Source organism: Daucus carota, chromosome 1 (genome assembly GCF_001625215.2).
Source record: "Daucus carota subsp. sativus chromosome 1, DH1 v3.0, whole genome shotgun sequence".
NCBI lineage: Eukaryota > Viridiplantae > Streptophyta > Magnoliopsida > Apiales > Apiaceae > Daucus > Daucus carota.
In genome coordinates, this window is record NC_030381.2 from 15,290,105 (window position 1) to 15,362,193 (window position 72,089).

Below are 72,089 nucleotides of genomic sequence, written 5' to 3' on the forward strand. Positions count from 1 at the left end.
AAACCGAGTTGATGCCATATCGGCATCTATTCGACTAAAAATCGAGCCAAATAAAATTTTATGAACTCCTATAAACCCATAGGGAAAATATATATAAATATATCCATGCTGTGGTTCGACTCAATAGGTCACGAAATCTCGTGTATTAACCCCTTTCATATTTATCGAAAAACCGAGTCCGTTCTATATCGACACCAAATCGGCTCCGAATCAAGACGAATAAAATTCTATGAACTCTTTTAAATCCATAGGCAAAATATAAGTAAAAATATCCACGAGGTGGTCCGACTCAATTGAACTCGAATTCCCGTGTACTAACCCCTTTGAGATTTATCGAAAAACCGAGTCCATGCCATATAGGCACCGATTAGGCTACGAATTGAGCCGAATAAAATTCTATGAACTCCTATAAACCCATAGGGAAAATATAAGTAAAAATATCCACGAGATGGTTCGACTCAAATCATCTCGAATTCCCGTGTACTAACCCCTTTGAGATTTATCGAAAAACCGAGTCCATGCCATATAGGCACCGATTCGGCTACGAATTGAGCCGAATAAAATTTTATGAATTCCTATAAACCCATAGGGAAATTATATGTAAAAATAACGACGAGGTGGTCCGACTCAATGGGTCTCGAATTCCCGTCTACTAACCCTTTTGAGATTTATCGATAAACCGAGTTGATGCCATATCGGCATCGATTCGACTCAAAATCGAGCCAAATAAAATTTTATGAACTCCTATAAACCCATAGGGAATATATATATAAATATATCCACAGTGTGGTCCGACTCAATAGGTCACGAAATCTCGTGTATTAACCCCTTTCATATTTATCAAAAAAACGAGTCCATTCTATATCGACACAAAATCGGCTCCGAATCGAGACGAATAAAATTCTATGAACTCTTTTAAATCCATAGGCAAAATATAAGTAAAAATATCCACGAGGTGGTCCGACTCAATTGAACTCGAATTCCCGTGTACTAACCCCTTTGAGATTTATCGAAAAACCGACCATGCCATATAGGCACCGATTAGGCTACGAATTGAGCCGAATAAAATTCTATGAACTCCTATAAACCCATAGGGAAAATATAATTAAAAATATCCACGAGATGGTTCGACTCAAATCATCTCGAATTCCCGTGTACTAACTCCTTTGAGATTTATCGAAAAACCGAGTCCATGCCATATAGGCACCGATTCGGCTACGAATTGAGCCGAATAAAATTTTATGAATTCCTATAAACCCATAGGGAAGTTATATGTAAAAATAACGACGAGGTGGTCCGACTCAATGGGTCTCGAATTCCCGTGTACTAACCCTTTTGAGATTTATCGATAAACCGAGTTGATGCCATATCGGCATCGATTCGACTCAAAATCGAGCCAAATAAAATTTTATGAACTCCTATAAACCCATAGGGAATATATATATAAATATATCCACAGTGTGGTCCGACTCAATAGGTCACGAAATCTCGTGTATTAACCCCTTTCATATTTATTGAAAAACCGAGTCCATTCTATATCGACACAAAATCGGCTCCGAATCGAGACGAATAAAATTCTATGAACTCTTTTAAATCCATAGGCAAAATATAAGTAAAAATATCCACGAGGTGGTCCGACTCAATTGAACTCGAATTCCCGTGTACTAACCCCTTTGAGATTTATCGAAAAACCGAGTCCATGCCATATAGGCACCAATTCGGCTACGAATTGAGCCGAATAAAATTTTATGAATTCCTATAAACCCATAGGGAAAATATATATAAAAGTAACCACGAGGTGGTCCGACTAAATGGGTCTTGAATTCCCGTGTACTAACCCTTTTGAGATTTACCAATAAACCGAGTTGATGCCATATCGGCATCTATTCGACTAAAAATCGAGCCAAATAAAATTTTATGAACTCCTATAAACCCATAGGGAAAATATATATAAATATATCCACGGTGTGGTTCGACTCAATAGGTCACGAAATCTCGTGTATTAACCCCTTTCATATTTATCGAAAAACCGAGTCCGTTCTATATCGACACCAAATCGGCTCCGAATCGAGACGAATAAAATTCTATGAACTCTTTTAAATCCATAGGCAAAATATAAGTAAAAATATCCACGAGGTGGTCCGACTCAATTGAACTCGAATTCCCGTGTACTAACCCCTTTGAGATTTATCGAAAAACCGAGTCCATGCCATATAGGCACCGATTAGGCTACGAATTGAGCCGAATAAAATTCTATGAACTCCTATAAACCCATAGGGAAAATATAAGTAAAAATATCCACGAGATGGTTCGACTCAAATCATCTCGAATTCCCGTGTACTAACCCCTTTGAGATTTATCGAAAAACCGAGTCCATGCCATATAGGCACCGATTCGGCTACGAATTGAGCCGAATAAAATTTTATGAATTCCTATAAACCCATAGGGAAATTATATGTAAAAATAACGACGAGGTGGTCCGACTCAATGGGTCTCGAATTATCGTCTACTAACCCTTTTGAGATTTATCGATAAACCGAGTTGATGCCATATCGGCATCGATTCGACTCAAAATCGAGCCAAATAAAATTTTATGAACTCCTATAAACCCATAGGGAATATATATATAAATATATCCACAGTGTGGTCCGACTCAATAGGTCACGAAATCTCGTGTATTAACCCCTTTCATATTTATCGAAAAACCGAGTCCATTCTATATCGACACAAAATCGGCTCCGAATCGAGACGAATAAAATTCTATGAACTCTTTTAAATCCATAGGCAAAATATAAGTAAAAATATCCACGAGGTGGTCCGACTCAATTGAACTCGAATTCCCGTGTACTAACCCCTTTGAGATTTATCGAAAAACCGACCATGCCATATAGGCACCGATTAGGCTACGAATTGAGCCGAATAAAATTCTATGAACTCCTATAAACCCATAGGGAAAATATAATTAAAAATATCCACGAGATGGTTCGACTCAAATCATCTCGAATTCCCGTGTACTAACCCCTTTGAGATTTATCGAAAAACCGAGTCCATGCCATATAGGCACCGATTCGGCTACGAATTGAGCCGAATAAAATTTTATGAATTCCTATAAACCCATAGGGAAGTTATATGTAAAAATAACGACGAGGTGGTCCGACTCAATGGGTCTCGAATTCCCGTGTACTAACCCTTTTGAGATTTATCGATAAACCGAGTTGATGCCATATCGGCATCGATTCGACTCAAAATCGAGCCAAATAAAATTTTATGAACTCCTATAAACCCATAGGGAATATATATATAAATATATCCACAGTGTGGTCCGACTCAATAGGTCACGAAATCTCGTGTATTAACCCCTTTCATATTTATTGAAAAACCGAGTCCATTCTATATCGACACAAAATCGGCTCCGAATCGAGACGAATAAAATTCTATGAACTCTTTTAAATCCATAGGCAAAATATAAGTAAAAATATCCACGAGGTGGTCCGACTCAATTGAACTCGAATTGTAACAACCGGTAATTTTGAACTTCTTCATAAGCACGATACTTATAATCTATGTTACTATGTCGATATGTGGAATCGTTATACAAGAGTGTATATAGATATTCTCTTGTTATGTGGTATTGCAAGTATCACTAATATAATTTCTACGCGATATAATTTGTACGCGAGTAAGATTTCTTGTTACGCGATTTGGTGATAATTGGGATTTATACATGACTTGATGGCATAATTAGATTATATTTCGTGTATAAATAGTCGTATGCGAGAAATTTAGCTACGCGATTAATTATCTTGCACGATTCGATGATAATTTAATAGTTGCGGCTACGCGATTTAATAATAGTAGAGATTATCGTAAATAGTGGTAAATTGTAATGCGAGCGATTACGTGATATGATATACATATATAATTGTAGTGGAAAGTCGTTTCGTTGTGAATTCTTATGTGTATTATTGTGTGTAAATTCTTTTTATACATAGATTATATATTAGAAGGTAGTACTTGAAAATGCTTTTAAAAATATTTCTTGGTCCAAAATTTTTGATCATGATTTTGTTAAACTTGTAAAATCTCATAGTATTTATAGTATTAATTTGATGATTTATGGAATTGTAGTTTATTTATTAAAATCCATTCATTTTATTCATACTTTTAATAATTATAAGATTACACTAGTACCCTTACATGCATTTTGGTAGAGAATAGAGTCCAAGGGCATGACCGACTATTCACACCATTTGACTCTTGTAATTACCACTAAAACCTTGCATGCATTCTTACCTAAAGCCACTAGAAGGATAGAATTGTAACTACCCAAATCCACTCACTTCTAGTCTAGTCAAAAGCACAAGACTTCATCATTTCCTACACTACACTACACACAAAATCAAACCCACCAAACTCTCCTTCCTCTCTCTCATTTCAGCTGAGTAGAAACCCCCTCCCAAACCCTTAAAATTTTCACTTCATAACCTCATATACACACATATTTTGCAACCCATCCAAGAGAGAAAAATCATCTCCTAGTCACAAGCTTCCATTTAAGGTTAGTTTGAGTACTTGCATGTCATCAAGCCACGAGTTTTCGACTTTGGTTCTCATGGACCTAGAGTTGAACTCATTGTGGCTTAAATACTTGGACAAGGAATGGTCTTGAGGGAGTGTATCACCCCCATTTGTCAAGCCATAACCTTGGTTCAAGCCCTCGGCAATGACTCTCAAAGAGCCGAAGGGAGTCCATCGATTTGGATGATTTTGTGGATGTAATGAGATGTTTCTTACTGGGTTCTTTGAGTTTCAGTCTTTACAAGATTGTTTTACAAAGTTTTAAACATTGCATGTCAAGATCTTGCCAAGAAAAGTTAGAGTTTATAAGTGCATGTCATGATTTTCATAGTATAAAGTGTATGCTGATTTTGTCACTTTTTAAACTGGGTTTTGATCATTGCATGCCTCGGTTTTTGCCATAAAATGCTAGTATAATATGTGCCATGATTAGTCATGTTCAGTTTTGATGTATTATATGATTTTATATGGATTATGAGTTCGAAATCATGCTTAAAAATGCTGAAAACCAATCTGCTCTGCTCTGCTGTGATTTTTGGCTTCGGTAATGTGATTTTTGAGGCTTGATTTGTGTTGTAAATTCTTGTATAAGGCTATACAGTAGTGGTATATAGATTATAGATTAGAGTTGTTGGCTTGGTTGTTGTTGAATGGTGTTAAGATGGGTGATAAGGTGGAAGGAGGCACACACTAGCACTGGACAGATTTTTTGCACATAGAAACTAGGAGTTTTGGTGTTGATTTGGTTGGGTTTTGCTGGTCCCAAGTGTCCAGGAGTTGGGAGTGAGTTTTGTTATGATTCCAGTAGTCTTAAATCACCAAAGCCCCTGCATTTAGGTAGGTATACACACTCAAAACAGTAGATACCCCAAAACAGGGCAGAATTGAACAATCTGTGTTCTTGTGAGGTTTTCACCTTGTCATGAGTGAGGCCTTCATGGGGCCTTGGCTTAACTGAGTTTAGTGAACCCTTAGGAAGCCTAACAAACCATTAGAACCCAAAACCTAGTGAGAAAACAGAGTTTTAAATCAGTAAACACAAGGCAGTTGGGAAACAGGGTAGTTTTCAGCAGTGTCAACTTTATGTAATAACCTGGAAAGTTACAGATGGGGCCTTGGAGTGAAACCAAGTCTGAGAGATAGCCTTAAGAGTTGGGAATCCATGGGAATTGATTTGGTAGGAATGCACTTAGTACACATTAAGTTATCTCAGTTAGGATGCAGGTAGTGCAGAGAGGTTACAACAGAGAACCTCACTGTGCCCTTTTAACATTTTAAACCAATTTGTGTGAGGCCTTTGTATTGTATCAATTGCACAAGTAAGTTTAGAGTCTTAGAAACCTATTACAAGTAAATTAGAGTGAAGGCCCTAGTTAGAGCATCTTATTCTCACTAAGAAACCAAGAGCAACCTTAGAGAGCCATTGGAGAGTTGTAAGTGCAACTCTTGCATGATCGTCAAGGGTATAAGGGCTGAGTTTTTGCAAGCACTTTTAGTATTAAGATAAGGTCAGTATGGGGAGTTTAGAAGTTTAGAAATAAGCCTTTACGTGCTACTTGCTTATGTGTTTAGGAGTTTAAGTATATAGTATATAATATATATAGTTAATAAATCATGCCATGCCATTATGTGACTATGTGAATTATGTGACTATGTGGAGTGTGTGAATACATGATTATGTTAATTGTCTTTCATATGTATAAATGAGCATGTATACCTATAATTAAATACGTGTAATGACTCTTATAGCGATAGTTAGCTAATAATAGAGTATTAAGATACGTAACTAGAGAATAGGCGCGTATAATGTAAATTAGACTTAAAGTGCCATTTGGTGACGAGGTTAATATAATGTGTAGGTTCCGAGGCGAAAGGAAAAGCTCGTACTATCAAGATTGAATAATCTCAGAATCTTGCAAAGGCAAGTTACTACATCCTTAACTTTATAATTGTTGCAAATATATGTGTACCCGTGACTCGTAAATCCTTATGAATATTTAGTTGCGATAATCACCATACCTATTATGTTCGCAAATACCTTGATATAAAAATTCCGATCATACCAGTACCTTCCTTTCAAATATATTCTTACACTTGTATCCAAAATGTTAGATTCCCTATTAAAAACTTCCAATAATACCATGACACATACACCTTCATAAATACCGAATAACACTTGATAGAATTGACTTTCTTTTGACTTTGGAACTTACCCCCTTAAGTCCAATATGCGCTTGACACATCATTAGTGAATTTGAATCCCTTTGCCTTATTTCAATAAAAGATGATATAAACTTTTTTTTCCGGCATCCATGTTATAAATCAAAATGAATTATAAAATGTTTTCTTTAGTGATTTGGACTAGACGCAAGTCCTTTTCACATATTATTAGGCTCACAGATAGCCTGGGGATCCCATTATATTTGAGAACCCAGCGCGGTTCGGGATTACTTCGCGGCTGATCACCGGCTGTAATCCGTAGCGTCCTAAAATGAATTTTGATGATGATATGATTATAACATGTTGCCATATTGCCATGATGCCATGATATCTATACCATGATTATCCATGTGGGTTGCCATGCCTATCCATCATATTATCATGAACCTTAATGAATGCTTTATCATTTATTCTTGAATTTGTTTCGGACACCTTTGATATTATTATGATGCCATGTGTTAGGACTGTTAGTACTTGCTGAGCGTCTTTGCTCATGTTCCCGTATTTAACCCCTTTTACAGCTAGCAAATATGGTACGCACAAAGCAAACAGCACGTAAATCGACCACTGGCTACGCAGAGAATTGTTTAAGGGCGAAGGTAGCATATATGATATAAGCGGCTTTCGCTATTATGTTTTGTACTAGTTAGATGGGCTGATCCACACTCTGAACTTTTAAGATCTTTTGGGACTGTATTTCACTCTTTTGGGATTTGTAATTACTCTTCGGATTTGTATTTTGACTTAGCATTATCTATTGGGGATTTATATTATGAAATCTTAATTTCTGGATTTATTATTTATATGTCTCTTGTTCATATTATATCAATTATTGTGTGTGTGTGATGGTTTGGGGTGTGACATTCTTGGTATCAGAGCCAGGTTTAGAGTCCGTGGACAGCCCAATTAGGATCATAGGGTGTATAAGTATATTATATATATATATATATCGGGAGTATTATTACGCGTCGTTCGATTTAATCGTATCTAACCCTTTTGTATATATATATATATATTATTGACAGCAACGTGCGCACTCATCTTCGGTCCCGCCGCCTGAACCTATTCCCTTTTCTGTCTATGCTGACTTGAGGTTGGAGCTCGACACTATCCAAGGGAAGTATGACAGGCTCATGGAGCGCATCAAGGAAGTCTATTCGAGTGATCATATCATGGGTGACGGACCTAAGGAGAAGACCATCTCTAGGCTTGAGTCATTGATCCAGGTGGCCACATCCAGGTTGGAGAAGATGCCAGTACACCGTGACCGGTCCAGCCAGCTCACTGTGCAGATGATAGCGGATGAACTTAGGAGCATGGTCAAGATGCTGCGTGAGGACACGACCCCTAACATCCCTAGGACCCGTGAGGAGGAGACCGAGGAGGAGGACGAGGACTGGAGGACGTGACCTTTAGTTGTTTAGGCTGTTTCTTTTATCACTATGATGTTTATTTCTGTTTCTAGACTTTCGTACTATTTTGATTCAGATCTGTACTCGTATTTCGTACCTTGACATTCGTACCTTTCAGTTTCGAACCATGTTTTAATTCAGTAATGCACTTTCCTTGATTCCTATATTGCCCTTTAAATTGCTTATAACCATGCATCATTCCTATTGATTATATTGAACTGCATACCATGTTAATTGCAATAATACCATAACCTTGTATCATTTAAGATTGTATAACTCTTATTTCAGAATATGGCACCTAAAAGAGCTCGAGGAAGACCCTCTAATAACCGAGAGAATGAAGAAGGAAACCGAAACGCAAACCAGAACCTTGACATAGCACAACTTCTAGAATTGGTACGCCAACAGACAGCCACTATTGCCTAACAACAACAACTTCTTCAACAAATGCAACCACCACAACCACCTCCAGGAAATGTCACCACTTTTAAAACCTTCCAATCCGTAAAACCCCCGGAATTCAAAGGAACTCAAGATCCGGTTGAAGCTCATGCTTGGTTAAAAGAGATGGAGAAGGCTTTTGCCTTGACAAATGTTGGAGATAATCAGAAGGTGGAGTATGCTGCTTATTTTCTTAAAGGAGAATCGAACTATTGGTGGGAAACAGCAAAAGCTTTAGAACCCGAAGGAATTATTACTTGGGACAGATTTAAGAGAATGTTTTTGGATAAGTACTTTCCTCGCTATATGCAAACACAAATGGAGATGAAGTTCTTTGAATTAAAACAAGATAATATGACAGTTGGGGAGTATGAGAAGAAGTTCACTGAACTATCTAGATTTATGGGAGAGTATGTTGATTCTGAAGAGAAGAGAGCGAAGAGATTTCAACAAGGACTAAAGCCGTGGTTGAGAAGTCGGGTGGCAGCTTTTGAATTGACTACTTACGCTGAAGTAGTTCAAAAAGCAATGGTAATTGAAGGTGAAAGTGAGCAGAATCAGAAGGAGAAGGGCAACAAAAAGAGAAGATTTGAGTTGGGAGAAGAAGGCTTAAGTTACAAGGGCCAGAATCAAAAAGTTAATCAAAGGTTTAAACTTCAAAGTGGACCCGGAAACTTCAAGAAGAGAGAATCTGGGAACAAGTCACAAGAAAACAGATTTCAATCAAGTGGACAGAAACCCCCGCAAGGATCAATTCCGGAGTGTAAAATTTGTAATAAGAAGCATACGGGGATTTGCAACAAGGCGAATGTAGTTTGTTTCAAGTGTCACGCAAAAGGCCATTATGCTCATGAATGTAAGAATCAGAAGGCCAATGTCACGTGCTACAAGTGTGGTAAAGTGGGACATGTGTCAAGGGAATGCAAAGGAGCGGTTAACAATCAATTGCTACAAATGACTGCTATGCCGTATCCAATGAATCAAGCAACTCCTATGCCAGCACCATCATTTCCAATGCCTTTCAATCAACCTCAAATGGCATCATCCTCATCTCATCCAGCTTTGACCTATCCGGCACAAGCAAGGACTTTCAACATGAATGTAAAGGATGCAATTCAAAGTTCTGATGTAGTTTCAGGTACGCTTTCTGTGAACACTGCTAGTGCTAAAGTATTGATTGACTCGGGAGCTACAAGGTCATTTATTTCGAAGTCTTTTGTTGATAAGTGGAATTGTGAAACCCAATTGATGCATGAACCCCTAACCGTTGTCTTAGCTAATCAAGATAGAATATCTGTAGAACATGTGTGCCCCCATTGTACAATAGTGATAGCCGGACACGTTTTTCCTGCGAGTCTTATTCCTTTCCAGTTAGGCGAATTCGACGTGATATTAGGGATGGATTGGTTGACAAGCTTCAATGCTCAAATAGATTGCAAGAACAAAACGGTAGTATTGAGTTCACCACAAGGCAAGAAGGTAACATTTAAGGGTCAAAGGCAAACTCAAAGATTTCTTACTTCGATGCAAGCAAAGAAGATGATTCGGAAGGGATGCGAGGCGTATTTGGCATATGTAATTGATAAGAGTAAAGAAGTTTCTAGCCCTGAAGACATTCCAGTAGTAAGAGATTTTATAGAGGTGTTTCCCGAAGAACTTCCTGGCTTACCCCCGGACCGACAAATCGAGTTTACAATAGAACTTGCACCCGGCACCGAACCTGTTTCGAAGGCTCCTTATAGAATGGCTCCGTCGGAGATGAAGGAATTGGCGAAGCAAATACAAGAACTATTAGACAAGGGATTTATACGGCCAAGTGTTTCACCTTGGGGCGCACCGGTCTTGTTTGTGAAGAAGAAAGACGGGAGTATGAGACTTTGTATAGATTATCGAGAATTGAACAAATTGACGATTAAGAATAGGTACCCTTTGCCTAGAATTGATGATCTGTTTGACCAACTCAAGGGAGCTTCTTGTTTTTCGAAAATTGATCTACGGTCGGGATACCACCAATTGAAGATTAAGGCTGAAGACATACCGAAGACAGCTTTTCGAACACGATACGGGCATTACGAATTCCTTGTTATGGCTTTTGGATTGACAAACGCACCGGCTGCTTTCATGGACTTAATGAATCGGGTATTCAAGGAATATTTAGATAAATTCGTCATAGTTTTCATCGATGATATTTTGGTGTATTCAAAGACGGAAGCTGATCACGAAGAACATTTGAGAATAGTGTTGGAAGTGTTGCGAAAGGAGAGATTGTATGCCAAATTCTCGAAATGTGAGTTTTGGTTGACGGAAGTAAGATTTCTAGGACATATTGTTGGAAGTGAGGGGATTAGAGTGGACCCCGAAAAGATTGAGGCTGTGATGAATTGGGAGAGACCGAAGACACCAACAGAAGTAAGGAGTTTTATGGGATTAGCAGGATATTACCGAAGGTTTGTGAAGGATTTTTCGAAGATTGCCGTACCATTGACCAAATTAACAAGGAAGAATGAGAAGTTTGAATGGACGGGGAAGTGTGAAAGTAGTTTTCAAGAGTTGAAGCAAAGACTAGTAACTGCACCGGTTTTAGCATTACCCGATGACAAGGGAGATTTTGTGATATACAGTGACGCCTCTTACAAGGGACTTGGATGCGTGTTGATGCAACATGGAAAAGTAATAGCGTACGCTTCGAGACAACTTAAGCCACATGAACAGAAGTACCCAACTCATGATTTAGAATTGGCTGCGATAGTTTTTGCTTTGAAATTGTGGAGACACTACTTGTACGGGGAGAAATGTGAGATATATACAGATCATAAGAGCCTGAAGTACCTTTTCACTCAAAAAGAGCTAAATATGAGACAGCGCCGATGGTTGGAGTTGATCAAAGACTATGATTGTTCGATACAATATCATCCCGGGAAGGCCAACGTGGTAGCGGACGCATTAAGTAGAAAAGAGAAGTTAAATGTGATTTCAATGCCAAGGGAGTTGTCAAATGAAATTGAGAAGTTGCAATTGGAGTTTTGTGAACTTGGAGGGGCAGAAGAAATGTGTTATGCCATTACCTTTCAACCAACTCTGCTAGAGAAAATAAAGAAATATCAAGACAAAGTGATAACTCGAGAAGATAATCAGTTGACGGGAGAAGAAATTTGTACACAGAAAGATGAGCAAGGTGTGTTAAGATTTTCATCAAGAATTTGGATTCCGAATGTGACTGAATTGAAGAATGAAATTTTGCAAGAAGCACACAACTCTAGATTTTCGATTCACCCGGGAAGTACCAAGATGTACCAAGACTTAAAGAAGAATTTCTGGTGGCCGAACATGAAAAGAGAAATTGCAGAATGGACTTCAAAATGTGATACATGCCAAAGGGTAAAAGCCGAACATCAGAGACCGAGTGGTCTGATTCAGCCATTGAAGATTCCAGAATGGAAGTGGGAAAATATTGCCATGGACTTTGTAGTAGGATTACCTCGAACGCGTTCTGGACATGATGCAATTTGGGTAATAGTTGACCGTCTTACGAAATCGGCACATTTTCTTCCAATTAACGAGAAGTCTTCTTTAGACAGACTAGTTCATATGTATGTACGCGAAATCGTGTTAAGACATGGTGTACCTATATCAATAGTTTCAGATCGGGACCCACGATTCAATTCGAGATTTTGGAGGCAATTTCAAGAACATTTAGGGACGAAGTTGAACATGAGCACGGCATATCATCCACAAACTGACGGCCAAAGTGAACGAACAATCCAAACCATTGAAGATATGTTGCGAAGCTGTGCCATTGACTTTTCAGGAAGTTGGGACGAACACTTACCCCTTGTTGAGTTCTCTTATAATAATAGTTACCATTCCAGCATTGGCATGCCACCATACGAAGCTTTATATGGACGAAAATGCAGAACACCGACGAATTGGGATGAAGTTGGAGAAGGGAAGGTTTTAGGACCTGAATTGGTACAACAAATGAAGGACACCATCACAGTAATCAAGAAGAGACTAATTGCTGCACAAGACAGACAAAGGAAGTACGCGGACCCCGCTCGAAAAGATGTGAAGTTTGAAATTGGGGAAGCTGTATTGCTAAAAATATCACCGTGGAAGGGTTTGACCAGATTTGGTAAGAAAGGAAAACTAACACCAAGATACATTGGACCTTTTGAAGTCTTGAACCAAGTTGGAAAAGTTGCCTACGAGTTAGCATTGCCACCACAATATCAGCACGTGCATAATGTGTTTCATGTCTCATTACTTAAGAAGTATAACCCGGACGCCAATCATGTGATAGAAAGTGAACCAGTGGAGATCCAGACTGATTTATCATATGAAGAACATCCCGTACAAATACTAGATCGGCAAGAAAGAAAACTTAGGAAGAAATCAGTAAGCTTGGTAAAAGTGTTGTGGAGGAATCCAAGGGTAGAAGAAGCCACTTGGGAGCTAGAGTCTGATATGCGGAATCGGTATCCTCAATTATTCTCCTAGATTCTGAGGACAGAATCCTATAAGGGGGAGAGGATGTAACAACCGGTAATTTTGAACTTCTTCATAAGCACGATACTTATAATCTATGTTACTATGTCGATATGTGGAATCGTTATACAAGAGTGTATATAGATATTCTCTTGTTATGTGGTATTGCAAGTATCACTAATATAATTTCTACGCGATATAATTTGTACGCGAGTAAGATTTCTTGTTACGCGATTTGGTGATAATTGGGATTTATACATGACTTGATGGCATAATTAGATTATATTTCGTGTATAAATGGTCGTATGCGAGAAATTTAGCTACGCGATTAATTATCTTGCACGATTCGATGATAATTTAATAGTTGCGGCTACGCGATTTAATAATAGTAGAGATTATCGTAAATAGTGGTAAATTGTAATGCGAGCGATTACGTGATATGATATACATATATAATTGTAGTGGAAAGTCGTTTCGTTGTGAATTCTTATGTGTATTATTGTGTGTAAATTCTTTTTATACATAGATTATATATTAGAAGGTAGTACTTGAAAATGCTTTTAAAAATATTTCTTGGTCCAAAATTTTTGATCATGATTTTGTTAAACTTGTAAAATCTCATAGTATTTATAGTATTAATTTGATGATTTATGGAATTGTAGTTTATTTATTAAAATCCATTCATTTTATTCATACTTTTAATAATTATAAGATTACACTAGTACCCTTACATGCATTTTGGTAGAGAATAGAGTCCAAGGGCATGACCGACTATTCACACCATTTGACTCTTGTAATTACCACTAAAACCTTGCATGCATTCTTACCTAAAGCCACTAGAAGGATAGAATTGTAACTACCCAAATCCACTCACTTCTAGTCTAGTCAAAAGCACAAGACTTCATCATTTCCTACACTACACTACACACAAAATCAAACCCACCAAACTCTCCTTCCTCTCTCTCATTTCAGCTGAGTAGAAACCCCCTCCCAAACCCTTAAAATTTTCACTTCATAACCTCATATACACACATATTTTGCAACCCATCCAAGAGAGAAAAATCATCTCCTAGTCACAAGCTTCCATTTAAGGTTAGTTTGAGTACTTGCATGTCATCAAGCCACGAGTTTTCGACTTTGGTTCTCATGGACCTAGAGTTGAACTCATTGTGGCTTAAATACTTGGACAAGGAATGGTCTTGAGGGAGTGTATCACCCCCATTTGTCAAGCCATAACCTTGGTTCAAGCCCTCGGCAATGACTCTCAAAGAGCCGAAGGGAGTCCATCGATTTGGATGATTTTGTGGATGTAATGAGATGTTTCTTACTGGGTTCTTTGATTTTCAGTCTTTACAAGATTGTTTTACAAAGTTTTAAACATTGCATGTCAAGATCTTGCCAAGAAAAGTTAGAGTTTATAAGTGCATGTCATGATTTTCATAGTATAAAGTGTATGCTGATTTTGTCACTTTTTAAACTGGGTTTTGATCATTGCATGCCTCGGTTTTTGCCATAAAATGCTAGTATAATATGTGCCATGATTAGTCATGTTCAGTTTTGATGTATTATATGATTTTATATGGATTATGAGTTCGAAATCATGCTTAAAAATGCTGAAAACCAATCTGCTCTGCTCTGCTGTGATTTTTGGCTTCGGTAATGTGATTTTTGAGGCTTGATTTGTGTTGTAAATTCTTGTATAAGGCTATACAGTAGTGGTATATAGATTATAGATTAGAGTTGTTGGCTTGGTTGTTGTTGAATGGTGTTAAGATGGGTGATAAGGTGGAAGGAGGCACACACTAGCACTGGACAGATTTTTTGCACATAGAAACTAGGAGTTTTGGTGTTGATTTGGTTGGGTTTTGCTGGTCCCAAGTGTCCAGGAGTTGGGAGTGAGTTTTGTTATGATTCCAGTAGTCTTAAATCACCAAAGCCCCTGCATTTAGGTAGGTATACACACTCAAAACAGTAGATACCCCAAAACAGGGCAGAATTGAACAATCTGTGTTCTTGTGAGGTTTTCACCTTGTCATGAGTGAGGCCTTCATGGGGCCTTGGCTTAACTGAGTTTAGTGAACCCTTAGGAAGCCTAACAAACCATTAGAACCCAAAACCTAGTGAGAAAACAGAGTTTTAAATCAGTAAACACAAGGCAGTTGGGAAACAGGGTAGTTTTCAGCAGTGTCAACTTTATGTAATAACCTGGAAAGTTACAGATGGGGCCTTGGAGTGAAACCAAGTCTGAGAGATAGCCTTAAGAGTTGGGAATCCATGGGAATTGATTTGGTAGGAATGCACTTAGTACACATTAAGTTATCTCAGTTAGGATGCAGGTAGTGCAGAGAGGTTACAACAGAGAACCTCACTGTGCCCTTTTAACATTTTAAACCAATTTGTGTGAGGCCTTTGTATTGTATCAATTGCACAAGTAAGTTTAGAGTCTTAGAAACCTATTACAAGTAAATTAGAGTGAAGGCCCTAGTTAGAGCATCTTATTCTCACTAAGAAACCAAGAGCAACCTTAGAGAGCCATTGGAGAGTTGTAAGTGCAACTCTTGCATGATCGTCAAGGGTATAAGGGCTGAGTTTTTGCAAGCACTTTTAGTATTAAGATAAGGTCAGTATGGGGAGTTTAGAAGTTTAGAAATCAGCCTTTACGTGCTACTTGCTTATGTGTTTAGGAGTTTAAGTATATAGTATATAATATATATAGTTAATAAATCATGCCATGCCATTATGTGACTATGTGAATTATGTGACTATGTGGAGTGTGTGAATACATGATTATGTTAATTGTCTTTCATATGTATAAATGAGCATGTATACCTATAATTAAATACGTGTAATGACTCTTATAGCGATAGTTAGCTAATAATAGAGTATTAAGATACGTAACTAGAGAATAGGCGCGTATAATGTAAATTAGACTTAAAGTGCCATTTGGTGACGAGGTTAATATAATGTGTAGGTTCCGAGGCGAAAGGAAAAGCTCGTACTATCAAGATTGAATAATCTCAGAATCTTGCAAAGGCAAGTTACTACATCCTTAACTTTATAATTGTTGCAAATATATGTGTACCCGTGACTCGTAAATCCTTATGAATATTTAGTTGCGATAATCACCATACCTATTATGTTCGCAAATACCTTGATATAAAAATTCCGATCATACCAGTACCTTCCTTTCAAATATATTCTTACACTTGTATCCAAAATGTTAGATTCCCTATTAAAAACTTCCAATAATACCATGACACATACACCTTCATAAATACCGAATAACACTTGATAGAATTGACTTTCTTTTGACTTTGGAACTTACCCCCTTAAGTCCAATATGCGCTTGACACATCATTAGTGAATTTGAATCCCTTTGCCTTATTTCAATAAAAGATGATATAAACTTTTTTTTTCCGGCATCCATGTTATAAATCAAAATGAATTATAAAATGTTTTCTTTAGTGATTTGGACTAGACGCAAGTCCTTTTCACATATTATTAGGCTCACAGATAGCCTGGGGATCCCATTATATTTGAGAACCCAGCGCGGTTCGGGATTACTTCGCGGCTGATCACCGGCTGTAATCCGTAGCGTCCTAAAATGAATTTTGATGATGATATGATTATAACATGTTGCCATATTGCCATGATGCCATGATATCTATACCATGATTATCCATGTGGGTTGCCATGCCTATCCATCATATTATCATGAACCTTAATGAATGCTTTATCATTTATTCTTGAATTTGTTTCGGACACCTTTGATATTATTATGATGCCATGTGTTAGGACTGTTAGTACTTGCTGAGCGTCTTTGCTCATGTTCCCGTATTTAACCCCTTTTACAGCTAGCAAATATGGTACGCACAAAGCAAACAGCACGTAAATCGACCACTGGCTACGCAGAGAATTGTTTAAGGGCGAAGGTAGCATATATGATATAAGCGGCTTTCGCTATTATGTTTTGTACTAGTTAGATGGGCTGATCCACACTCTGAACTTTTAAGATCTTTTGGGACTGTATTTCACTCTTTTGGGATTTGTAATTACTCTTCGGATTTGTATTTTGACTTAGCATTATCTATTGGGGATTTATATTATGAAATCTTAATTTCTGGATTTATTATTTATATGTCTCTTGTTCATATTATATCAATTATTGTGTGTGTGTGATGGTTTGGGGTGTGACACGAATTCCCGTGTACTAACCCCTTTGAGATTTATCGAAAAACCGAGTCCATGCCATATAGGCACCAATTCGGCTACGAATTGAGCCGAATAAAATTTTATGAATTCCTATAAACCCATAGGGAAAATATATATAAAAGTAACCACAAGGTGGTCCGACTAAATGGGTCTTGAATTCCCGTGTACTAACCCTTTTGAGATTTACCAATAAACCGAGTTGATGCCATATCGGCATCTATTCGACTAAAAATCGAGCCAAATAAAATTTTATGAACTCCTATAAACCCATAGGGAAAATATATATAAATATATCCACGGTGTGGTTCGACTCAATAGGTCACGAAATCTCGTGTATTAACCCCTTTCATATTTATCGAAAAACCGAGTCCGTTCTATATCGACACCAAATCGGCTCCGAATCGAGACGAATAAAATTCTATGAACTCTTTTAAATCCATAGGCAAAATATAAGTAAAAATATCCACGAGGTGGTCCGACTCAATTGAACTCGAATTCCCGTGTACTAACCCCTTTGAGATTTATCGAAAAACCGAGTCCATGCCATATAGGCACCGATTAGGCTACGAATTGAGCCGAATAAAATTCTATGAACTCCTATAAACCCATAGGGAAAATATAAGTAAAAATATCCACGAGATGGTTCGACTCAAATCATCTCGAATTCCCGTGTACTAACCCCTTTGAGATTTATCGAAAAACCGAGTCCATGCCATATAGGCACCGATTCGGCTACGAATTGAGCCGAATAAAATTTTATGAATTCCTATAAACCCATAGGGAAATTATATGTAAAAATAACGACGAGGTGGTCCGACTCAATGGGTCTCGAATTCCCGTCTACTAACCCTTTTGAGATTTATCGATAAACCGAGTTGATGCCATATCGGCATCGATTCGACTCAAAATCGAGCCAAATAAAATTTTATGAACTCCTATAAACCCATAGGGAATATATATATAAATATATCCACAGTGTGGTCCGACTCAATAGGTCACGAAATCTCGTGTATTAACCCCTTTCATATTTATCGAAAAACCGAGTCCATTCTATATCGACACAAAATCGGCTCCGAATCGAGACGAATAAAATTCTATGAACTCTTTTAAATCCATAGGCAAAATATAAGTAAAAATATCCACGAGGTGGTCCGACTCAATTGAACTCGAATTCCCGTGTACTAACCCCTTTGAGATTTATCGAAAAACCGACCATGCCATATAGGCACCGATTAGGCTACGAATTGAGCCGAATAAAATTCTATGAACTCCTATAAACCCATAGGGAAAATATAATTAAAAATATCCACGAGATGGTTCGACTCAAATCATCTCGAATTCCCGTGTACTAACCCCTTTGAGATTTATCGAAAAACCGAGTCCATGCCATATAGGCACCGATTCGGCTACGAATTGAGCCGAATAAAATTTTATGAATTCCTATAAACCCATAGGGAAGTTATATGTAAAAATAACGACGAGGTGGTCCGACTCAATGGGTCTCGAATTCCCGTGTACTAACCCTTTTGAGATTTATCGATAAACCGAGTTGATGCCATATCGGCATCGATTCGACTCAAAATCGAGCCAAATAAAATTTTATGAACTCCTATAAACCCATAGGGAATATATATATAAATATATCCACAGTGTGGTCCGACTCAATAGGTCACGAAATCTCGTGTATTAACCCCTTTCATATTTATTGAAAAACCGAGTCCATTCTATATCGACACAAAATCGGCTCCGAATCGAGACGAATAAAATTCTATGAACTCTTTTAAATCCATAGGCAAAATATAAGTAAAAATATCCACGAGGTGGTCCGACTCAATTGAACTCGAATTCCCGTGTACTAACCCCTTTGAGATTTATCGAAAAACCGAGTCCATGCCATATAGGCACCAATTCGGCTACGAATTGAGCCGAATAAAATTTTATGAATTCCTATAAACCCATAGGGAAAATATATATAAAAGTAACCACGAGGTGGTCCGACTAAATGGGTCTTGAATTCCCGTGTACTAACCCTTTTGAGATTTACCAATAAACCGAGTTGATGCCATATCGGCATCTATTCGACTAAAAATCGAGCCAAATAAAATTTTATGAACTCCTATAAACCCATAGGGAAAATATATATAAATATATCCACGGTGTGGTTCGACTCAATAGGTCACGAAATCTCGTGTATTAACCCCTTTCATATTTATCGAAAAACCGAGTCCGTTCTATATCGACACCAAATCGGCTCCGAATCGAGACGAATAAAATTCTATGAACTCTTTTAAATCCATAGGCAAAATATAAGTAAAAATATCCACGAGGTGGTCCGACTCAATTGAACTCGAATTCCCGTGTACTAACCCCTTTGAGATTTATCGAAAAACCGAGTCCATGCCATATAGGCACCGATTAGGCTACGAATTGAGCCGAATAAAATTCTATGAACTCCTATAAACCCATAGGGAAAATATAAGTAAAAATATCCACGAGATGGTTCGACTCAAATCATCTCGAATTCCCGTGTACTAACCCCTTTGAGATTTATCGAAAAACCGAGTCCATGCCATATAGGCACCGATTCGGCTACGAATTGAGCCGAATAAAATTTTATGAATTCCTATAAACCCATAGGGAAATTATATGTAAAAATAACGACGAGGTGGTCCGACTCAATGGGTCTCGAATTATCGTCTACTAACCCTTTTGAGATTTATCGATAAACAGAGTTGATGCCATATCGGCATCGATTCGACTCAAAATCGAGCCAAATAAAATTTTATGAACTCCTATAAACCCATAGGGAATATATATATAAATATATCCACAGTGTGGTCCGACTCAATAGGTCACGAAATCTCGTGTATTAACCCCTTTCATATTTATCGAAAAACCGAGTCCATTCTATATCGACACAAAATCGGCTCCGAATCGAGACGAATAAAATTCTATGAACTCTTTTAAATCCATAGGCAAAATATAAGTAAAAATATCCACGAGGTGGTCCGACTCAATTGAACTCGAATTCCCGTGTACTAACCCCTTTGAGATTTATCGAAAAACCGACCATGCCATATAGGCACCGATTAGGCTACGAATTGAGCCGAATAAAATTCTATGAACTCCTATAAACCCATAGGGAAAATATAATTAAAAATATCCACGAGATGGTTCGACTCAAATCATCTCGAATTCCCGTGTACTAACCCCTTTGAGATTTATCGAAAAACCGAGTCCATGCCATATAGGCACCGATTCGGCTACGAATTGAGCCGAATAAAATTTTATGAATTCCTATAAACCCATAGGGAAGTTATATGTAAAAATAACGACGAGGTGGTCCGACTCAATGGGTCTCGAATTCCCGTGTACTAACCCTTTTGAGATTTATCGATAAACCGAGTTGATGCCATATCGGCATCGATTCGACTCAAAATCGAGCCAAATAAAATTTTATGAACTCCTATAAACCCATAGGGAATATATATATAAATATATCCACAGTGTGGTCCGACTCAATAGGTCACGAAATCTCGTGTATTAACCCCTTTCATATTTATTGAAAAACCGAGTCCATTCTATATCGACACAAAATCGGCTCCGAATCGAGACGAATAAAATTCTATGAACTCTTTTAAATCCATAGGCAAAATATAAGTAAAAATATCCACGAGGTGGTCCGACTCAATTGAACTCGAATTCCCGTGTACTAACCCCTTTGAGATTTATCGAAAAACCGAGTCCATGCCATATAGGCACCAATTCGGCTACGAATTGAGCCGAATAAAATTTTATGAATTCCTATAAACCCATAGGGAAAATATATATAAAAGTAACCACGAGGTGGTCCGACTAAATGGGTCTTGAATTCCCGTGTACTAACCCTTTTGAGATTTACCAATAAACCGAGTTGATGCCATATCGGCATCTATTCGACTAAAAATCGAGCCAAATAAAATTTTATGAACTCCTATAAACCCATAGGGAAAATATATATAAATATATCCACGGTGTGGTTCGACTCAATAGGTCACGAAATCTCGTGTATTAACCCCTTTCATATTTATCGAAAAACCGAGTCCGTTCTATATCGACACCAAATCGGCTCCGAGTCGAGACGAATAAAATTCTATGAACTCTTTTAAATCCATAGGCAAAATATAAGTAAAAATATCCACGAGGTGGTCCGACTCAATTGAACTCGAATTCCCGTGTACTAACCCCTTTGAGATTTATCGAAAAACCGAGTCCATGCCATATAGGCACCGATTAGGCTACGAATTGAGCCGAATAAAATTCTATGAACTCCTATAAACCCATAGGGAAAATATAAGTAAAAATATCCACGAGATGGTTCGACTCAAATCATCTCGAATTCCCGTGTACCAACCCCTTTGAGATTTATCGAAAACCGAGTCCATGCCATATAGGCACCGATTCGGCTACGAATTGAGCCGAATAAAATTTTATGAATTCCTATAAACCCATAGGGAAATTATATGTAAAAATAACGACGAGGTGGTCCGACTCAATGGGTCTCGAATTATTGTCTACTAACCCTTTTGAGATTTATCGATAAACAGAGTTGATGCCATATCGGCATCGATTCGACTCAAAATCGAGCCAAATAAAATTTTATGAACTCCTATAAACCCATAGGGAATATATATATAAATATATCCACAGTGTGGTCCGACTCAATAGGTCACGAAATCTCGTGTATTAACCCCTTTCATATTTATCGAAAAACCGAGTCCATTCTATATCGACACAAAATCGGCTCCGAATCGAGACGAATAAAATTCTATGAACTCTTTTAAATCCATAGGCAAAATATAAGTAAAAATATCCACGAGGTGGTCCGACTCAATTGAACTCGAATTCCCGTGTACTAACCCCTTTGAGATTTATCGAAAAACCGACCATGCCATATAGGCACCGATTAGGCTACGAATTGAGCCGAATAAAATTCTATGAACTCCTATAAACCCATAGGGAAAATATAATTAAAAATATCCACGAGATGGTTCGACTCAAATCATCTCGAATTCCCGTGTACTAACCCCTTTGAGATTTATCGAAAAACCGAGTCCATGCCATATAGGCACCGATTCGGCTACGAATTGAGCCGAATAAAATTTTATGAATTCCTATAAACCCATAGGGAAGTTATATGTAAAAATAACGACGAGGTGGTCCGACTCAATGGGTCTCGAATTCCCGTGTACTAACCCTTTTGAGATTTATCGATAAACCGAGTTGATGCCATATCGGCATCGATTCGACTCAAAATCGAGCCAAATAAAATTTTATGAACTCCTATAAACCCATAGGGAATATATATATAAATATATCCACAGTGTGGTCCGACTCAATAGGTCACGAAATCTCGTGTATTAACCCCTTTCATATTTATCGAAAAACCGAGTCCATTCTATATCGACACAAAATCGGCTCCGAATCGAGACGAATAAAATTCTATGAACTCTTTTAAATCCATAGGCAAAATATAAGTAAAAATATCCACGAGGTGGTCCGACTCAATTGAACTCGAATTCCCGTGTACTAACCCCTTTGAGATTTATCGAAAAACCGACCATGCCATATAGGCACCGATTAGGCTACGAATTGAGCCGAATAAAATTCTATGAACTCCTATAAACCCATAGGGAAAATATAATTAAAAATATCCACGAGATGGTTCGACTCAAATCATCTCGAATTCCCGTGTACTAACCCCTTTGAGATTTATCGAAAAACCGAGTCCATGCCATATAGGCACCGATTCGGCTACGAATTGAGCCGAATAAAATTTTATGAATTCCTATAAACCCATAGGGAAGTTATATGTAAAAATAACGACGAGGTGGTCCGACTCAATGGGTCTCGAATTCCCGTGTACTAACCCTTTGAGATTTATCGATAAACCGAGTTGATGCCATATCGGCATCGATTCGACTCAAAATCGAGCCAAATAAAATTTTATGAACTCCTATAAACCCATAGGGAATATATATATAAATATATCCACAGTGTGGTCCGACTCAATAGGTCACGAATCTCGTGTATTAACCCCTTTCATATTTATCGAAAAACCGAGTCCATTCTATATCGACACAAAATCGGCTCCGAATCGAGACGAATAAATTCTATGAACTCTTTTAAATCCATAGGCAAAATATAAGTAAAAATATCCACGAGGTGGTCCGACTCAATTGAACTCGAATTCCCGTGTACTAACCCCTTTGAGATTTATCGAAAAACCGACCATGCCATATAGGCACCGATTAGGCTACGAATTGAGCCGAATAAAATTCTATGAACTCCTATAAACCCATAGGGAAAATATAATTAAAAATATCCACGAGATGGTTCGACTCAAATCATCTCGAATTCCCGTGTACTAACCCCTTGAGATTTATCGAAAAACCGAGTCCATGCCATATAGGCACCGATTCGGCTACGAATTGAGCCGAATAAAATTTTATGAATTCCTATAAACCCATAGGGAAGTTTAATATGTAAAAAAACGACGAGGTGGTTTTCAACTTCAAACGAGTCTGGAATGAAGCTACAAGTTGTGTTCCAACTTCAATCTAGCCAATAATGAAGCAACAAGTTGTTTCCGGTCGCAAACGAGTCAAGAATGATACTACATGTTCATTCTAATTTTAAACAACCGAAAAGAGGCTACAATTGTTTTCAACTCCAAACGAGTCTAGAATGAAGCTACAAGTTGTTTCCAACTCAATCTAGCCAATAATGAAGCAACAAGTTGTTTAAATGCTTAAACGAGTCAAGAATGAAAACAACTTGATTCTAATTTTAAAACACCGAAAATGAAGCTACAGTTTGTTTTTCAACTTCAAACGAGTCTGGAATGAAGCTACAAGTTGTTTCCAACGTCAATCTAGCCATAATGAAGCAACAAGTTGTTTCCGGTCCTCAAACGAGTCAAGAAGGATACTAAAGTTCATTCTAATTTTAAACAACCGAAAATGAAGCTACAAATTGTTTTCAACTTCAAACGAGTCTGGAAGAAGCTACAAGTTGTTTCCAACTTCAATCTAACCAATAATGAAGCAACAAGTTTGTTTACATGCTTAAACGAGTCAAGAATGAAACTACAACTTGATTCTAATTTTAAACAACCGAAAATGAAGCTACAAGTTGTTTTTAACTTCAAACGAGTCTGGAATGAAGCTACAAGTTGTTTCCAACTTCAATCTAGCCAATAATAAAGCAACAAGTTGTTTCCGGTCTCAAACGAGTCAAGAATGATACTAAAGTTCATTCTAATTTTAAACAACCGAAAATGAAGCTACAAATTGTTTTCAACTTCAAACGAGTCTGGAATGAAGCTACAAGTTGTTTCCAACTTCAATCTAACCAATAATGAAGCAACAAGTTGTTTACATGCTTAAACGAGTCAAGAATGAAACAACAACTTGATTCTAATTTTAAACAACCGAAAATGAAGCTACAAGTTGTTTTTAACTTCAAACGAGTCTGGAATGAAGCTACAAGTTGTTTCCAACTTCAATCTAGCCAATAATAAAGCAACAAGTTGTTTCCGGTCTCAAACGAGTCAAGAATGATACTACAAGTTCATTCTAAATTTAAACAACTGAAAATGAAGCTACAAGTTGTTTTCAACTTCAAACGAGTATGGAATGAAGCTACAAGTTGTTTCCAACTTCAATCTAGCCAATAATGAAGCAACAAGTTGTTTCCAACTTCAATCTAGCCAATAATGAAGCTACAAGTTGTTTCCAACTTCAATCTAGCCAATAATGAAGCAACAAGTTGTTTCCAACTTCAATCTAGCCAATAATGAAGCAACAAATTGTTTACATGCTTAAACGAGTCAAGAATGAAACTACAAGTTGATTCTAATTTTAAACAACCGAAAATGAAGCTACAAGTTGTTTCCAACTTCAATCTACCCAATAATGAAGCAACAAGTTGTTTACATGCTTAAACAAGTCAAGAATGAAACTACAAGTTGATTCAAATTTTAAACAACCGAAAATGAAGCTACAAATTGTTTTCAACTTCAAACGAGTCTGGAATGAAGCTACAAGTTGTTTCCAACTTCAATCTAGCCAATAATGAAGCAACAAGTTGTTTACATGCTTAAACGAGTCACGAATGAAACTACAAGTTGATTCTAATTTTAAACAACCGAAAATGAAGCTACAATTTGTTTTCAACTTCAAACGAGTCTGGAATGAAGCTACAAGTTGTTTCCAACTTCAATCTAGCCAATAATGAAGCAACAAGTTGTTTACATGCATAAACAAGTCAAGAATGAAACTACAAGTTCATTCTAATTTTAAACAACCGAAAATGAAGCTACAAGTTGTTTTCAACTTCAAACGAGTCTGGAATGAAGCTACAAGTTGTTTCCACCTTCAATCTAGCCAATAATGAAGGAACAAGTTGTTTACATGCTGAAACGAGTCAAGAGTGACACTACAAGTTGATTCTAATTTTAAACAACCGAAAATGAAGCTACAGGTTGTTTTCAATTTCAAACGAGTCTGGAATGAAGCTACAAGTTGTTTCCAACTTCAATCTAGCCAATAATGAAGCAACAAGTTGTTTACATGCTTAAACGAGTCAAGAATGAAACTACAACTTGATTCTAATTTTAAACAACCGAAATGAAGGTACAAGTTGTTTTCAACTTCAAACGAGTCTGGAATGAAGCTACAAGTTGTTTCCAACTTCAATCTAGACAATAATGAAGCAACAAGTTGTTCCGGTCTCAAACGAGTCAAGAATGATACTACAAGTTCATTCTAATTTTAAACAACCGAAAATGAAGCTACAAGTTGTTTTCAACTTCAAACTAGTCTAGAATGAAGCTACAAGTTGTTTCCAACTTCAATCTAGCCAATAATGAAGCAACAAGTTGTTTACATGCTTAAACGAGTCAAGAATGAAACTACAAGTTGATTCTAATTTTAAACAACCGAAAATGAAGCTACAATTTGTTTTCATTTTCAAACGAGTCTGGAATGAAGCTACAAGTTGTTTCCAACTTCAATCTAGCCAATAATGAAGCAACAAGTTGTTTACATGCTTAAACAAGTGAAGAATGAAACTACAAGTTGATTCAAATTTTAAACAACCGAAAATGAAGCTACAAATTGTTTTCAACTTCAAACGAGTCTGGAATGAAGCTACAAGTTGTTTCCGACTTCAATCTAGCCAATAATGAAGCAACAAGTTGTTTACATGCTTAAACAAGTCAAGAATGAAACTACAACTTGATTCTAATTTTAAACAACCGAAAATGAAGCTACAAGTTGTTTTCAACTTCAAACTAGTCTAGAATGAAGCTACAAGTTGTTTCCAACTTCAATCTAGCCAATAATGAAGCAACAAGTTGTTTACATGCTTAAACGAGTCAAGAATGAAACTACAAGTTGATTCTAATTTTAAACAACCGAAAATGAAGCTACAATTTGTTTTCATTTTCAAACGAGTCTGGAATGAAGCTACAAGTTGTTTCCAACTTCAATCTAGCCAATAATGAAGCAACAAGTTGTTTACATGCTTAAACAAGTGAAGAATGAAACTACAAGTTGATTCAAATTTTAAACAACCGAAAATGAAGCTACAAATTGTTTTCAACTTCAAACGAGTCTGGAATGAAGCTACAAGTTGTTTCCGACTTCAATCTAGCCAATAATGAAGCAACAAGTTGTTTACATGCTTAAACAAGTCAAGAATGAAACTACAACTTGATTCTAATTTTAAACAACCGAAAATAAAGCTACAAGTTGTTTTCAACTTCAAACGAGTCTGGAATGAAGCTACAAGTTGTTTCCAACTTCAATCTAACCAATAATGAAGCAACAAGTTGTTTACATGCTTAAACGAGTCAAGAATGAAACTACAACTTGATTCTAATTTTAAACAACCGAAAATGAAGCTACAAGTTGTTTTTAACTTCAAACGAGTCTGGAATGAAGCTACAAGTTGTTTCCAACTTCAATCTAGCCAATAATAAAGCAACAAGTTGTTTCCGGTCTCAAACGAGTCAAGAATGATACTACAAGTTCATTCTAAATTTAAACAACTGAAAATGAAGCTACAAGTTGTTTTCAACTTCAAACGAGTATGGAATGAAGCTACAAGTTGTTTCCAACTTCAATCTAGCCAATAATGAAGCAACAAGTTGTTTCCAACTTCAATCTAGCCAATAATGAAGCTACAAGTTGTTTCCAACTTTAATCTAGCCAATAATGAAGCAACAAGTTGTTTCCAACTTCAATCTAGCCAATAATGAAGCAACAAGTTGTTTACATGCTTAAACGAGTCAAGAATGAAACTACAAGTTGATTCTAATTTTAAACAACCGAAAATGAAGCTACAAGTTGTTTCCAACTTCAATCTACCCAATAATGAAGCAACAAGTTGTTTACATGCTTAAACAAGTCAAGAATGAAACTACAAGTTGATTCAAATTTTAAACAACCGAAAATGAAGCTACAAATTGTTTTCAACTTCAAACGAGTCTGGAATGAAGCTACAAGTTGTTTCCAACTTCAATCTAGCCAATAATGAAGCAACAAGTTGTTTACATGCTTAAACGAGTCACGAATGAAACTACAAGTTGATTCTAATTTTAAACAACCGAAAATGAAGCTACAATTTGTTTTCAACTTCAAACGAGTCTGGAATGAAGCTACAAGTTGTTTCCAACTTCAATCTAGCCAATAATGAAGCAACAAGTTGTTTACATGCATAAACAAGTCAAGAATGAAACTACAAGTTCATTCTAATTTTAAACAACCGAAAATGAAGCTACAAGTTGTTTTCAACTTCAAACGAGTCTGGAATGAAGCTACAAGTTGTTTCCACCCTCAATCTAGCCAATAATGAAGGAACAAGTTGTTTACATGCTGAAACGAGTCAAGAGTGACACTACAAGTTGATTCTAATTTTAAACAACCGAAAATGAAGCTACAGGTTGTTTTCAATTTCAAACGAGTCTGGAATGAAGCTACAAGTTGTTTCCAACTTCAATCTAGCCAATAATGAAGCAACAAGTTGTTTACATGCTTAAACGAGTCAAGAATGAAACTACAACTTGATTCTAATTTTAAACAACCGAAATGAAGGTACAAGTTGTTTTCAACTTCAAACGAGTCTGGAATGAAGCTACAAGTTGTTTCCAACTTCAATCTAGCCAATAATGAAGCAACAAGTTGTTCCGGTCTCAAACGAGTCAAGAATGATACTACAAGTTCATTCTAATTTTAAACAACCGAAAATGAAGCTACAAGTTGTTTTCAACTTCAAATTAGTCTAGAATGAAGCTACAAGTTGTTTCCAACTTCAATCTAGCCAATAATGAAGCAACAAGTTGTTTACATGCTTAAACGAGTCAAGAATGAAACTACAAGTTGATTCTAATTTTAAACAACCGAAAATGAAGCTACAATTTGTTTTCATTTTCAAACGAGTCTGGAATGAAGCTACAAGTTGTTTCCAACTTCAATCTATCCAATAATGAAGCAACAAGTTGTTTACATGCTTAAACAAGTGAAGAATGAAACTACAAGTTGATTCAAATTTTAAACAACCGAAAATGAAGCTACAAGTTGTTTTCAACTTCAAGTGAGTCTGGAATGAAGCTACAAGTTGTTTCCAACTTCAATCTAGCCAATAATGAAGCAACAAGTTGTTTTCGGTCGCAAACGAGTCAAGAATGATACTACATGTTCATTCTAATTTTAAACAACCGAAAATGAAGCTACAAATTGTTTTCAACTCCAAACGAGTCTAGAATGAAGCTACAAGTTGTTTCCAACTTCAATCTAGCCAATAATGAAGCAACAAGTTGTTTACATGCTTAAACAAGTGAAGAATGAAACTACAAGTTGATTCAAATTTTAAACAACCGAAAATGAAGCTACAAGTTGTTTTCAACTTCAAGTGAGTCTGGAATGAAGCTACAAGTTGTTTCCAACTTCAATCTAGCCAATAATGAAGCAACAAGTTGTTTTCGGTCGCAAACGAGTCAAGAATGAAACTACAAGTTGATTCTAATTTTAAACAACCGAAAATGAAGCTACAAATTGTTTTCAACTTCAAACGAGTCTGGAATGAAGCTACAAGTTGTTTCCAACTTCAATCTAACCAATAATGAAGCAACAAGTTGTTTACATGCTTAAACGAGTCAAGAATGAAACTACAACTTGATTCTAATTTTAAACAACCGAAAATGAAGCTACAAGTTGTTTTTAACTTCAAACGAGTCTGGAATGAAGCTACAAGTTGTTTCCAACTTCAATCTAGCCAATAATAAAGCAACAAGTTGTTTCCGGTGTCAAACGAGTCAAGAATGATACTACAAGTTCATTCTAAATTTAAACAACTGAAAATGAAGCTACAAGTTGTTTTCAACTTCAAACGAGTATGGAATGAAGCTACAAGTTGTTTCCAACTTCAATCTAGCCAATAATGAAGCAACAAGTTGTTTACATGCTTAAACGAGTCAAGAATGAAACTACAAGTTGATTCTAATTTTAAACAACCGAAAATGAAGCTACAATTTGTTTTCAACTTCAAACGAGTCTGGAATGAAGCTACAAGTTGTTTCTGTTAGGTCCTATAAACTCACTATATAATATGATATAGTGATCACAATCTGTAACACAGTATGACAATATAAGAGATTGAAAGCAATAAACTCTTATATTCACAAACCTTTAATAGTTACAAAAACTCTCTCAGTGATTTATATTGTATCACTAAGAGCTGCTAGGGTTCTTAACAATGTACTCGATAACTCAACTCCTATAGAGTAACCCTAATCTGTGTTTATATAGACACAGTTACAAAATCAATCTCTGATTTGATATCCTATAAATCAGCTAATAAATCTATCAATCAAAGATTGCTCCAGTTTTCTGTTTAGTTTCCATAGTCAGCAAATCACTCCTCCGCTTCTATCCTTCCTTGAAGTATATCCGCTTCTGAGCTCTTTCCACGTGTAAACTCTGACGAGTCTTGACTGTAATATCCCATACTATTAAATTCAGATTTGATTATTATAAATCTATTCGTCTAGATATTATTGTTGTCTCTAGTGGAATATTGATGTGATTATGTGAATAGTGTGTATGTGATTATACTTGTTATGTGGATTAATATGGATTTTTCAGATTATGCGTTCTCCTTCTTTCTCTGATTCCGAGGACGGAATCCCTATAAGGAGGGTAGATTGTAATAACCCGGATTTTAAAAATATTTTTATTAATATTATAAATGATTTTCTTAAAAAGAAAGGAATAAGATTTAATATTTTATTCCAATTTAATGAATTTTCAAGGTTTTATACTTAAACCCGGGTTATTGTGTTATTAATAAATAATTGTATTTTCAAAACTGATTTTCATATATTGTTTTGAAAATTCTAGATGATAATTATGCGAATATATGTGGTATGTGACTAAGTGTTACTTGTGGTAATGCTCGTTTAATTATTTATGGTGATTTATGATTATTATGTTAGTATTATATAATTTTATGAATTTTGCATTATCTAGTTTATTGAGCTGAATGCTCATATGTATTCGTATTTGTGAGAATTCAATTTCTATATGCTCAGGAGAAAATATAGTTTATTTGGATATTTTCATATCGATTTATGGAATGTTAGATGATTTTATAATCGATTTACGGATTTAATTGCGTATATTTATATTTATTTATTAATTATTTGACTTCTGTAAAACCGTCCACTCGTAATGAGGTAGCAGATTTTCTTCCCGGAAGTTTCAACAAAACTTACCTTTAGCCTAATTTGAATATTCCGGACATTTTTCGTGTTTTGACTTTTTCGATCCGGAGTACGGTTTTCCCCGGAGTCGGTCCGGCGGAGTTTTTCGGGTATTTTAATTGTTGATAATTATCTGGTTGTCTCGATAAACGTGAAACTAGATATTTTGATTCATCCTTATCTTGTAATAATTGCAGTGGGACCCGTATACTAATGACTGATTAAAAAGCCCCGTTTTGATGATTATCTTGAAAACCAGTACCGATTGGACCCCGCTTTATTAATATAAAGCTATTAAATACGTATTTTCATGTCATATACGATCCAAAGGGGTACCAATTATTTGTAAATATAAATAGACCTTTCTAGAGCTTATTTTCACCCGTAAAATCATTTCACCAGTTTCTTTTCACGAATACCGAGAGAAACCGAAGTATGTTCTTCGTGTTCTTCATAATCAAACGAAGATTTGAAGGTGTTATTGGAATCCGATGGAGGCGTATAAATAGTCAAAACGAAGCTATCGACGCGTAGAATCAAGTTTAATCATCCGTTTATATGCAGATTCAACAGGTGATTTTAGATTATTTTTCTAAAATTCGAGTTACTATTAAATTCAGATTTGATTATTATAAATCTATTCGTCTAGATATTATTGTTGTCTCTAGTGGAATATTGATGTGATTATGTGAATAGTGTGTATGTGATTATACTTGTTATGTGGATTAATATGGATTTTTCAGATTATGCGTTCTCCTTCTTTCTCTGATTCCGAGGACGGAATCCCTATAAGGAGGGTAGATTGTAATAACCCGGATTTTAAAAATATTTTTATTAATATTATAAATGATTTTCTTAAAAAGAAAGGAATAAGATTTAATATTTTATTCCAATTTAATGAATTTTCAAGGTTTTATACTTAAACCCGGGTTATTGTGTTATTAATAAATAATTGTATTTTCAAAACTGATTTTCATATATTGTTTTGAAAATTCTAGATGATAATTATGCGAATATATGTGGTATGTGACTAAGTGTTACTTGTGGTAATGCTCGTTTAATTATTTATGGTGATTTATGATTATTATGTTAGTATTATATAATTTTATGAATTTTGCATTATCTAGTTTATTGAGCTGAATGCTCATATGTATTCGTATTTGTGAGAATTCAATTTCTATATGCTCAGGAGAAAATATAGTTTATTTGGATATTTTCATATCGATTTATGGAATGTTAGATGATTTTATAATCGATTTACGGATTTAATTGCGTATATTTATATTTATTTATTAATTATTTGACTTCTGTAAAACCGTCCACTCGTAATGAGGTAGCAGATTTTCTTCCCGGAAGTTTCAACAAAACTTACCTTTAGCCTAATTTGAATATTCCGGACATTTTTCGTGTTTTGACTTTTTCGATCCGGAGTACGGTTTTCCCCGGAGTCGGTCCGGCGGAGTTTTTCGGGTATTTTAATTGTTGATAATTATCTGGTTGTCTCGATAAACGTGAAACTAGATATTTTGATTCATCCTTATCTTGTAATAATTGCAGTGGGACCCGTATACTAATGACTGATTAAAAAGCCCCGTTTTGATGATTATCTTGAAAACCAGTACCGATTGGACCCCGCTTTATTAATATAAAGCTATTAAATACGTATTTTCATGTCATATACGATCCAAAGGGGTACCAATTATTTGTAAATATAAATAGACCTTTCTAGAGCTTATTTTCACCCGTAAAATCATTTCACCAGTTTCTTTTCACGAATACCGAGAGAAACCGAAGTATGTTCTTCGTGTTCTTCATAATCAAACGAAGATTTGAAGGTGTTATTGGAATCCGATGGAGGCGTATAAATAGTCAAAACGAAGCTATCGACGCGTAGAATCAAGTTTAATCATCCGTTTATATGCAGATTCAACAGGTGATTTTAGATTATTTTTCTAAAATTCGAGTTTATATGATTTAAATGATGAATTTTTGCAAACGATTCCGTTTATGTGATTTGATGATTCTATGATGTAGAGCATGTTTTTCTCGTCGTTTTGGTATATTATATGTCAAAAACGGAGTTCAATAACATGTAGAAAAGTCAGTTTGATTATTGAAACTGTGTTCTTGGTGTTCTTGAGCTTGTTGCCGGAAAAGTTTGAATTTTGGCCGGAAAATGGGTTCCGCTAAATCTGGGCAGTAGTGGTATATATGAATAGAAAGAGGAGAGAAAGGGGAGTATGCTGGTGTGCTGGGTTTGAGCGGAGGTGGCTCGAATCGCCGCCATCGGCGGCGGGAAGTCGCCGACTTCGGCCGGATTTTCCGGCGAATTCGCGCGACTTCTGCCTAATTAAAGATGGGGGATTGATTTATGGGTGTGTGTACTACTGATCTGGAGTAGATGGTGAGTGGAGGACGCCTGGAAACGAATTTCCGGCGAGTTAGTGTGGTGGCCGGCGGCTTATTGCTGTTTGGTCACCGAAGTTTTGAAGATGATGAAGTTTTTGTACTCAGGTTCTGAAACTTATGAATTACCCCCTGTAACTTTGAAAAGTTGCACTTTAAACCCTGGACAAAACTTTCAAAAGTTTACAAAATAAACCTTTTGATTTAATTTTCTAAAATTGTTTTATTTAATTATTTTAAATTTCAAAAATAGTTTTTAATTATTTCTTTATTTAAAAATAAATCTAATTTGATTTATTAATTAATTTTAATTAGTAATTAATTATTTTAATTAGTCAATTAATTTAAATATTAATTGATTAATTATTTTAATTAATTATTAATTGATTTTAATTGATTAATTAATTGGATTTAATTATCCTTTTTGATTTAAAAATTCCGAAAAATAGTTTCGAGCTTTAAAATATTTTTCCAAATTATTTTCAAGGCTCGATAATTGTTTATGAAGGATTTCAAGTCCAATTTCAAGTATTTGGGACTTGATTATTTATTTGAAAAATGATTCTTTTATCGATTTTAATTCCGAAAAATGTTTAAAAATTCTGGAAAATTCCCGAAAAATCATTTTCAACCCAAGACTTGATTTGACATCAATTGGGATGGGAGACTTAATGTGTAATGGGTTGTCTGCTATCGGTGTAAGGTATTATATGTTGAGAGCGGAATCAGAAAACGGTTTTGAGCATATCTTTTGATCCGTAAGTCGGAATCAAGTGAAACGAAAGAGAGACAGAAGCTTATAACGTCTATTTTAATATGATGTGACTATATGGCTGAGTCTATAAGGTGAATAATCGTTGATAAATATACACAGAATGTGATTATATGTTATTTGATTGCTATTAATTGATGATTACGTGATATATATGTTTATTCTTGATATTATATACATGATAAATGATTTGGATGACATAGTGTCGTGAGTTGATTGATATTGGATAAGAATATATGGATTATAGTGATTGGATCTTGTTGGTTGATTGTTGATTGAGATAGGATAACAGGTGGATAGTCTAAGAAATAGACGAGACGATGTCGGATTTTCGATAGGATGCATATGATAATTGATTTGTAACATGTTATGTGGAATATGACTTGACTATATGTTAGAGTCAAAGCATGCTTATGTGTTACGTGGTATCTGATAAGTTTAAAGGGGTATATAAGTGGGTATCGATATGCGTGATATGTATATGCGATCGATTGTTTAGTGATTATAGTGTTATCTTATTCTCGTAAAGGATTTGGACGAGACGTGTACGCTTGAAGACGTCAGAAAGTCGGAATGGTATTGCAAAGCGAATAAGGGATGAATCGAGTAAGCGAAGTGGTGTGGCGAATAGGGTATAGCCAGGGATGGTCTAGAGACTATGATATGCATAGAGTATGAGATTGGAAAGATGAGATTGAGATGTGAGACTGGAGTCAGATTTGAGGCAAGTATCCTAAACCCTTTTCTTGGATATATTGCAAATATTCTGATCCATTCCTTTGGTATCTGTTGCAAAAATTCGTACCTTTCCTTTCTATATTTAAAAGTGCATATGTTCGGATCTATTCTTTCTATTCTTCAAGTTTCTAAAGAATTTCCGTTTTATTAATTAATTCGAAGTTCAGATTGTCATTGAAGCATGTGTTGCTCAGTGATAGTTGGAGCTTTGAATGAATTGGGATCTTCTTGATTATTCAACCCGCCATTGTCATGCTGGTTTAGCAGGCTAAATTCAGTTGCTTAGCCGATAATGGAGGATACTGAATAGTTGAGGATTTCCTGAACTGTGATTTATGAAATGAAGGATCATGATTTATGAATAGATTATTATCAGAGTTTGATTTGAAATTATTCAGTTGTTGATGATATTTATGATGATGTTCTGTTAATTTACATTGGCTTCTTGAATTGAATTAGAGAATTGGATTATTGTTTTTATATAAACCTGTGGACCAGATTCGTGGTCATGTTAGGCCAATGAGTGCCTTGGATCCAGTGATAGAGCATGGCGGGGCCTGCTCGGGGTTAGTGCGGAACTGATCAGCTGCCTAACCTTGGTTTTAATTAAAATGTGATAGTCCAATTCAATAATTCTTTGGAAAGATTGAATTTCTCAGTTTAAATGCTGCAAGGTATTGTAAATCATTCTATACAATACCATGAACTCATGAACTCAGGTTGAATCCTCTTATATCTTGAACTCGTGAACTTCTATTCTATCATTTCAGAACTATCATTGTTTATTATTACTTGCTGAGCATTGTTGCTCACCCTTGCTATTCCTTTCTAACCATTTCAGAAAGGCTTAAAGATGAGATGATTGATTGAGATTGTGGATAAGGCTAATGTTAGGCGAGGAGACAGAGTTGAGGATCCAGTGGTCGAGGAGTGTTCAGGAAAGTTGATGAGGTTGGTGCAAGCTAGAGCTGTGCTATAGGGATTCAAGTGTAAGTCATAGCTGGAATAGTTGACAGTGATTCTTCTTATCGAAGATGTTCCGATTTGGTAAGAAATGTTGTGTAATATTAGTGGTGGATTCTAATTTCAATACTGTAACCTGGAAGCGATCCTGTTGTTTTGGGGGTGAAGATGTTCTCTTTTGAATCTTTTATTTAACGGCTTTCAAATCTTTTATTAAATGTTTTCAAGTTTTAAATTCTATGGATTTCATTATCTTTAACAAAAAAAAAAAAAAAAGAAAATACAGGTTTTCAAAAGTGTTTAAAAATGGGTTTTATGTGGTGACGTCAGAATCCAGACCCCCGGATTCCTGGACTGTCACATTGACTATGTAAACTCTGATCAGACTTTATCAAACTCTGTCAGACTTTACTAAACTCTGTCAGACTTTACTAAACTCTGATCAGCTTCTAGCTTAAACTCTGATGATTCCTGTTCTAAAACAAACTTTAAGAATATTAGTAATCATCAATTATAATCTAACAATCTCCCCCAACTTGTGCATAAATAAGTTATGTGCAAGTTAACAGATAATTGATGATGTCAAAACATTTAAGTCAAATGCAACAGAGTTTAACTATATAACAGAAAACTTTTAAAACTTACAGATACTTTACTCCTTAGCTGCATAGACACCATTTGCTGTCTGTAGATACCCTCTGAGGAGTTCTCTTTCAGCTTCTTCAAGCACTGTAATCATTTGTCTCTTGATCTCTCTCAGCTCTGGATCTGAAACTCCAGTTTGATAAATTGCAGCTCTGAGATCATAGATCTTGTTCTTCTTCAAGTCTCTATCCAGCCTGATATTGTAAGCTTTATCAGACTCTTCATTAAATGCAAGAGTTCTGATTCCACCTATTGTTTCAATTTTTGCTGAATTTTTCTTCATCTCCACCAGCTGTCCTTTATGATTGAGGTATTTAGGAATGAAAGGTCCAGCATTCTTGTTTCCTGTAATACCCATCTTTCTTCTGATTTGATCTTTGAGCAGGTTGGAGATGTGTTGGCATGACTTGTTCTTTATCTGAAATATGTGTGATACATATCTCAATTCTTCCCAGTGTTTAGCATAGAGATCTGCTTCAAGTACTCTAAACACTGTTCCATCAGACATGAAGTAGATAAGAACATTATCTCCTCTGTCATTCTTCACCAACTGGACTGAATCTAATTTGTCCATTCTTTCTTGTAGAGCACCAGTCTTGGGAGCACATAGAGATGAGGGGTCATCTGGTCTTGATCCTATACTCTGATCAAATTTTTCATATTTGGATCCCAGCCCTCCTTTATCTCTTCCTGCTTTACGATGAAAGATTGGTTGAATTGGTCCTTTTTCAAAGCTTATCTCAGTCATTAGACTAGGCTTTGCAAATCCAGCTAATGGAGTAGTTGTTGGTTTGAACACAGCTTGAGCTTTGTCAGAGGTTGTGTCTTTCTTTGCTTCCTTATTAACTTGAGCTATGTCAGAGGTTAATCTTTCTTTTTGAGGTTCTGCAACATGAGCTTTGTCAGAGATTGCAACTTCTGTCTTCTTTTCCTTTACAACTTGATCCTTGTCAGAGGTTGTAGACTTCTTCTTATCCCAGCCTTTCTCCAGATGTTCATCTACTTTGCTTTTACCCTTGGAAGTGTATTCATCTTCAGAGTATACCTTTTTGACTGGTAAACTCTGATCAGCAACAGTAGGTTCCTTAATCAATATCCCCTTTTCTTTTGGTTTGGCAGTTGACTTTGCAGGCTTTTGGATCTTTCCAGAGTTTATGGCTTCAATATGTTCCTTTTTCAGCTCAGCTTCCTCTGCAGCAATCAACTCCAAATCCAAATTAGCTTCTGGATTTTCTTGTTGAAAAATCAATCTAGCAAGCTCTTCATCAGTCATGGGTTTGTCTGATCCAATCACTGGTCTTTGCTTAGATCCAGATGTGAAATTATGTGTTGGAGCAGACTTTGTGCTTTGCTTAGATTGTTTCTGACTGTCAGAGTTTGAAACTCTTCCACCAGTCCCTGCTTGAAATCTCTTGTGCTTTGTGAAATCATCAGCATCATCATCATCATCATCCTTCTTCTTTCTCTTCAGAGTTTGAGTAGTAGACTTGCATTTGACTTGAGCTACTCTCTCCCCCTTTTTGACATCATCCTCATCAGGAATCAGTATTGATGTGATCAGAGAAAGTGAAGATTGGATGGCTTCAAGCTGTTTGGACATCTTCTCTTGAGTTGATTCAATGATAGTCATCCTTTTGTCCAGAGATTCATGTGCAGACACCAGCTTCTGAACATTATCTCTCAGAGGTAGTATAGTCCTTTTCTTCTCCAACTCATTTGTCTCCTTGATATTAGCCACCTCTGTTCTTAGATCATCTATTGATTTAGATGTCTGGGCATGAGTAGGATGAAATGTCTTCAGATAGAGAATTGTGCCTTTGAGGCTTGACATAACATCAGAGTTTGAAATTTTATTCTCTGCCATAGATAGAAATTCTTCAGCTTTAGGTGGCTCCAGAGAATGTTGATGGCTCAACCAGAGTTTATCCCAGACTTCATTTGGTGGATCAACCTGAAGATCCCTGGGAAGTGGCTCAGAGTCTGTGTTCAGAGTTTGTAGCCTTGCATTGTACTGGCTAGTAGACTCCCACTTTTGTTGTGTCAGAGGGACTCTATCATCTTCATCCTTGTCAGTATCTGAACTGTCATCATCCTCAGTATCAGAGTTTGCTTTGTCATCATCAGGAACAGGATCAGCAACTTTCTCCACAGTATCTTGAGCAGATTTTTCTTGAGCTTCAGACTGTGATTTGATAGGTTCTTCACCAGTCTGAGCAAGAGACTGTAGAGCTTCCATAGCTACTTTGTCAGATTCATCAACTACATCAGACCTGTAGTTTTCTGGAGCTGTATCATGAACTATGGCACCCTCTGGAATTTTCATTGGAGATTGAGGAATTGGACCATGATCAGATAATGGAGTTTGAGGATTAGACATATTTGCTCCAGCTTCAGTTGTAACTGGTTCATCACACTTTATTTCTTCATCTACTTCAGAGGATGAAGTAGATGCTGTAGGAGATGTTAGAGGAACAGCTTGGATAGGAAGTACCATCAGAGCTTGAGAATGTTCAGCAACTGGAGTTGATGGTGTTTGGTCTTCCTCAACTGTGAAGTCTGTGATTTCAGTGATTGGAACTTTTGCTCTTGCAGGCTTTTGAGCCCTTCTTTTGAATCTGGCTGGCTTCTGAGGACTGGCTTGAGCAGGTACAGAGGCTGTTGTAGGAGTAGGTTCAGAGTTTACAGCATGTGCAGGTTCAAGATCATCATAGTCATAAGCTGCAACCAGTCTTCTTCTTTTCTGCTTTTGAGGAGTAGCAGCTTCAGTGTTTACTGGAATATCAGAGTTTGGAGCCTCAGAGTTTAAATGAGCCTCAGAGTTTACTGGCTCATCAGTGTTTGTCTGCACTTCAGAGTTTGCTTTCAGAACTTGTGTAGCAACAGAGGTTCTTGTTCTTTTGGCAGTGGAGGGGGCTGCATCAGACTTTGCAGCCCTTTTGGTCTTGGATGCAGAAGTTCTGGGTTGTTTGGGGATTGTAGGAGAGACTGGAGGTTGAGGCTGTTGTGGTTGTGGTTGTTGGTGTACTGGGGGCATATCCATCCTAGCTCTAACTTGAGCTGGAATTAAAAGAGGTCTTTGAATTGGATACTTCTCATCCTTGGAGATGAGGTCCTTAAACACTCTTTTATGAAGCCTGAATGGCTTGATCTCATCATCAACATTAAAATCTACCTCACCAACAGTAGCATTAAACAATAATTGACAGAATCTTGAGAAATATATGACTTTTCTATTCTCATGCATTCTCTCACCAATATTTCTAAGAACTAATCTACCAAAATCAAAATTAGTAGAGTAGATCAGAGAATACCCAATCTGCAGCATGTCCATTGGAATGGCATCCCAGTTTGTAGACTTCTTTTGAAATGCCCTTGTAACAACCGGTAATTTTGAACTTTTCATAAACACGACACTTATAATCTATGTTACTATGTCGATATGTGGAATCGTTAGAAAAGAGTGTATATATATATTCTCTTGTTATGTGGTATTGCAAGTATCACTAATATAACTTTTATGCGATATATTTTGTACGCGAGTAAGATTTCTTGTTACGCGATTTAGTGATAATCGAGATTGATACATGACTTGATGGCATAATTAGATTCTATTTCGTGTATAAATAGTCGTATGCGAGAGATTTCGCTACGCGATTAATTATCTTGCACGATTCGGTGTTAATTTAATAGTTGCGGCTACGCGATTTAATAATAGTAGAGATTATCGTAAATAGTGGTAAATTGTAATGCGAGCGATTACGTGATATGATATACGTATATAATTGTAGTGCGAAGTCATTTCGTTGTGAATTATTACGTGTATTATTGTGTGTAAATTCTTTTATTACATAGATTATATATTAGAATGTAATACTTGAAAATGCTTTTAAAAATATTTCTTTGTCCAAAATTTTTGATCATGATTTTGTTAAACTTGTAAAATCTCATAATATTTATAGTATTAATTTGATGATTTATGGAATTGTAGTTTATTTATTAAAATCCATTCATTTTATTCATACTTTTAATAATTATAAGATTACACTAGTACTCTTGCATGCATTTTGGTAGAGAATAGAGTCCAAGGGCATGACCGACTATTCACACCATTTGACTCTTGTAATTACCACTAAAACCTTGCATGCATTCTCACCTAAAGCCACTAGAAGGATAGAATTGTAACTACCCAAATCCACTCACTTCTAGTCTAGTCAAAAGCACAAGACTTCATCATTTTCTACACTACACTACACACCAAATCAAACCCACCAAACTCTCCTCCCTCTCTCTCATTTCAGCTGAGTAGAAACCCCCTCCCAAACCCTTAAAATTTTCTCTTCATAACCTCATATACACACATATTTTGCAACTCATCCAAGAGAGAAAAATCATCTCCTAGTCACAAGCTTCCATTTAAGGTTAGTTTGAGTACTTGCATGTCATCAAGCCAAGAGTTTTCGACTTTGGTTCTCATGGACCTAGAGTTGAACTCATTGTGGCTTAAATACTTGGACAAGGAGTGGCCTTGAGGGAGTGTATCAACCCCATTTGTCAAGCCATAGCCTTGGTTCAAGCCCTCGGCAATGACTCCCAAGGAGCCGAAGGGAGTCCATCGATTTGGATGATTTTTGTTGATGTAACGAGATGTTTCTTGATGGGTTCTTTGAGTTCTAGTCTTTACAAGATTGTTTTACAAAGTTTTAAACATTGCATGTCAAGATCTTGCCAAGAAAGTTAGTGTTTATAAGTGCATGTCATGATTTTCATAGTATAAAGTGTATGCTGATTTTGTCACTTTTTAAACTGGTTTTTGATCATTGCATGCCTCGGTTTTTTCCATAAAATGCTAGTATAATATGTGCCATGATTAGTCATGTTCAGTTTTGATGTATTATGTGATTTTATATGGATTATGAGTTCGAAATCATGCTTAGAAATGCTAAAAACCAATCTGCTCTGCTCTGCTGTGATTTTTGGCTTCGGTAATGTGATTTTTGAGGCTTGATTTGTGTTGTAATTTCTTGTATAAGGCTATACAGTAGTGGTATATAGATTATAGATTAGAGTTGTTGGCTTGGTTGTTGTTGAATGGTGTTAAGATGGGTGATAAGGTGGAAGGAGGCACACACTAGCACTGGACAGAATTCTTGCACATAGAAACTAGGAGTTTTGGTGTTGATTTGGTTGGGTTTTGCTGGTCCCAAGTGTCCAGGAGTTGGGAGTGAGTTTTGTTATGATTCCAGTAGTCTTAAATCACCAAAGCCCCTGCATTTAGGTAGGTATACACACTCAAAACAGTAGATACCCCAAAACAGGGCAGAATTGAACAATCTGTGTTCTTGTGAGGTTTTCACCTTGTCATGAGTGAGGCCTTCATGGGGCCTTGGCTTAACTGAGTTTAGTGAACCCTTAGGAAGCCTAACAAACCATTAGAACCCAAAACCTAGTGATAAAACAGAGTTTTAAATCAGTAAACACAAGGCAGTTGGGAAACAGGGTAGTTTTCAGCAGTGTCAACTTTATGTAATAACCTGGAAAGTTTCAGATGGGGCCTTGGAGTGAAACCAAGTCTGATAGGTAGCCTTAAGAGTTGGGAATCCATGGGAATTGATTTGGTAGGAATGCACTTAGTACACATTAAGTTATTCCAGTTAGGATGCAGGTAGTGCAGAGAGGTTACAACAGAGAACCTCACTGTGCCCCTTTTTAACATTTTAAACCAATTTGTGTGAGGCCTTTGTATTGTATCAATAGCACAAGTAATTTTAGAGTCTTAGTAACCTATTAGGAGTAAATTAGAGTGAAGGCCCTAGTTAGAGCATCTTATTTTCACTAAGTAACCGAGAGCAACCTTAGAGAGCCATTGGAGAGTTGTAAGTGCAACTCTTGCATGATTGTCAAGGGTATAAGGGCTGAGTTTTTGCAAGAACTTTTAGGATTAAGATAAGGTCAGTATGGGGAGTTTAGAAGTTTAGAAATAAGCCTTTATGTGCTACTTGCTTATGTGTTTAGGAGTTTAAGTATATAGTATATAATATATATAGTTAATAAATCATGCCATGCCATTATGTGACTATGTGAATTATGTGACTATGTGGAGTATGTGAATACATGATTATGTTAATTGTCTTTCATATGTATAAATGAGCATGTATACCTATAATTAAGTACGTGTAATGACTCTTAAAGCGATAATTAGCTAATAATAGAGTATTAAGATACGTAACTAGAGAATAGGCGCGTGTAATGTAAATTAGACTTAAAGTGCCATTTAGTGACGAGTTTAATATAATGTGTAGGTTCCGAGGCGAAAGGAAAAGCTCGTACCATCAAGATTGAATAATCTCAGAATCTTGCAAAGGCAAGTTACTACATCCTTAACTTTATAATTGTTGCAAATATATGTGCACCCGTGACTCGTAAATCCTTATGAATATTTAGTTGCGATAACCACCATGCCTATTATATTCGCAAATACCTTGACATAAATTCCCGGTCATATTAGTACCTTTTCTTTTCACATATTGCCCTATACTTAAACCAATAAACGATAGATTTCCTAATAAAACTTCCAATAATACCATGACACGTACACCTTCATAAATACCGAATAACACTTGATAGAATTGACTTTCTTTTGACTTTGGAACTTACCCCCTTAAGTCCAATATGCGTTTGACACATTGTTAGTGAACTTGATTCCCTTTGCCATGTTTTAATAAACAAGATAGAACCTTTTCCGGCATCCATGTTATAAATCAATAAATTATAAAATGTTTTCTTTAGTGATTTGGACTAGACGCAAGTCCTTTTCACATATTATTAGGCTCACAGATAGCCTAGGGATCCCATTATATTTGAGAACCCAGCGCGGTTCGGGATTACTTCGCGGCTGATCACCGGCTGTAATCCGTAGCGTCCTAAAATGAATTTTGATAATGATATGATTATAACATGTTGCCATATTGCCATGATGCCATGACTTCTATACCATGATTATCCATGTGTTTTGCCATGTCTATTCATCATATTATCATGAACCTTAATGAATGCTTTATCATTTATTCTTGAATTTGTTTCGGACACCTTTGATATTGTTATGATGCCATGTGTTTAGGACTGTTAGTACTTGCTGAGCGTCTTTGCTCATGTTCCCGTATTTAACCCCTTTTACAGCTAGCAAATATGGTACGCACAAAGCAAACAGCACGTAAATCGACCACTGGCTACGCAGAGAATTGTTTAAGGGCGAAGGTAGCATATATGATATAAGCGGCTTTCGCTATTATGTTTTGTACTAGTTAGATGGGCTGATCCACACTCTGAACTTATAAGATCTTTTGGGACTTTATTTCACTCTTTTGGACTTGTAACTAACTAAATGTTATCCTTTTGGGATTTAAATTATGTAATCTTAAATTCCGGATTTAATATTATGTCACTTGTTCATATTATATCAATTCGTGTGCATGTGTTGGTTGGGGTGTGACATTTTTGGCATCAGAGCCTAGGTTTAGAGTCCCTGGACAGCCCAATTAGGATCATAGGGTGTATAAGTATATTATATATATATATATATCGGGAGTATTATTATGCGTCGTTCGATTTAATCGTATCTAACCCTTTTGTATATATATATATATATATTATTGACAGCAACGTGCGCACTCATCTTCGGTCCCGCCGCCTGAACCTATTCCCTTTTCTGTCTATGCTGACTTGAGGTTGGAGCTCGACACTATCCAAGGGAAGTATGACAGGCTCATGGAGCGCATCGAGGAAGTCTATTCGAGTGATCATATCATGGGTGACGGACCTAAGGAGAAGACCATCTCTAGGCTTGAGTCATTGATCCAGGTGGCCACATCCAGGTTGGAGAAGATGCCAGTACACCGTGACCGGTCCAGCCAGCTCACTGTGCAGATGATAGCGGATGAACTTAGGAGCATGGTCAAGATGCTGCGTGAGGACACGACCCCTAACATCCCTAGGACCCGTGAGGAGGTGGACGAGGACTAGAGGACGTGACCTTTAGTTGCTTAGGCTGTTCCTTTTATCACTATGTTGTTTATTTCCATTTCTAGACTTTCGTACTATTTTGATTCGGATCTGTACTCGTATTTCGTACTTTGACATTCGTACCTTTCAGTTTCGAACCATGTTTTAATTCAGTAATGCACTTTCCTCGATTCCTATATTGCCCTTTAAATTGCTTATAACCATGCATCATTCCTATTGATTATATCGAACTGCATACCATGATAATTGTGAATAATCCCGTAACCTCGTATCATTTAAAATTGTATAACTCTTATTTCAGAATATGGCACCTAAAAGAGCTCGAGGAAGACCCACTAATAACCGAGAGAATGAAGAAGGAAACCGAAACGCGAACCAGAACCTTGACATAGCACAACTTCTAGAATTGGTACGCCAACAAACAGCCACTATTGCCCAACAACAACAACTTCTTCAACAAATGCAACCACCACAACCACCTCCAGGAAATGTCACCACTTTCAAAACCTTCCAATCCGTAAAACCCCCGGAATTCAAAGGAACTCAAGATCCGGTTGCAGCTCATGCTTGGTTAAAAGAGATGGAGAAGGCTTTTGCCTTGACAAATGTTGGAGATAATCAGAAGGTGGAGTATGCTGCTTATTTTCTTAAAGGAGAATCGAACTATTGGTGCGAAACAGCAAAAGCTTTAGAACCCGAAGGAATTATTACTTGGGACAGATTTAAGAGAATGTTTTTGGATAAGTACTTTCCTCGCTATATGCAAACACAAATGGAGATGAAGTTCTTTGAATTAAAACAAGATAATATGACAGTTGGGGAGTATGAGAAGAAGTTCACTGAACTATCTAGATTTATGGGAGAGTATGTTGATTCTGAAGAGAAGAGAGCGAAGAGATTTCAACAAGGACTAAAGCCGTGGTTGAGAAGTCGGGTGGCAGCTTTTGAATTGACTACTTATGCTGAAGTAGTTCAAAAAGCAATGGTAATTGAAGGCGAAAGTGAGCAGAATCAGAAGGAGAAAGGCAACAAAAAGAGAAGATTTGAATCGGGAGAAGAAGGCACAAGTTACAAGGGCCAGAATCAAAAAGTTAATCAAAGGTTTAAACTTCAAAGTGGACCCGGAAACTTCAAGAAGAGAGAATTTGGGAACAAGTCACAAGAAAACAGATCTCAATCGAGTGGATAGAAACCCCCGCAAGGATCAATTCCGGAGTGTAAAGTTTGTAATAAGAAGCATACGGGGATTTGCAACAAGGCGAATGTAGTTTGTTTCAAGTGTCACGCAAAAGGCCACTATGCTCATGAATGTAAGAATCAGAAGGCCAACGTCACGTGCTACAAGTGTGGTAAAGTGGGACATGTGTCGAAGGAATGCAAAGGAGCGGTTAACAATCAGTTGCTACAAATGACTGCTATGCCATATCCGATGAATCAAGCAACTCCTATGCCAGCACCATCATTTCCAATGCCTTTCAATCAACCTCAAATGGCATCATCCTCATCTCATCCAGCTTTGACTTATCCGGCACAAGCAAGGACTTTCAACATGAATGTAAAGGATGCAATTCAAAGTTCTGATGTAGTTTCAGGTACGCTTTCTGTGAACGCTGCTAGTGCTAAAGTATTGATTGACTCGGGAGCTACAAGGTCCTTTATTTCGAAGTCTTTTGTTGATAAGTGGAATTGTGAAACCCAATTGATGCATGAACCCCTATCTGTTGTCTTAGCTAATCAAGATAGAATATCTGTAGAACATGTGTGCCCCCATTGTACAATAGTGATAGCCGGACACGTTTTTCCTGCGAGTCTTATTCCTTTCCAGTTAGGCGAATTCGACGTGATATTAGGGATGGATTGGTTGACAAGCTTTAATGCTCAAATAGATTGCAAGAACAAAACGGTAGTATTGAGTTCACCACAAGGCAAGAAGGTAACATTTAAGGGTCAAAGGCAAACTCAAGGATTTCTTACTTCGATGCAAGCAAAGAAGATGATTCGGAAGGGATGCGAGGCGTATTTGGCATATGTAATTGATAAGAGTAAAGAAGTTTCTAGCCCTGAAGACATTCCAGTAGTAAGAGATTTTATAGATGTGTTTCCCGAAGAACTTCCTGGCTTACCCCCGGATCGACAAATCGAGTTTACAGTAGAACTTGCACCCGGCACCGAACCTGTTTCGAAGGCTCCTTATAGAATGGCTCCGTCAGAGATGAAGGAATTGGCGAAGCAAATACAAGAACTATTAGACAAGGGATTTATACGGCCAAGTGTTTCACCTTGGGGCGCACCGGTCTTGTTTGTGAAGAAGAAAGACGGGAGTATGAGACTTTGTATAGATTATCGAGAATTGAACAAATTGACGATTAAGAATAGGTACCCTTTGCCTAGAATTGATGATCTGTTTGACCAACTCAAGGGAGCTTCTTGTTTTTCGAAAATTGATCTACGGTCGGGATACCACCAATTGAAGATTAAGGCTGAAGACATACCGAAGACAGCTTTTCGAACACGATACGGACATTACGAATTCCTTGTTATGGCTTTTGGATTGACGAACGCACCGGCTGCTTTCATGGACTTAATGAATCGGGTATTCAAGGAATATTTAGACAAATTCGTCATAGTTTTCATCGATGATATTTTGGTGTATTCAAAGACGAAAGCTGATCACGAAGAACATCTAAGAATAGTGTTGGAAGTGTTGCGAAAGGAGAGATTGTATGCCAAATTCTCGAAATGTGAGTTTTGGTTGACGGAAGTAAGATTTCTCGGACATATTGTTGGAAGTGAAGGGATTAGAGTGGACCCCGAAAAGATTGAGGCTGTGATGAATTGGGAGAGACCAAAGACGCCAACAGAAGTAAGGAGTTTCATGGGATTATCAGGATATTACCGAAGGTTTGTGAAGGATTTTTCGAAGATTGCCGTACCATTGACCAAATTAACAAGGAAGAATGAGAAATTTGAATGGACGGAGAAGTGTGAAAATAGTTTTCAGGAATTGAAGCAAAGATTAGTAACTGCACCGGTTTTAGCATTACCCGATGACAAGGGAGATTTTGTGATATACAGTGACGCCTCTTACAAAGGATTTGGATGCGTGTTGATGCAACATGGAAAAGTAATAGCGTACGCTTCGAGACAACTTAAGCCACATGAACAGAAGTACCCAACTCATGATTCAGAATTGGCTGCGATAGTTTTTGCTTTGAAATTGTGGAGACACTACTTATACGGGGAGAAATGTGAGATATATACGGATCATAAGAACCTGAAGTACCTTTTCACTCAAAAAAAGCTAAATATGAGACAGCGCCGATGGTTGGAGTTGATCAAAGACTATGATTGTTCGATACAATATCATCCCGGGAAGGCCAACGTGGTAGCAGACGCATTAAGTAGAAAAGAGAAGTTAAACGTGATTTCAATGCCAAGGGAGTTGTCAAATGAAATTGAGAAGTTGCAATTGGAGTTTTGTGAACTTGGAGGGGCGGAAGAAATGTGTTATGCCATTACCTTTAAACCAACTCTGTTAGAAAAGATAAAGAAATATCAAGACGAAGTGATGACTCGAGAAGATAATCAGTTGACGGGAGAAGAAATTTGTACACAGAAAGATGAGCAAGGTGTGTTAAGATTTTCATCAAGGATTTGGATTCCGAATGTGACTGAATTGAAGAATGATATTTTGCGAGAAGCACACAACTCTAGATTTTCGATTCACCCGGGAAGCACCAAGATGTACCAAGACTTAAAGAAGAGTTTCTGGTGGCCGAACATGAAAAGAGAAATTGCAGAATGGACTTCAAAATGTGATACATGCCAAAGGGTAAAAGCCGAACATCAGAGACCGAGTGGTTTGATTCAGCCATTGAAGATTCCAGAATGGAAGTGGGAAAATATTGCCATGGACTTTGTAGTAGGATTACCTCGAACGCGTTCTGGACACGATGCAATTTGGGTAATAGTTGACCGTCTTACGAAATCGGCACATTTTCTTCCAATTAACGAGAAGTCTTCTTTAGACAGACTAGTTCATATGTATGTACGCGAAATCGTGTTAAGACATGGTGTACCTATATCAATAGTTTCAGATCGGGACCCACGATTCAATTCGAGATTTTGGAGGCAATTTTAAGAACATTTAGGGACGAATTTGAACATGAGCACGGCATATCATCCACAAACTAACGGCCAAAGTGAACGAACAATCCAAACCATTGAAGATATGTTGCGAAGCTGTGCCATTGACTTTTCGGGAAGTTGGGACGAACATTTACCCCTTGTGGAGTTTTCATACAATAATAGTTACCATTCCAGCATTGGCATGCCACCATACGAAGCTTTATATGGACGGAAATGCAGAACACCGACGAATTGGGATGAAGTTGGAGAAGGGAAGGTTTTAGGACCTGAATTGGTACAACAAATGAAGGACACCATCACAGTAATCAAGAAGAGACTAATTGCTGCACAAGACAGACAAAGGAAGTACGCGGACCCCGCTCGAAAAGATGTGAAGTTTGAAATTGGGGAAGCTGTATTGCTAAAAATATCACCGTGGAAGGGTTTGACCAGATTTGGTAAGAAAGGAAAACTAGCACCAAGATACATTGGACCTTTTGAAGTCTTGAACCAAGTTGGAAAAGTTGCCTACGAGTTAGCCTTGCCACCACAATATCAGCACGTGCATAATGTGTTTCATGTCTCATTACTCAAGAAGTATAATCCAGACGCCAATCATGTGATAGAAAGTGAACCAGTGGAGATTCAAGCTGATTTATCATATGAAGAACATCCCGTACAAATACTAGATCGGCAAGAAAGAAAACTTAGGAAGAAATCAGTGAGCTTGGTAAAAGTGTTGTGGAGGAATCCAAGGGTAGAAGAAGCCACTTGGGAGCTAGAGTCTGATATGCTGAATCGGTATCCTCAATTATTCTCCTAGATTCTGAGGACAGAATCCTATAAGGGGGAGAGGATGTAACAACCGGTAATTTTGAACTTTTCATAAACACGACACTTATAATCTATGTTACTATGTCGATATGTGGAATCGTTAGAAAAGAGTGTATATATATATTCTCTTGTTATGTGGTATTGCAAGTATCACTAATATAACTTTTATGCGATATATTTTGTACGCGAGTAAGATTTCTTGTTACGCGATTTAGTGATAATCGAGATTGATACATGACTTGATGGCATAATTAGATTCTATTTCGTGTATAAATAGTCGTATGCGAGAGATTTCGCTACGCGATTAATTATCTTGCACGATTCGGTGTTAATTTAATAGTTGCGGCTACGCGATTTAATAATAGTAGAGATTATCGTAAATAGTGGTAAATTGTAATGCGAGCGATTACGTGATATGATATACGTATATAATTGTAGTGCGAAGTCATTTCGTTGTGAATTATTACGTGTATTATTGTGTGTAAATTCTTTTATTACATAGATTATATATTAGAATGTAATACTTGAAAATGCTTTTAAAAATATTTCTTTGTCCAAAATTTTTGATCATGATTTTGTTAAACTTGTAAAATCTCATAATATTTATAGTATTAATTTGATGATTTATGGAATTGTAGTTTATTTATTAAAATCCATTCATTTTATTCATACTTTTAATAATTATAAGATTACACTAGTACTCTTGCATGCATTTTGGTAGAGAATAGAGTCCAAGGGCATGACCGACTATTCACACCATTTGACTCTTGTAATTACCACTAAAACCTTGCATGCATTCTCACCTAAAGCCACTAGAAGGATAGAATTGTAACTACCCAAATCCACTCACTTCTAGTCTAGTCAAAAGCACAAGACTTCATCATTTTCTACACTACACTACACACCAAATCAAACCCACCAAACTCTCCTCCCTCTCTCTCATTTCAGCTGAGTAGAAACCCCCTCCCAAACCCTTAAAATTTTCTCTTCATAACCTCATATACACACATATTTTGCAACTCATCCAAGAGAGAAAAATCATCTCCTAGTCACAAGCTTCCATTTAAGGTTAGTTTGAGTACTTGCATGTCATCAAGCCAAGAGTTTTCGACTTTGGTTCTCATGGACCTAGAGTTGAACTCATTGTGGCTTAAATACTTGGACAAGGAGTGGCCTTGAGGGAGTGTATCAACCCCATTTGTCAAGCCATAGCCTTGGTTCAAGCCCTCGGCAATGACTCCCAAGGAGCCGAAGGGAGTCCATCGATTTGGATGATTTTTGTTGATGTAACGAGATGTTTCTTGATGGGTTCTTTGAGTTCTAGTCTTTACAAGATTGTTTTACAAAGTTTTAAACATTGCATGTCAAGATCTTGCCAAGAAAGTTAGTGTTTATAAGTGCGTGTCATGATTTTCATAGTATAAAGTGTATGCTGATTTTGTCACTTTTTAAACTGGTTTTTGATCATTGCATGCCTCGGTTTTTTCCATAAAATGCTAGTATAATATGTGCCATGATTAGTCATGTTCAGTTTTGATGTATTATGTGATTTTATATGGATTATGAGTTCGAAATCATGCTTAGAAATGCTAAAAACCAATCTGCTCTGCTCTGCTGTGATTTTTGGCTTCGGTAATGTGATTTTTGAGGCTTGATTTGTGTTGTAATTTCTTGTATAAGGCTATACAGTAGTGGTATATAGATTATAGATTAGAGTTGTTGGCTTGGTTGTTGTTGAATGGTGTTAAGATGGGTGATAAGGTGGAAGGAGGCACACACTAGCACTGGACAGAATTCTTGCACATAGAAACTAGGAGTTTTGGTGTTGATTTGGTTGGGTTTTGCTGGTCCCAAGTGTCCAGGAGTTGGGAGTGAGTTTTGTTATGATTCCAGTAGTCTTAAATCACCAAAGCCCCTGCATTTAGGTAGGTATACACACTCAAAACAGTAGATACCCCAAAACAGGGCAGAATTGAACAATCTGTGTTCTTGTGAGGTTTTCACCTTGTCATGAGTGAGGCCTTCATGGGGCCTTGGCTTAACTGAGTTTAGTGAACCCTTAGGAAGCCTAACAAACCATTAGAACCCAAAACCTAGTGATAAAACAGAGTTTTAAATCAGTAAACACAAGGCAGTTGGGAAACAGGGTAGTTTTCAGCAGTGTCAACTTTATGTAATAACCTGGAAAGTTTCAGATGGGGCCTTGGAGTGAAACCAAGTCTGATAGGTAGCCTTAAGAGTTGGGAATCCATGGGAATTGATTTGGTAGGAATGCACTTAGTACACATTAAGTTATTCCAGTTAGGATGCAGGTAGTGCAGAGAGGTTACAACAGAGAACCTCACTGTGCCCCTTTTTAACATTTTAAACCAATTTGTGTGAGGCCTTTGTATTGTATCAATAGCACAAGTAATTTTAGAGTCTTAGTAACCTATTAGGAGTAAATTAGAGTGAAGGCCCTAGTTAGAGCATCTTATTTTCACTAAGTAACCGAGAGCAACCTTAGAGAGCCATTGGAGAGTTGTAAGTGCAACTCTTGCATGATTGTCAAGGGTATAAGGGCTGAGTTTTTGCAAGAACTTTTAGGATTAAGATAAGGTCAGTATGGGGAGTTTAGAAGTTTAGAAATAAGCCTTTATGTGCTACTTGCTTATGTGTTTAGGAGTTTAAGTATATAGTATATAATATATATAGTTAATAAATCATGCCATGCCATTATGTGACTATGTGAATTATGTGACTATGTGGAGTATGTGAATACATGATTATGTTAATTGTCTTTCATATGTATAAATGAGCATGTATACCTATAATTAAGTACGTGTAATGACTCTTAAAGCGATAATTAGCTAATAATAGAGTATTAAGATACGTAACTAGAGAATAGGCGCGTGTAATGTAAATTAGACTTAAAGTGCCATTTAGTGACGAGTTTAATATAATGTGTAGGTTCCGAGGCGAAAGGAAAAGCTCGTACCATCAAGATTGAATAATCTCAGAATCTTGCAAAGGCAAGTTACTACATCCTTAACTTTATAATTGTTGCAAATATATGTGCACCCGTGACTCGTAAATCCTTATGAATATTTAGTTGCGATAACCACCATGCCTATTATATTCGCAAATACCTTGACATAAATTCCCGGTCATATTAGTACCTTTTCTTTTCACATATTGCCCTATACTTAAACCAATAAACGATAGATTTCCTAATAAAACTTCCAATAATACCATGACACGTACACCTTCATAAATACCGAATAACACTTGATAGAATTGACTTTCTTTTGACTTTGGAACTTACCCCCTTAAGTCCAATATGCGTTTGACACATTGTTAGTGAACTTGATTCCCTTTGCCATGTTTTAATAAACAAGATAGAACCTTTTCCGGCATCCATGTTATAAATCAATAAATTATAAAATGTTTTCTTTAGTGATTTGGACTAGACGCAAGTCCTTTTCACATATTATTAGGCTCACAGATAGCCTAGGGATCCCATTATATTTGAGAACCCAGCGCGGTTCGGGATTACTTCGCGGCTGATCACCGGCTGTAATCCGTAGCGTCCTAAAATGAATTTTGATAATGATATGATTATAACATGTTGCCATATTGCCATGATGCCATGACTTCTATACCATGATTATCCATGTGTTTTGCCATGTCTATTCATCATATTATCATGAACCTTAATGAATGCTTTATCATTTATTCTTGAATTTGTTTCGGACACCTTTGATATTGTTATGATGCCATGTGTTTAGGACTGTTAGTACTTGCTGAGCGTCTTTGCTCATGTTCCCGTATTTAACCCCTTTTACAGCTAGCAAATATGGTACGCACAAAGCAAACAGCACGTAAATCGACCACTGGCTACGCAGAGAATTGTTTAAGGGCGAAGGTAGCATATATGATATAAGCGGCTTTCGCTATTATGTTTTGTACTAGTTAGATGGGCTGATCCACACTCTGAACTTATAAGATCTTTTGGGACTTTATTTCACTCTTTTGGACTTGTAACTAACTAAATGTTATCCTTTTGGGATTTAAATTATGTAATCTTAAATTCCGGATTTAATATTATGTCACTTGTTCATATTATATCAATTCGTGTGCATGTGTTGGTTGGGGTGTGACAGCCCTGGTGATGCAGTCGAAAAAGAAACTCCATTCTCTTCTGAGCCCTGGGCGCTTTAGTTGTCCCAATTTGTCAAGCGATTCACTGTAGCCCAAATCAGTCATCATTGTTCTCAGATTTGCATCTCCATTTGTGATATAAGCAGTGTCGAGCTCTGGCAGATTGAAAGCAGTTCTGACTGTGGCTGGAGTAACAAAATACTCCTCCCCTTCATATGAAAACACAATCGATGGTGATCCATCTTCACCACCATTGTCATACTTACCCGTCCTCCAGAAGTTTATGATCTGGCTTCCTGAGAGTCTGGCAGGAGCTGTGAGAGCGGTAGCAATGGCACTCTGTGCCAGAAATTGCTGCATAGGATGATAATCCCTTGGAGCGTCGGCAGTGTTTAGGATAGCAGCATGGTTATTGGTGACGAATTCCACACCTGCAAAGATGAATGCTGTAGTGGCCATTAGAACAGAGTTTAAGAAAGAAGGTGTTTGAGGAAGTGTGTGTGAGAAAATTTGAATATCAGAGAGAAGAGAGCAAGAGTTTGTTGAGAGAGTATGTGTAAGAGTATAATTGAATAAGTGTATAAGTGAATGATAAGAATTAAAATCTGATGTGATAAACCCTTCAGATTTTGTTGAGTTGTACACGCATGGCTCTTTGTTCACTTGGACACCTGTCAGATTTTAACTGGTGGATAGGAGTTAGTGGGATGGACAAAAGAAAGTAATAATCATGAGCGCAGTAAAACATGTGCAGTTATAAATGCTGATTACACGTTCTCCTATTAAAATGTTTTTGATGTAAACCCACTAACAATACACCCGTTTGGAATACTCCCTTCATATTCTCTGAAAATTTGAACTCCTGAAAGTGTATAAGAATTTAGAAAATCAAGATTAAATCCCTCGAATTTTAAACTCTGATATTTAAATCAAAGAAAATAAATTCTAAATACCTCAGAATAAAGACATAATTTTCAGAATATTCATCAATAAATCAGAGTTTGTCATAAAATCCATAGCTCAATAATGTGCTTGTGACATAATGTGTGTGATTTAACATATTAAATCAGAGACTAGAGAATTTCACAATTTCGTAATTATAAGGTAGACAAGAATAATTTATTTAAACTCTCAAGACATAGACAAAAGATATACTCTGATGGAGAAACATATAAAATAAATCAACCCCCTCTTTTTTTTTTTTTTTTTTTTTTTTTTTTTTTTTCTTCAGGACGCTTTTCAGTGTAAATGAATCACGACCTTTAAATATTATTTTGCCACAGTATTTCTCCAGTAATCAGAGATTGTGACTGGTCACCATAGATTACTTAATACCAGTAAGTGTTTGGGTCTTTCCAGTCACTGTCATATAGACATCTAAGATCTCAAAGGAGTACTATGCTTATTTGCAGGGGTATTTATAGAGCATCAGAGTTTGTAATCACTGTCTAATTTTCTGAGAGAAAATGCAAATTAGTCAGTCTCACTTATAATTAAGATATGTGAAGTAATAGAGTCTCAATGATATCAACATGCATATAGTGTAAAGTAGTAGCACAAAATTGAGATTAAGATTAAAGAACTGAACTGAGATTCATGATTACTAATTCATATCATGCTTCATAGTATCTTCACAGGTTAGTTTTCTCAGAGAAATAAAAATGAGATTATTAATCAAGATTCAGAGTTTACAAACATCAGAGAATATCGTCAGAGAATGACGATCAGAGAATATCATCAGAGTATAGCACACAGAGTATATCATCAGAGAATGTCATCAGATTTTATCAATCAGAGTATGTCAAGGCAAATTTGTGAGCAATACATATGGTAATTTGACAATTGAAATTGGAAAGATCTGACCAGTATGTTTACTCAGTTCCTGATATCATTCCTAGCTCATTCACCAGCCTGGTAAAGGTTGCTTCACTGAGTGGTTTGGTGAATATGTCTGCTAGCTGCTGTTCAGTAGGAACAAAGTGAAGTTCAATGGTTCCTTCCTCCACATGCTCCCTTATAAAATGGTATCTTATGCTGATGTGCTTTGTCAGAGAATGTTGAACTGGGTTTCCTGTCAGAGCAATAGCACTTTGGTTATCACAATAAATAGGAATTTTAGAAAAGGATAACCCATAGTCCAACAGTTGATTCTTCATCCAAAGAATTTGAGCACAGCAGCTGCCTGCAGCTATATACTCTGATTCTGCTGTTGATGTTGAGATTGACTTTTGTTTCTTGCTATACCAAGAGACAAGTCTTCCACCCAGAAATTGACAACTCCCACTTGTGCTTTTCCTGTCAATTTTGCAACCTGCAAAATCTGCATCAGAGTATCCAATTAGACTAAAATCTGATTCTCTAGGATACCATAATCCCAATGATGTGGTACCCTTGAGATATCTGAATATCCTCTTTACTGCTATAGAATGAGGCTCTCTTGGATCTGCCTGAAATCTTGCACATAGACATGTGGCATACATAATGTCTGGTCTACTTGCAGTCAGATAAAGCAAAGATCCAATCATTCCTCTATAGTTTGTGATATCCACTGATGCACCAGTATCTTTGTCTAGTTTGGTTGCTGTTGCCATAGGAGTAGTTGCAGCTGAACTGTCTTGCATACCAAATTTCTTCAAAAGATTTCTGGTATACTTGGCTTGATTTATAAAAATCCCATCTTCAGTCTGTTTAACTTGTAAACCTAGAAAATAGCTGAGTTCCCCCATCATGCTCATTTGGTACCTAGACTGCATGAGCTTGGCAAATCTTTGACAGAGTTTAGCATTAGTGGAGCCAAAAAATGTCATCAACATAGATTTGAACTAAAAGCAGATCATTACCATGATTCAAATAAAACAGGGTTTTATCTATGGTACCTCTAGTAAATCCACTTTCAAGAAGAAATTGAGCCAGAGTTTCATACCATGCCCTTGGAGCCTGCTTTAGTCCATAAAGTGCTTTGTCCAACCTGTAGACATAGTCTGGATGTTTTGGATCCACAAATCCTGGAGGTTGTTCAACATATACCTCTTCATCCAGTTTTCCATTTAGAAAAGCACTCTTGACATCCATCTGAAATACTTTGAATTTCTTGTGAGCAGCATAGGCCAGAAAGATTCTGATTGCCTCCAATCTTGCAACTGGAGCAAATGTCTCATCATAATCAATACCTTCCTGTTGTGAATACCCTTTTGCCACAAGCCTTGCTTTATTCCTTGTAATGACACCCTCACTGTCAGTTTTGTTTCTGAACACCCATTTTGCACCAACTATGGATCTATCTTTAGGTCTTGGTACTAGGGTCCATACTTTGTTTCTCTCAAACTCATTTAGCTCTTCTTACATTGCTTGTATCCAGTCAGCATCTTGAAGAGCTTCCTCCACCTTTTTAGGTTCTGTTTGTGACAGAAAGCAATGATGTAAACACTCATTTGCTGTAGCTGTCCTTGTTTGCACACCTGCTTCTGGATTGCCAATTATTAAATCAGGTGTGTGAGATTTTGTCCACTTCCTTGCATGTGGAAGTTGACCATTTTCATCATTGGATCCTCCCCCTTGATCCATGCTCTCCTGATTCTGTTGATTATTCTCTGTAGCTCCTTCTAAGTTTGTGCTATCAGAGTTTGAATCAGTATTCTCTGATGAGTTTGAGTCAGCATTCTCTGATGAGTCTGGAACATTCTGATGCTCCCCCTCAGCAATTGCTTCATCATTATGAACTTGTAATGTTTCACCAGAGTTTGCTGTATTTTGGTCACAGTCAGTGTTTGACTGTTCATCAGAGATTGTTGAATCAGAGAATGTTTCTTCATTTTCAAAATGCAGTTCTTCATGATCATCCATATCTGCTAAGCCCATAATTCTTTTGTCATCAAATGACACATGTATGGATTCCATGATCACCTTGGTTCTTAGATTATAGACTCTGAAGGCCTTTGTTGTCAGAGGATAGCCTACAAAAATGCCTTCATCAGCTTTTAAATCAAACTTGGTAAGCTGTTCTGGATGAGTCTTCAATACAAAGCATTTGCACCCAAATATGTGAAAGTACTTCAGATTTGGCTTCTTTTTCTTCACCATCTCATATGGGGTCTTGCCATGCTTATTAATCAAGGTTGCATTTTGAGTGAAACAAGCTGTTTGAACAGCTTCTGCCCAGAAATAAGTAGGCAATTTAGCCTCATCAAGCATAGTTCTGGCAGCTTCTATAAGAGTCCTGTTTTTCCTTTCAACTACACCATTTTGCTGTGGTGTACCAGGTGCAGAGAATTGTTGCACTACACCTCTTTCTTTGCAGAACTCTTCCATTGTTGAATTTCTGAACTCAGTTCCATTATCACTTCTAATGATCTTCACTTTGTCTTCAGATCCATGATCCAGTTGTTTCACATGATCCATCAGATGCAAGGCTGTTTCATCTTTAGAGTGAAGAAAATATACCCAAGTGTATCTGGTATACTCATCAACAATGACAAGAGCATATTTCTTCCTTGCAATGGATGGTACATTGACTGGTCCAAATAGATCAACATGTAGAAGATGATATGGTTTGTTTATTGAGAATTCAGTCTTACTCTTGAAAGATGTCTTTCTCTGCTTGGCTTTTTGACATGAATCACATAATCCATCAGATGTAAGTAGTGATTCAGGGAGTCCTCTCACAAGCTTTTTCTTTATAAGCTCATTTATGGAGTTGAAATTCAGGTGTGAGAGCTTCTTATGCCATTTCCAACTTTCTTCTGCAGAGATCCTTGTAGACAAGCAAATTGCTTTTCCTTCAGAGTTTGTAGGCAAGTGGATTTCATAAATATTCCCATGTCTGTGAGCAGTTACTGCCACTTTGCCTGTTGATTTGCTTACTATCTCACTGTGTTCTTCATAGAAATCAACATGATATCCTCTGTCACAGATCTGACTGACAGAGAGTAAATTGTGTTTCAGCCCTTGAACAAGAGCTACATTTGATATGATGACATTTCCAAGATTGATGTTGCCATATCCCAGAGTCCTTCCTATGTTGCCATCTCCATAAGAAACACTTGGGCCAGCCTTCTCCACAAACTCTGATAGCAGGGCTTTATTTCCAGTCATGTGTCCTGAACATCCACTGTCCAAGACTAGAATGTTCTTCCTGTTGCCCTGCAATCACAAAGACCACTAATTGTTAGTTTTAAGGACCCAGACTTGCTTGGATCCCTTGGCCTTATTAAGTTTGTTAGCTTTTGCAGCGGTATTATTATCAGAGTTTGAGCTAACAGACTTTGCAACAGAGTTTGTACTAGAAACAGAGTTTGTACTTGCAGAGTTTTTATTAACCTTTAAAGAAGGTTTCAATTGATAATAATCATAATACAAACTATGATATTCTTTGCAAGTATAAATAGAATGCCATAAACTACCACAATGAAAACATGGATCTTGTGGTTTATATCTAATACTACTTTTTCTAACTCCAGACTTTGTAGGTAAAGAGTTAATGTCCCTGTTCTTCCTGCAAAAATTAGCAAGATGATTAGTATTACCACAGTTATGGCATGTCTTCCTAGGTGCATTTGGAACAGGCATGTAGTTATTACTCTTGTCTATACCAATCTTGCCATTTCTATTTTTCCTAGGCTCCTTGTTTTTGTCATCAGACTTTACCTCTTTAAGCTTATGTTTAAGCTGTTTCTGAGTCATCAGTCCTATGTTAACCTGTTTGGGCTTATCAGATTTTAAATTTTTGTTAATCTCTGATTTTGGTCTACTCTGTTTAGACTTAGAGGATTCAACAACAAATTTGACAGGTTTAACCTTAGGTTTTTGAGTTTTAACAAACTCTGTTTTTGATGACTCAGCTTCAGAGTTATCAGTGTAACCTAGTCCCTTCTTCCAGTTTCCACTACCTAAGATATCCTGAGTGGTTTTGCCTGAATTAGTCCATGTCTTAATGATCTCCCTTTCCTTAGCAAGTTCTGATTGAAGAGATGCATACCTCTTTGATAATTCATCTTTGATAATGACAGCATCATCTCTTTCTTTTTGAACTTCCAACATCTGAACTAATTCTTTTTCTAGAAAATCATTCCTTTTCTTTACACTCAGAGTTTCAGATTTTAATCTTTCATTTTCTAAAGTCTGATCTCTAAAGCTGATATGTAAAGTTTTAAGAAACAATCTTAACTCAGTTATATCTTCAGTATCAAAGGCAAGAGTAGAATGAGGTACCTTAGCAGGAGATTCAGAGTTGTTGTCAGTGTTTGCCATCAGAGCATAATTGACTTCTTCTTCTGAATCAGATGTATCTGTCCAGTTTCCTTTCTTGGTGATAAAGGCTTTTTCTTTTTCCTTCTTGGCTTTCTTGCATTCAGATGCAAAGTGTCCCTTTTCACCACAGTTGAAACAGGTATACTTGTCAGCTTTTCCAGCTTTCCCTTCTTTGCCCTCATTCTTCTTAAAGTTCTTCTTGTCATAAACTCTGTCAGAGTTTCTGTCTTTTCTTGAAAAACTTTTGCCTTTGTTGAACTTTTTGTAGGCCAACTTCTTGAAGCTTTTCACTATCAATGCTGCTAACTGCATCATCTCATCATCACTTTCTTCAGAGTCTGAGGGAACATCAGAGTTTGAGTCATCAGAGTTTGATGATTCAATGTCAGACTTTGTGATATGAGCTTTTCCCTTGCTCTTAGCAGTTTCCTCTTGAACTTTCAGAGCAACAGACTTTGATTTTTCTCCATGTCGTTTGCTCCTTTGCTCCATTTCAAGTTCATGAGTCTTCAGCCTTCCATAAACATCATCAAGAGACATTTCTCCAAGATCAAGATTGTCTCTTATTGTAGTGACTTTCAAATCCCATTTTTCAGGAAGAGCTAGAAGGAATTTGAGGTTTGAGTCTTCAAGATCATATTCCTTGTCCACCAGAGATAAGTCATTTAACAGTTTGACAAATCTGTCATACAGATCTGTCAGGGACTCACCAGATTTTGAGTCAAAGTGCTCATACTCCTGTGTAAGGATTGTTTTTCTGTTTTTCTTAATGGCCTGAGTTCCTTGACATCTGGTTTCCAGAGCATCCCAAATTTGTTTAGCAGTTTTGCACCCAATCACCCTATTAGACATTGCATTATCAAGGGCACTATGCAACAGAAGCTTCACCTTTGCATCTTTACTGATAGATGAGATGTCCTCTGGAGTATAATCTTTTTTTTCTTTTGGAACCATCTTTTGAGGTTCATCTGCAATCCCAACAGAGAGCTTGGTGGGCATATGTGGTCCATCAAAAATCCTGTCAAGGTATTCTGGATCAACAGAGTCTAAGAATATGATCATTCTTTCTTTCCAGACTGGATATTCAGATGCCTTAAGGATTGGAACTCTAAAGGATGAAGCTTGTGATTTTTCAGACATGATTGTGTTTAAGATCTCACTGTAGTAATCTTAACAGACCTCGCTCTGATACCACTTGTTAGGTCCTATAAACTCACTATATAATATGATATAGTGATCACAATCTGTAACACAGTATGACAATATAAGAGATTGAAAGCAATAAACTCTTATATTCACAAACCTTTAATAGTTATAAAAACTCTCTCAGTGATTTATATTGTATCACTAAGAGCTGCTAGGGTTCTTAACAATGTACTCGATAACTCAACTCCTATAGAGTAACCCTAATCTGTGTTTATATAGACACAGTTACAAAATCAATCTCTGATTTGATATCCTATAAATCAGCTAATAAATCTATCAATCAAAGATTGCTCCAGTTTTCTGTTTAGTTTCCATAGTCAGCAAATCACTCCTCCGCTTCTATCCTTCCTTGAAGTATATCCGCTTCTGAGCTCTTTCCACGGGTAAACTCTGACGAGTCTTGACTATGTAAACTCTGATCAGACTTTATCAAACTCTGTCAGACTTTACTAAACTCTGTCAGACTTTACTAAACTCTGATCAGCTTCTAGCTTAAACTCTGATGATTCCTGTTCTAAAACAAACTTTAAGAATATTAGTAATCATCAATTATATCTAACAGTTTCCAACTTCAATCTACCCAATAATGAAGCAACAAGTTGTTTACATGCTTAAACAAGTCAAGAATGAAACTACAAGTTGATTCAAATTTTAAACAACCGAAAATGAAGCTACAAATTGTTTTCAACTTCAAACGAGTCTGGAATGAAGCTACAAGTTGTTTCCAACTTCAATCTAGCCAATAATGAAGCAACAAGTTGTTTACATGCTTAAACGAGTCACGAATGAAACTACAAGTTGATTCTAATTTTAAACAACCGAAAATGAAGTTACAATTTGTTTTCAACTTTAAACGAGTCTGGAATGAAGCTACAAGTTGTTTCCAACTTCAATCTAGCCAATAATGAAGCAACAAGTTGTTTACATGCATAAACAAGTCAAGAATGAAACTACAAGTTCATTCTAATTTTAAACAACCGAAAATGAAGCTACAAGTTGTTTTCAACTTCAAACGAGTCTGGAATGAAGCTACAAGTTGTTTCCACCTTCAATCTAGCCAATAATGAAGGAACAAGTTGTTTACATGCTGAAACGAGTCAAGAGTGACACTACAAGTTGATTCTAATTTTAAACAACCGAAAATGAAGCTACAGGTTGTTTTCAATTTCAAACGAGTCTGGAATGAAGCTACAAGTTGTTTCCAACTTCAATCTAGCCAATAATGAAGCAACAAGTTGTTTACATGCTTAAACGAGTCAAGAATGAAACTACAACTTGATTCTAATTTTAAACAACCGAAATGAAGGTACAAGTTGTTTTCAACTTCAAACGAGTCTGGAATGAAGCTACAAGTTGTTTCCAACTTCAATCTAGCCAATAATGAAGCAACAAGTTGTTTCCGGTCTCAAACGAGTCAAGAATGATACTACAAGTTCATTCTAATTTTAAACAACCGAAAATGAAGCTACAAGTTGTTTTCAACTTCAAACTAGTCTAGAATGAAGCTACAAGTTGTTTCCAACTTCAATCTAGCCAATAATGAAGCAACAAGTTGTTTACATGCTTAAACGAGTCAAGAATGAAACTACAAGTTGATTCTAATTTTAAACAACCGAAAATGAAGCTACAATTTGTTTTCATTTTCAAACGAGTCTGGAATGAAGCTACAAGTTGTTTCCAACTTCAATCTAGCCAATAATGAAGCAACAAGTTGTTTACATGCTTAAACAAGTGAAGAATGAAACTACAAGTTGATTCAAATTTTAAACAACCGAAAATGAAGCTACAAATTGTTTTCAACTTCAAACGAGTCTGGAATGAAGCTACAAGTTGTTTCCGACTTCAATCTAGCCAATAATGAAGCAACAAGTTGTTTACATGCTTAAACAAGTCAAGAATGAAACTACAAGTTGATTCAAATTTTAAACAACCGAAAATGAAGCTACAAGTTGTTTTCAACTTCAAGTGAGTCTGGAATGAAGCTACAAGTTGTTTCCAACTTCAATCTAGCCAATAATGAAGCAACAAGTTGTTTCCGGTCGCAAACGAGTCAAGAATGATACTACATGTTCATTCTAATTTTAAACAACCGAAAATGAAGCTACAAATTGTTTTCAACTCCAAACGAGTCTAGAATGAAGCTACAAGTTGTTTCCAACTTCAATCTAGCCAATAATGAAGCAACAAGTTGTTTAAATGCTTAAACGAGTCAAGAACGAAACAACAACTTGATTCTAATTTTAAACAACCGAAAATGAAGCTACAAGTTGTTTTCAACTTCAAACGAGTCTGGATGGAAGCTACAAGTTGTTTCCAACTTCAATCTAGCCAATAATGAAGCAACAAGTTGTTTCCGGTCTCAAACGAGTCAAGAATGATACTACAAGTTCATTCTAATTTTAAACAACCGAAAATGAAGCTACAAATTGTTTTCAACTTCAAACGAGTCTGGAATGAAGCTACAAGTTGTTTCCAACTTCAATCTAGCCAATAATAAAGCAACAAGTTGTTTCCGGTCTCAAACGAGTCAAGAATGATACTACAAGTTCATTCTAAATTTAAACAACCGAAAATGAAGCTACAAGTTGTTTTCAACTTCAAACGAGTATGGAATGAAGCTACAAGTTGTTTCCAACTTCAATCTAGCCAATAATGAAGCAACAAGTTGTTTACATGCATAAACAAGTCAAGAATGAAACTACAAGTTCATTCTAATTTTAAACAACCGAAAATGAAGCTACAAGTTGTTTTCAACTTCAAACGAGTCTGGAATGAAGCTACAAGTTGTTTCCACCTTCAATCTAGCCAATAATGAAGGAACAAGTTGTTTACATGCTGAAACGAGTCAAGAGTGACACTACAAGTTGATTCTAATTTTAAACAACCGAAAATGAAGCTACAGGTTGTTTTCAATTTCAAACGAGTCTGGAATGAAGCTACAAGTTGTTTCCAACTTCAATCTAGCCAATAATGAAGCAACAAGTTGTTTACATGCTTAAACGAGTCAAGAATGAAACTACAACTTGATTCTAATTTTAAACAACCGAAATGAAGGTACAAGTTGTTTTCAACTTCAAACGAGTCTGGAATGAAGCTACAAGTTGTTTCCAACTTCAATCTAGCCAATAATGAAGCAACAAGTTGTTTCCGGTCTCAAACGAGCCAAGAATGATACTACAAGTTCATTCTAATTTTAAACAACCGAAAATGAAGCTACAAGTTGTTTTCAACTTCAAACTAGTCTAGAATGAAGCTACAAGTTGTTTCCAACTTCAATCTAGCCAATAATGAAGCAACAAGTTGTTTACATGCTTAAACGAGTCAAGAATGAAACTACAAGTTGATTCTAATTTTAAACAACCGAAAATGAAGCTACAATTTGTTTTCATTTTCAAACGAGTCTGGAATGAAGCTACAAGTTGTTTCCAACTTCAATCTAGCCAATAATGAAGCAACAAGTTGTTTACATGCTTAAACAAGTGAAGAATGAAACTACAAGTTGATTCAAATTTTAAACAACCGAAAATGAAGCTACAAATTGTTTTCAACTTCAAACGAGTCTGGAATGAAGCTACAAGTTGTTTCCGACTTCAATCTAGCCAATAATGAAGCAACAAGTTGTTTACATGCTTAAACAAGTCAAGAATGAAACTACAAGTTGATTCAAATTTTAAACAACCGAAAATGAAGCTACAAGTTGTTTTCAACTTCAAGTGAGTCTGGAATGAAGCTACAAGTTGTTTCCAACTTCAATCTAGCCAATAATGAAGCAACAAGTTGTTTCCGGTCGCAAACGAGTCAAGAATGATACTACATGTTCATTCTAATTTTAAACAACCGAAAATGAAGTTACAAATTGTTTTCAACTCCAAACGAGTCTAGAATGAAGCTACAAGTTGTTTCCAACTTCAATCTAGCCAATAATGAAGCAACAAGTTGTTTAAATGCTTAAACGAGTCAAGAACGAAACAACAACTTGATTCTAATTTTAAACAACCGAAAATGAAGCTACAAGTTGTTTTCAACTTCAAACGAGTCTGGATGGAAGCTACAAGTTGTTTCCAACTTCAATCTAGCCAATAATGAAGCAACAAGTTGTTTCCGGTCTCAAACGAGTCAAGAATGATACTACAAGTTCATTCTAATTTTAAACAACCGAAAATGAAGCTACAAATTGTTTTCAACTTCAAACGAGTCTGGAATGAAGCTACAAGTTGTTTCCAACTTCAATCTAGCCAATAATAAAGCAACAAGTTGTTTCCGGTCTCAAACGAGTCAAGAATGATACTACAAGTTCATTCTAAATTTAAACAACCGAAAATGAAGCTACAAGTTGTTTTCAACTTCAAACGAGTATGGAATGAAGCTACAAGTTGTTTCCAACTTCAATCTAGCCAATAATGAAGCAACAAGTTGTTTACATGCTTAAACGAGTCAAGAATGAAACTACAAGTTGATTCAAATTTTAAACAACCGAAAATGAAGCTACAAATTGTTTTCAACTTCAAACGAGTCTGGAATGAAGCTACAAGTTGTTTCCGACTTCAATCTAGCCAATAATGAAGCAACAAGTTGTTTACATGCTTAAACAAGTCAAGAATGAAACTACAAGTTGATTCAAATTTTAAACAACCGAAAATGAAGCTACAAGTTGTTTTCAACTTCAAGTGAGTCTGGAATGAAGCTACAAGTTGTTTCCAACTTCAATCTAGCCAATAATGAAGCAACAAGTTGTTTCCGGTCGCAAACGAGTCAAAAATGATACTACATGTTCATTCTAATTTTAAACAACCGAAAATGAAGCTACAAATTGTTTTCAACTCCAAACGAGTCTAGAATGAAGCTACAAGTTGTTTCCAACTTCAATCTAGCCAATAATGAAGCAACAAGTTGTTTAAATGCTTAAACGAGTCAAGAACGAAACAACAACTTGATTCTAATTTTAAACAACCGAAAATGAAGCTACAAGTTGTTTTCAACTTCAAACGAGTCTGGATGGAAGCTACAAGTTGTTTCCAACTTCAATCTAGCCAATAATGAAGCAACAAGTTGTTTCCGGTCTCAAACGAGTCAAGAATGATACTACAAGTTCATTCTAATTTTAAACAACCGAAAATGAAGCTACAAGTTGTTTTCAACTTCAGACTAGCCGATAATGAAGCAACAAGTTGTTTCCAACTTCAATCTAGCCAATAATGAAGCAACAAGTTGTTTCCGGTCTCAAACGAGTCAAGAATGAAACTACAAGTTCATTCTAATTTTAAACAACCGAAAATGAAGCTACAAGTTGTTTTCAACTTCAAACGAGTATGGAATGAAGCTACAAGTTGTTTCCAACTTCAATCTAGCCAATAATGAAGCAACCAGTTGTTTACATGCTTAAACGAGTCAAGAATGAAACTACAAGTTGATTCTAATTTTAAACAACCGAAAATGAAGCTACAATTTGTTTTCAACTTCAAACGAGTCTGGAATGAAGCTACAAGTTCTTTCCAACTTCAATCTAGCCAATAATGAAGCAACAAGTTGTTTACATGCTTAAACAAGTCAAGAATGAAACTACAAGTTGATTCAAATTTTAAACAACCGAAAATGAAGCTACAAATTGTTTTCAACTTCAAGCAAGTCTGGAATGAAGCTACAAGTTGTTTCCAACTTCAATCTAGCCAATAATGAAGCAACAAGTTGTTTACATGCTTAAACGAGTCAAGAATGAAACTACAAGTTGATTCTAATTTTAAACAACCGAAAATGAAGCTACAATTGGTTTTCAACTTCAAACGAGTCTGGAATGAAGCTACAAGTTGTTTCCAACTTCAATCAAGCCAATAATGAAGCAACAAGTTGTTTACATGCTTAAACGAGTCAAGAATGAAACTACAACTTGATTCTAATTTTAAACAACCGAAATGAAGTTACAAGTTGTTTTCAACTTCAAACGAGTCTGGAATGAAGCTACAAGTTGTTTCCAACTTCAATCTAGCCAATAATGAAGCAACAAGTTGTTTCCGGTCTCAAACGAGTCAAGAATGATACTACAAGTTCATTCTAATTTTAAACAACCGAAAATGAAGTTACAAGTTGTTTTCAACTTCAAACTAGTCTGGAATGAAGCTACAAGTTGTTTCCAACTTCAATCTAGCCAATAATGAAGCAACAAGTTGTTTCCGGGCTCCAACGAGTCAAGAATGAAACTACAAGTTGATTTTAATTTAAACAACCGAAAATGAAGATACAAGTTGTTTTCAACTTCAAACGAGTCTGGAATGAAGCTACAAGTTGTTTCCAACTTCAATCTTGCCAATAATGAAGCAACAAGTTGTTTCCGGGCTCCAACGAGTCAAGAATGAAACTACAAGTTGATTTTAATTTAAACAACCGAAAATGAAGATACAAGTTGTTTTCAACTTCAAACGAGTCTGGAATGAAGCTACAAGTTGTTTCCAACTTCAATCTTGCCAATAATGAAGCAACAAGTTGTTTCCGGGCTCCAACGAGTCAAGAATGAAACTACAAGTTGATTCTAATTTTAAACAACCGAAAATGAAGTTCCAAGTTGTTTTCAACTTCAAACGAGTCTGGAATGAAGCTACAAGTTGTTTCCAACTTCAATCTAGCCAATAATGAAGCAACAAGTTGTTTCCGGTCTCAAACGAGTCAAGAATGATACTACAAGTTCATTCTAATTTTAAACAACCGAAAATGAAGCTACAAGTTGTTTCCAACTTCAAACGAGTATGGAATGAAGCTACAAGTTGTTTCCAACTTCAATCTAGCCAATAATGAAGCAACAAGTTGTTTACATGCTTAAACGAGTCAAGAATGAAACTACAAGTTGATTCTAATTTTAAACAACCGAAAATGAAGCTACAATTTGTTTTCAACTTCAAACGAGTCTGGAATGAAGCTACAAGTTCTTTCCAACTTCAATCTAGCCAATAATGAAGCAACAAGTTGTTTACATGCTTCAACAAGTCAAGAATGAAACTACAAGTTGATTCAAATTTTAAACAACCGAAAATGAAGCTACAAATTGTTTTCAACTTCAAGCAAGTCTGGAATGAAGCTACAAGTTGTTTCCAACTTCAATCTAGCCAATAATGAAGCAACAAGTTGTTTACATGCTTAAACGAGTCAAGAATGAAACTACAAGTTGATTCTAATTTTAAACAACCGAAAATGAAGCTACAAGTTGTTTTCAACTTCAAACGAGTATGGAATGAAGCTACAAGTTGTTTCCAACTTCAATCTAGCCAATAATGAAGCAACAAGTTGTTTACATGCTTAAACGAGTCAAGAATGAAACTACAAGTTGATTCTAATTTTAAACAACCGAAAATGACGCTACAATTTGTTTTCAACTTCAAACGAGTCTGGAATGAAGCTACAAGTTCTTTCCAACTTCAATCTAGCCAATAATGAAGCAACAAGTTGTTTACATGCTTAAACAAGTCAAGAATGAAACTACAAGTTGATTCAAATTTTAAACAACCGAAAATGAAGCTACAAATTGTTTTCAACTTCAAGCAAGTCTGGAATGAAGCTACAAGTTGTTTCCAACTTCAATCTAGCCAATAATGAAGCAACAAGTTGTTTACATGCTTAAACGAGTCAAGAATGAAACTACAAGTTGATTCTAATTTTAAACAACCGAAAATGAAGCTACAATTGGTTTTCAACTTCAAACGAGTCTGGAATGAAGCTACAAGTTGTTTCCAACTTCAATCAAGCCAATAATGAAGCAACAAGTTGTTTACATGCTTAAACGAGTCAAGAATGAAACTACAACTTGATTCTAATTTTAAACAACCGAAATGAAGTTACAAGTTGTTTTCAACTTCAAACGAGTCTGGAATGAAGCTACAAGTTGTTTCCAACTTCAATCTAGCCAATAATGAAGCAACAAGTTGTTTCCGTTCTCAAACGATTCAAGAATGATACTACAAGTTCATTCTAATTTTAAACAACCGAAAATGAAGTTACAAGTTGTTTTCAACTTCAAACTAGTCTGGAATGAAGCTACAAGTTGTTTCCAACTTCAATCTAGCCAATAATGAAGCAACAAGTTGTTTCCGGGCTCCAACGAGTCAAGAATGAAACTACAAGTTGATTTTAATTTAAACAACCGAAAATGAAGCTACAAGTTCTTTCCAACTTCAATCTAGCCAATAATGAAGCAACAAGTTGTTTACATGCTGAAACGAGTCAAGAGTGAAACTACAAGTTGATTCTAATTTTAAACAACCGAAAATGAAGCTACAGGTTGTTTTCAACTTCAAACGAGTCTGGAATGAAGCTACAAGTTGTTTCCAACTTCAATCTAGCCAATAATGAAGCAACAAGTTGTTTCCGGTCTCAAACGAGTCAAGAATGATACTACAAGTTCATTCTAATTTTAAACAACCGAAATGAAGCTACAAGTTGTTTTCAACTTCAGACTAGCCGATAATGAAGCAACAAGTTGTTTCCAACTTCAATCTAGCCAATAATGAAGCAACAAGTTGTTTCCGGTCTCAACGAGTCAAGAATGATAACTACAAGTTCATTCTAATTTTAAACAACCGAAAATGAAGCTACAAGTTGTTTTCAACTTCAAACGAGTATGGAATGAAGCTACAAGTTGTTTCCAACTTCAATCTAGCCAATAATGAAGCAACAAGTTGTTATTATGCTTAAACGAGTCAAGAATGAAACTATAAGTTGATTCTAATTTTAAACAACCGAAAATGAAGCTACAATTTGTTTTCAACTTCAAACGAGTCTGGAATGAAGCTACAAGTTCTTTCCAACTTCAATCTAGCCAATAATGAAGCAACAAGTTGTTTACATGCTTCAACAAGTCAAGAATGAAACTACAAGTTGATTCAAATTTTAAACAACCGAAAATGAAGCTACAAATTGTTTTCAACTTCAAGCAAGTCTGGAATGAAGCTACAAGTTGTTTCCAACTTCAATCTAGCCAATAATGAAGCAACAAGTTGTTTACATGCTTAAACGAGTCAAGAATGAAACTACAAGTTGATTCTAATTTTAAACAACCGAAAATGAAGCTACAAGTTGTTTTCAACTTCAAACGAGTATGGAATGAAGCTACAAGTTGTTTCCAACTTCAATCTAGCCAATAATGAAGCAACAAGTTGTTTACATGCTTAAACGAGTCAAGAATGAAACTACAAGTTGATTCTAATTTTAAACAACCGAAAATGAAGCTACAATTTGTTTTCAACTTCAAACGAGTCTGGAATGAAGCTACAAGTTGTTTCCAACTTCAATCTAGCCAATAATGAAGCAACAAGTTGTTTCCGTTCTCAAACGATTCAAGAATGATACTACAAGTTCATTCTAATTTTAAACAACCGAAAATGAAGTTACAAGTTGTTTTCAACTTCAAACTAGTCTGGAATGAAGCTACAAGTTGTTTCCAACTTCAATCTAGCCAATAATGAAGCAACAAGTTGTTTCCGGGCTCAACGAGTCAAGAATGAAACTACAAGTTGATTTTAATTTAAACAACCGAAATGAAGCTACAAGTTCTTTCCAACTTCAATCTAGCCAATAATGAAGCAACAAGTTGTTTCCATGCTGAAACGAGTCAAGAGTGAAACTACAAGTTGATTCTAATTTTAAACAACCGAAAATGAAGTTCCAAGTTGTTTTCAACTTCAAACGAGTCTGGAATGAAGCTACAAGTTGTTTCCAAACTTCAATCTTGCAAATAATGAAGCAACAAGTTGTTTCCCGGGCTCCAACGAGTCAAGAATGAAACTACAAGTTGATTCTAATTTTAAACAACCGAAAATGAAGTTCCAAGTTGTTTTCAACTTCAAACGAGTCTGGAATGAAGCTACAAGTTGTTTCCAACTTCAATCTAGCCAATAATGAAGCAACAAGTTGTTTACATGCTGAAACGAGTCAAGAGTGAAACTACAAGTTGATTCTAATTTTAAACAACCGAAAATGAAGCTACAGGTTGTTTTCAACTTCAAACGAGTCTGGAATGAAGCTACAAGTTGTTTCCAACTTCAATCTAGCCAATAATGAAGCAACAAGTTGTTTCCGGTCTCAAACGAGTCAAGAATGATACTACAAGTTCATTCTAATTTTAAACAACCGAAAATGAAGCTACAAGTTGTTTTCAACTTCAGACTAGCCGATAATGAAGCAACAAGTTGTTTCCAACTTCAATCCAGCCAATAATGAAGCAACAAGTTGTTTCCGGTCTCAAACGAGTCAAGAATGATACTACAAGTTCATTCTAATTTTAAACAACCGAAAATGAAGCTACAAGTTGTTTTCAACTTCAAACGAGTATGGAATGAAGCTACAAGTTGTTTCCAACTTCAATCTAGCCAATAATGAAGCAACAAGTTGTTTACATGCTTAAACGAGTCAAGAATGAAACTACAACTTGATTCAAATTTTAAACAACCGAAAATGAAGCTACAAATTGTTTTCAACTTCAAACGAGTCTGGAATGAAGCTACAAGTTGTTTCCAACTTCAATCTAGCCAATAATGAAGCAACAAGTTGTTTCCGGTCTCAAACGAGTCAAGAATGATCTACAAGTTCATTCTAATTTTAAACAACCGAAAATGAAGCTACAAGTTGTTTTCAACTTCAAACGAGTATGGAATGAAAGCTACAGTTGTTTCCAACTTCAATCTAGCCAATAATGAAGCAACAAGTTGTTTACAGGCTTAAACGAGTCAAGAATGAAACTACAAGTTCATTCTAATTTTAAACAACCGAAAATGAAGCTACAAGTTGTTTTCAACTTCAAACGAGTCTGGAATGAAGCTACAAGTTCTTTCCAACTTCAATCTAGCCAATAATGAAGCAA

At 36.4% G+C, this 72,089-nt stretch overlaps 1 protein-coding gene and 1 long non-coding RNA gene across 2 annotated transcripts; both read left to right on the forward strand.

Moving 5' to 3' along the window:
- Positions 1-32,530: 32,530 nt before the first annotated feature.
- Positions 32,531-36,216, forward strand: LOC135152122 (uncharacterized). The gene is made up of 2 exons (XR_010291315.1): positions 32,531-33,085; positions 35,910-36,216. It is a non-coding gene; the product is annotated as an uncharacterized LOC135152122 (long non-coding RNA).
- An 8,224-nt stretch (positions 36,217-44,440) lies between these two features.
- LOC135152375 (uncharacterized) lies at positions 44,441-45,884 on the forward strand. The gene is made up of 2 exons (XM_064092525.1): positions 44,441-44,680; positions 44,997-45,884. Exons 1-2 carry the CDS (start codon positions 44,441-44,443, stop codon positions 45,882-45,884), a joined length of 1,128 nt encoding a protein of 375 aa, XP_063948595.1.
- The last annotated feature ends 26,205 nt before the right edge of the window (positions 45,885-72,089 follow it).

Bases quoted from the DNA above. Each gene is read 5' to 3' on its own strand.
- LOC135152375 (XM_064092525.1), top strand. From the start codon at position 44,441: ATGGAGCGCATCGAGGAAGTCTATTCGAGTGATCATATCATGGGTGAC. The intron at 44,681-44,996 runs GTGGACGAGGAC...CTCTTATTTCAG, and splicing joins TCCCTAGGACCCGTGAGGAG to AATATGGCACCTAAAAGAGC.